The 60,948-nt window shown below is 35.7% G+C and overlaps 1 protein-coding gene across 6 annotated transcripts; it reads right to left on the reverse strand.

Moving 5' to 3' along the window:
- Positions 1–4,887: 4,887 nt before the first annotated feature.
- OMA1 (OMA1 zinc metallopeptidase) lies at positions 4,888–60,356 on the reverse strand. Of its 6 annotated transcripts, none has more exons than XM_074334777.1 (9): positions 60,286–60,356; positions 52,194–52,712; positions 49,522–49,750; positions 46,723–46,896; positions 46,516–46,623; positions 43,729–43,857; positions 40,544–40,618; positions 25,241–25,390; positions 4,888–5,611 (listed from the first exon to the last, which is right to left on the reverse strand). In XM_074334777.1, the coding sequence occupies exons 2-9, from the start codon at positions 52,694–52,696 to the stop codon at positions 5,603–5,605; spliced, it is 1,377 nt and encodes a 458-aa protein (XP_074190878.1). In that variant the 5' UTR covers positions 52,697–52,712; positions 60,286–60,356; the 3' UTR covers positions 4,888–5,602. The 6 variants fall into 6 exon arrangements, with proteins under 6 accessions (XP_074190878.1, XP_019598095.2, XP_019598099.2 ...); XM_019742536.2 differs by lacking the exon at positions 4,888–5,611 and adding an exon at positions 8,334–8,787; XM_019742540.2 differs by lacking the exon at positions 4,888–5,611 and adding an exon at positions 8,334–8,787 and having other exon boundaries at positions 60,245–60,334.
- Between the last annotated feature and the right edge of the window lie 592 nt (positions 60,357–60,948).

Below are 60,948 nucleotides of genomic sequence, written 5' to 3' on the forward strand. Positions count from 1 at the left end.
CAGATATTACCGAATATTTGGTAGAAGTGAACGTAGTCCTGGAAAAGTGAAGTAATTTGTCTAAGGTCTATCTGATTTGAAAGACATTACTCCACATGACACTGTATTTTCATGCATTAGAAACCAACCAACCAGCCAGCCAAAAAGCCAACCTATCAACACCTAATACCCCCAAAAGGCATTAACTTGGGATCCACAAGCTTAGAAGGGCAAAGTAGTCCAAACCATAAGGTCTGGGTCAAGTCGCTCAGGTTCTCTGGGCTCCCATTTCTTCATTCTTATATAAATGGGATGATCGTATCCGCCTCACAGAATCATCGCAGGCATCAAACCAGCTCGTGCATGTGAAGTGCTTTGGGGCCTGGCTCGGAAGAGGTCTCAGTAGCAACAATGGCCCTTCTTATTGTTCTGGTTACTGATCGTATTAGTGACCGTGTTTCCAGAACAATCCGACCCAAATGTCCTCTGCCGAGTACGTTTGAGTGCTGCTGAGTAGGCTTCCCTAAGACTGGTTTGTCTCCCCAGCCTGCATTTCCTCCACATTTCAACTGCTGACAGATTTCAGTGTTCTGGACGACGCCACTGAGTGTTCCTCTGCAATCTGTTCTGGCTGTTAAATAAACTCCTGCTCCCGAACGAGCTGTCACATGTACGTAAATTCCACTTTATGCCTGGACTATGATTTCCAAGTCAAAACTCCCACTGCATAGGTGGTTATTGGGGTCACTCTGGATCCAGAGCCTATGAATCACAGCTAATAGGTTCAAACTGTGAGGCTGCTCTGGGGACTGATTGCGTGGCCTGAAAAAGGAATGATTAGCTATTGTACTGGGGCATATTTATGGCTACTCTGGGCATCCGAGGATCACTTTCTGTGTCACCATCATGAGAAGAGATGGTACTACGCCGGGATAATACGCAACTCGTGCCCAATACTACAGTTTACAGAGTCCATTTACATCTGACAGCTGACTTACTACTTCCTCAAAACAATCTGGAGAGTTAAGGATTGTTAGAACTATTTGCTGTACAACCACGAGCCAGTGATTTCACCCCTTTGAACCAGTTTTTTCATCCGTTAAGTGGGGTTGTTATAGGGATTCATTATTATTGAACAATAATAATAACAATAATGTTGGATAGCTTCACAGTTTGGGATCCCCACAGAAGCAGGCCCTAAGACAAGCACTAGGGTAAGGTAGGTAGGCACGAGGTCGTTTATTTGGCAGTGATCTCAGGAAGCATACGTGAGGAAGTGGACAAAGAGCGAGAGAAGGGAGAAAAGCCAATATAGTAAGCATTCGTGAGTGGGTGAAAAGGATGAGCGAGCGAGGCTCAGTCCCACAGGGGACCCTCTCACTAACTGTGGAACATACTCTAGAATCGTCTCAAGAGGATGAGATAGTTACCCACTAACTCTGGTCCCCCACGGGCTGAGGGACACCTGGTGGAATTAACTCCCCTGCGTTTCTGGGGTATCCCTGCTGTGGCTGGGTGAAGTCCTGTGGTGCCAGAGAAGCCCCTCAGGAGAGAAGAAAGCAGAGTGAGAGAGCACTGAAACTCTCCATCGCTGCTGCAGGTCAGCTCAGGTGGGTAGAGGGGACACGGGTGTGACCTCCCCAGTTATCCTGACACCCTTGATGTGTACTTCTTATATGCCAGGAAATGTGAGCTCTGGGCAAACATTTGGTCCTCACACCCACCCCATGAAGCATCAACTGCTACTACCGTATTTCCCCGAAAATAAGACCTAACTGGAAAATAAGCCCTAACATGATTTTTCAGGATGACATCACCTGAACATAAGCCCTCATGTGTCTTTTGGAGCAAAAATTAACATAAGACCTGGTCTTATTTTTGGGGAAACACAGTATTTTCATTTTCCAAAGGAAGAAACGTGAGCCTTACAAAGTAAAGCAACTTATCCAGAATGAGCCAGACTCACTCACATCAAGGTCTGACTGCAGAGGCTGAGCTCTTGAGGGCAAACCTCAGAAGAAAATCAGCCTGTTTGGTAAAACCATGGAGACTGATACTGCAAGGAATTTGCCTGCCAACATTCAAAAGTAATGCTCATTACTTATCTATATTGATTTAAGAAACATGTATTGAGTAGCACTTTAGCTCAAGGATTAAAAAGGTAATGGTGACAGTACTCCTGCCCTCAAAGAGCTCCCAGGTCAGTGGCGGGTTTGCAATGCAAGGCGGCAGGAGTTTGCATCTCCACAACATACAGGTGCGGATAAGGGGCGGTTCTGAGAGGCACAATGACATGTTCTATCACATCGCTGGTGAAGAAGGCATGGCCTGAACCTGGATCTTTAGACCGTGAGTCCTCAATGGTTTCCTAAACTAGTTCCCTTGAGAGGAGTTAGCTCATCGTGCTTAGCCCAGATCAAAGCTGGTGACCCACATGACTCAGGGTAGCCATAGAGTTAAATAATTCTATGATTTCAGATAGAGATAAATACTATGAAGAAAAATAAAGCGGAGAATATGCTTAGTGAGTGATTAGAGAGTGCAGAACTGGTGGGATTTTTCTATACCTCACCATGAAGTGTTTGTGGGTAGAGCTGGGGCATATAGATCCCTGGGTATTGGGAGGAGGTGATATAGAAATACGCCAGGGTGCAAGGGTAAGACGTTCTTCCCCCTTACTATATTATAAAGTCCACCCAAAAACTGTCTCAAGCATTCAAATAACTCCTATTGCTGGCTTGTTTGTATCCATTCATATATACATTCACTCACTCACTGGACTTGAGTTCATTGAGCACTTACTATGTGACAATTTGTGTTCCCGAGGGCTGCTGGGCCTTTATCATGAACACCTTTCTGTTAACTGATTGCCTCATTGCAAGAGATGAATGTTGAGAGATGTTGTTTAGAGATGAGATTATGGTCAATTTCAGGGATTATGGAGCACGAGAAAAGCCTTGGGCACTAGAACAAAGAAAGGACCCCTTATAAGTGTTTCTCATGTTGCCCTGACAATTGCTCTCATTTCGTGTGAGAGAAAGCATGTGAAAGTCAGTGACAGCTTCTGAGTCTCACAAAGCTACATGAATTTCTGGACTTTCTGTATGAACCTTAGCTAAGTTACCCAGTCCTATGAACCTCCATTTCCTTATCTATAAATTAGGAGAATAATCCATGCCTCGAGGGGTTGCTGTGAGGATTAAATGAAGAGGAAGGTTTGGTATCTTGTCCTTGCATAGTAGGGCTCAACAAACATTCCCATTCTCCCAGTCCATCATCTGGAGAATGGGCTGTCCACTCCAGGAAAGGTTTGACCTTCTCTCTCTAGATGTAAGCTTCAGAATGTAGAAATAGATGGAAATCAGGAACACTCTTTAGACCAGGGCCATAATAGCATTAATAGAATAACTAGGTTACACACACACACATGCACACACACACACACTCATAAATCAGACTAAAACAAAATGTGCTACAAACAAGCTTCCCTTTTTCTCCCACTTGAGTAAGAGCAGACCATCACCAATTCTGGGTTGTATCAGATCAGACAAACGGTCATCCTTGTGGAAAGGACCTTTCCTAACTAATACTCTTGCAGCCCAGACTAAGACAACGCTAGACTAGAAGAAATACCATGGATACAGCATCGTGGGTTTTGTACAAAACATAAACACATTATTCAAAACCTGTAATAACCCTGGGACGTAAGCAGGGCAAATGTTACTGTCCCATGTTCCCAAAGAAAAGAAGAAGACTCGTCAGGCTGCCCTTGATTCTCCCAAGGCTACCAGAACATCAGGGGAAGAGCTGTAAGAAAAATTACATTCAATTTATTTGTTTCTGTGCCAAAACAGTAGTTATTTTTAAAAAATATGTCCTTAAATATAGAATAACAGAACGCTTAAGTAGACCATCCATCATCCCTGACCTACAAAAATATGGTTATATCTGGACATATTGGTCAAAATGAATACATTAATTTTATTTTCTTTTATATTCTGAAGAAGGATGGGGGGGAAAGCCAATCTGATTTTAGACCAACGCTGCCCAGGATGAGATTCCAGGCCCCTTCTGATCTGTAAAGATGGATTGGGAATCTGCTACATGTGCTTAATACTTCAAAGAGCCTAACTAAAAATTTTATATTTTCTCTCACATAATTAGGCTACCCAGACTAATTAAAATCACAAATTTTCCTTTTGGCTGGAATTTTGGTAACACTTGAGATCACGCGATGATCAGAAGTCCTGATTGGTCTTTGATGATATCACAGAAATTCTGAGACCTGAAAGCAGGATCATACTGTGATTTATGCCCCATGCTCAGCTAGCTCACCTCCTAACCCCAGCACAGCAGCAAGAGCCCACAGTATGAGTACCTGTCACGAGTCTAGACAGTCCAAACCTTAAGACAGAGAAAACTTTACAGGGTAAAAGTCCACGCACACAGAGCCAGGTAATGTAAAAAGAGTCCTTAGCAGTGAAAAGGCTAAGAGCCATTGGCCTACCTTTGAGGGCTACTGGTTTTCTGATGGAAATTAGGAGGCTGGGTATAAAGGTAGAACATTGATAGGGTTTTCTTACCAGTAATGAAGAGATTTCTTATGAATGACTAAAGAACTCTCTAGGCCCTAATCGAAACACATTAGGAGACACTAAACAGGAATTTTGTCCTTCATGTGAATGAATATACTTAGATTGGGTATCTTTACCACCTGGGAGAGTATTAAAATGAGTGCTTTTAAATAAGGGAACAGAAGGTGCTGGCCCTGCTCTTTACAAGCGAGGGGTGCCAGGAAATGCACACTTTTCATTCCCACTTCCTTGATGAGATTTGCCAACTGAAGTGGCAGAAAATTGCTGAGGAGCGCAGACTTCCGAGTTAGAAGACGAGGGCTTGAATCTCAGATCTGCCATTATGTGCTGAGCAGTGCTGGGCACACAGTTGCTTAATATCTTTGACTTTGGTTTCCAGCTAAAAAAGTGAAGGCAATACCTTCCTCTCGAAAGACTGTGGTATCGCTGAATGAGCACTGGATTACAAATCAAGGAATCCTTTCCTCCCAATCCCACTTCTGACATTGACGTGAAGTGCATACTAGGACAACTTGCCTAATTTCTCCAAGCTTTAGTTTTCTTCCCTATGAAGAAATAATGCCACTTGTCCTTCCAATCTCATAGGTTAAGTTTGAGGAACAAGATAAATTCAGGTCAGAAAAACATATGTTGGAACTGATAAAGCAAATATGCTAATGCAAATTTACCATCATATCGATTGCATTTGCTCAGATTAAGTACCATTTCAGACCAAATCTTCAAGGAATTGTGGTGTTTGCCTGATGAAAGAGGATAAATGGTAATGGGTTTTTATTCCGGTTAGTAGACTCTGTGTCTGCACGTCTCCCACCTGCCATAGCAGCCGTTTGGGTGGTGTTGACTGTACCCATTTCTCAGCTCCAGCCAGTCAGGACAATCCCATCTCCTGCCACGGTGATTGCTTCTGGGATGCTCGTTAGAGGGTGTTGTTAGTGTTGATGGCTTTGTTTCAATAGTTGTAAGATGAGTCACTCTTTCCCCTGGATGCGAATGAACCGCATAACCCTGGGAGCTGCCAGCAGCCATCTTTACATCATCTGGGAAGAGTGAAGCCAGAGCTGAGAAAAATCATAGAGAAGAGCCATTGCTCTGATGATAGCATGATCCTCTAGACTAAACTGTGTCCGAAGCTAGTGTACTTCCAGCCTTTTCTGTTAGATGAACCAAGACATTTTCTTGATTGGGTTTTAGGGGTTATTTTGTTCTTGCAAGTAAAATAATCTTAAGAAATAGACCAGGTAACCTTGAGCAAGTCTCACTAACTGTCTAAACTTCAGTTTCCTGATCTACAATGGGGACAATAAAACACCTACCATATACAGGGTTGCAGTGAGGTTCCATAGTGATTGAAAAATGCCTAGCACAGCGCTCGGTACAAAGTAAGCATTCAACAAATTGTGACTCTTTATTGTTTGGCGCTCTCGACATTGCTCTAAATGCTTTAAGTACATCATTCCCCTTTATCATCACATATGGACAATCCTATGAGGTAGAATTTATTATCCCAATTTCACAAATGAAGAAATGAGGGTTACAGAGTTTAAGTGACTAACCCAGGGGCCCATGGCTACCAAGAGGCAGAAATTTCAGAGTACGAGTGTTTCCCCTTTTTGTTTTTTTAAATCCTTTGACCAGACGACTGATGTTGAATGGACAGCATCAATAAAATATTAATTGAATGTCTATTATAGACAAAACCTGTTAGGTACCCAGGACACAGCAGTAAATATACATATTCTCTTTTGAGTTTAGTTTTAGGGATACAGTATTACAACTACCTGTATTACCAGAGATCAGACTGAACCTGTGCCTTGGATTTTCTTGTATCATGCTCCTAACAACTAAGTTAACCTGCCAATGTCTTCTAAATCCTATGGACACATGAAAAGCACTACGTTATGCAACTAAATGTAGAAGATATAGAGGTCATTTTCATACACAGCTTAAAGCATGTGTATAGATATTACATTCCAATGGCTATTTAATTTCTCCTAAAACCCTGAGCTGAAATGTTACATTTCTTTTGTATTTATTGATTTCATGGATTTGAAAAAAATCTTTTTCATATAAAGGTATTATCACTATATTTTCTCTGCTCTTTCTGACATGATGTCAACTCATGTATGTTTTCTAGGAGTCTGAACAATACAATTAGATGTGATAATACAATGGAAGAACAATAGACTAGAGTCTCCGCTGAATTGTTTTCTTAGGAAATCTACAGGGAAATGTAATGGTGTGTTTTACTGTTTAGCTCTGGGTGACATTCTCCAAATGTGGTTGTACATGTTATGGAGTGCCTCTGACAGAATTCCAATCACTAGGAGTGTAAAGAACAACTAGATGGAGAACAGTTAATCTGAACCTGCTTCTCACAAGTGTTGTCCTGTGTGCAGATCAAGAAATTCCTTACAATCAATCCATAGTAAGCCCTGAAAAACATAAATAGGCTCTTAACTTGTCTTCCTAACAACTAGGTAAATATTTTGTCTAAGAAAATGTAAAACTGTCAGAGCACATCCCAAATGAGAAGTCACCGGCTTTCATGGGCAGGAGGAGAGGTTCTACTCTCCTTTCCTGCCTCATCCCTAGGCTTTTCGTGTAAATTTTGATAGAGTCTGAGAGGAGGATATGGAAAATTATCCTGCAAATATATAAAATCAGAGGTATAAGGGACCTCTGACTTTATGAGATTTTTACCTGTATTGAAGCCATATATGAGGAAACTAACAAACAACTGACAATAGAATTTGTTTCTTGTCTTTTGATAGCTTAGTTTTTAGATATCTGAGAATCGTGGAAATGGATGGATTTGTAGTTAGAGATCTAACTTTGCTCTTTCTAGCTGAGAGACACTGGGTATATTGTTTAACCTCTCCAAGCCTGTTTCTCGTTGTAAAATGAGATTAATAAAGCCTATTTTATAGGGTTGTGGAATAAATGGGCTCAGCTCAAATAGTAGATACTCAATAAAAGGTAAGTTTCTTTCTCCTTTAATTCTCTAAGAAACTATTTAATATAATGTGTTTCAAGAAAAATATTCCTCTTAGGAATATAGCCTAAACATCACCAGACTTCACCAGTTTGGGAGTAGAAATATTATATAAATAACACATTTTTAAAATTTACTTCCACATTTATATACTACAATAATTTCTGGGTATCAGTAGGGATGTGTCTTACGTCTTCCAGCCCCTTGCTGACGTCTGCTACCCGGAAGAGCAATTTAGGGGCAGAACCTTCTCCTGCCTCTTCTGGTGCAACAATCAGCAGGGTAGCTGCCTTCTCTGAGAACCCAAGATTCCCAAATTGTAGTATCATCAAGGAGCCAAAATGATATGACTTTCTGTTAAGACTGCAGGGCCAGAAACATACTGTGTCTACAAGGAAATGACTCTCTCTCCCATTTTGTTTCTCATTTCGTCACTGGGACCACAAACACCATTACTTGTGCTTCCCTGTGAAAACGGCTTCTTCAGCTTCTGACCATATAGTCGTTTCCCCTCACTGTCCATAGGAAAGACCAGGAAATTCTCTATCCCAAGGTCCCCTGTGCCGCATGATCCATCCAATGCAGACCAATTTCTGTAAACAGTAAGGTTAAAGGCTATCGATCTCCCAGTTTATCATAATCACCCAGACTCTGAAACCCAGTTTAGACTTGGATGGAATCCTTTCTACAATAACAACTACTACCCATTCTGATTTCTCACCCACTAGAGGTCTGCCTTCCAAATCAAAAGCAAGTAAAAGACAAAGTAAAATGTGTAATATCAATTTATTCTATGACATTTCCATTTGAAGATATTTTAAAATAGATTAAAATACATCAATATTTCATGAAAAATACCCAGAATAATTTAGTGATACCTGTAATATACATGATTTAACCCTGAATATCTACTTTTTTTCATTTTAAACATCATTTTTTTGAAAAAGTAACAAAAAATGATAAGTATTGCTGTATTCTTTATATATCCCGTGTCTCGTAAATTTTAATTCAACTGTCAGTTCTTTTCTCAACTATATATGTTAATGGTATTTGCTTCTGGTTTTGAGTGGGAAGAGTATCCACTTTCTGTTTCTTGACAGTGATATTTAGGTCTTCTTTCTCTGATTCTTCAAGAAAATGCTTCATACTGAGTTTGAACAGTACTCGGGGGTCTGGTCCAGAAAGTGGTGGGCAGTTACAGATCTCTCTAATTTTAAGAGCCTATAAAGAAAGAGTACAATAAAATACAAAAAGGAGTACAATAAAATACAAAATAGAATACAGAACAAATATGTATATATATATGTGTGTGTGTGTATATATATATGTACACATATACATATATATGTGTATATATATAAATTTATTAAGATTATTCCAGTAATTCCTAATATGCTTTATGCAAAACAATAAAATATAAGAATACATTCTGTATTATTTTAATAAAAGTTTTAATTACAACACATGAAAGAGAACCACAGACAAATTCATGGTAAATAGTTACATTTTCATGATTTGTTCACATAATACATTTGAAAAAAACAACTATGTCTGCAGCAACAGCCCAATGTCCCTTGGAGGATAAACAAGCCCTCTTAGAGGTATCTCTTTGGTTTCAGTCAAACTCGAGCTGACCCTGAGAAGAACTGTTCAGATTACAAAAGATCTGAAGACTATGACAGAGTTTTGCCTCAAGAAAAAGAAAACAATAGAACACGGATGTCTAAACATACTGAAAAAAGACATATATAAATGGGGCCATCTGTAGTAGAATTGATGCTAATAATCTAGAAAAGTAAGCAAATCAAAATCATGACCAATTTTTAACTCCAAGGAAAATAAAATACTGCGAAGAAAGGAAAAGCACACTTTCACAGTACACTACCTGGCTCAGCTGAGACTAGTGTTTACAGTTTTAGAATCTTGAGCTAATGCAAATCACAATTTTACCATACTGCACAGGGGGAGAGCTGGATACATGTGTGCGCATGCACAGGGTGTGACAGTGATAAGGGAGAGTTTCATTCTCATCCTCTATGGGGAAAAGTAAAAATAGACAATGCCTAAAACGGAAAAGTTAGGAGCTAGCACTGTAAGTGTGTTATGCAGATCTGATGGGAAATACAAAAAGAATTTAAGAAAGTTAGAAATGGTTCCCTTGAAGTTGAGGGCAGGGTAGGGGGACTACTGTTTTAAGTACCTAGCCTTAGAGAACCATGAGATTCTTTAAAGTGGGTACATGGATGACTTTAAGACATAGAAACTAAAATAATTGTTTTTTTAGGAAAAAAGTCTTAGTATCTAAAGGGTTTTAACAGAAAGATACTTAGGGGGGAAAAAACTACTGTAGTTTAGTTTTTCACTACTACCTCTAACTTTCTGATAGTGATGTGTGTTAATGGAAGTAAATAAAGCAGGGAAGGGGACAGTCAGTGTTTGGGGGAGTGGCAAAATTTTAGAAAGACTGACCAGGAGAGTCATTCACTGCCAAAAGAATGACTTTGGGGAATAGGGGGAGCAGACCTGAGGACATGAAGAAAGAGGTCATGTGGCTACCCAGGAGAGCATTCCAATACGAAGCAGCTGCAATGCGACAACCTGAGGTGGGGGTAGGCCTGGAGTGTTCTGGAACAGTGAGGAAGCTAGGACAGCCGGACCAGAGCATGGTATAGGGGCAGGGGCAAATTATGCAGGACTTTTTAGGACATGTAAGGATTTTAGGCTTTGCTCTGAGTAGGCCTGAGGCGGATAATTGAGGGGTCCCTGGCAAGAATGCAAATGAAGACTCAGATACCATGTGTTTCAATATCTAAAAGCTGTAAGTCAAGCTAATGAACTGCTACATAAAATATGTTCCATTCTCCCACTTTGAGGAATACACATTCAAAATGACTGAAGGCCAGGTACAAAATTAGAATTCTTGAAATCTGGAACTTCTAGGAATGGGAGAAGCCTACCCCAGCTCCGGTCACTAGCCTGCTGTCCACTCCCTTCTCCGCCCATCCCGGACTCACCTGGCATGTGGGGGGGGTGTGTGTGTGTGTGTGTGTGTGTGTGTGTGTGTGTTTTCAAGGGAGGAGGTCCACACAAGCCCTGGAAGCAGGATCAGAAATGTTTGGCCAAGGAATTCCATTGCCCCAAACACCCAGAGTACCATGGTGGGGGCACAGGTTCTTAGATGAGTATATTCCTTACGTTCCCCAGGAGAGGGGTCATGCAGCCAGAGGCAAGTCAGAGAAGGGCCTTCTAAAAGGGTGAAGCCAGCAGGAGCGTGGGTCTAGGAGCACAACTGACTCTGCACAAGGCTGTGACTTACCAAAATAAAGAGGAAAAAGTATTAAATAGGGGCCTTGTCTGCATTTTCTTTGTATTTCACATTTTATATCTGTTGAGCGTGTTCAATAAATGTTCCTTAAAGTAAACTGAATAGAAAAAACAAGAAAATGTTTCCCAACTACAGTACTGAAGTAAAAAGAAAATCAGACCCTGAGCTAAATGGTGACCTGATGTCTGAACCAGACACCTTTGAGAGTAAAAGGAGACGCTATTAGATTTACAGAGTAATCTGGCACAAACTGAGACTGACCCTTTACAACCACACTGACGTTCTTTTCCAAGTGTGAAGCTGATCTGCCATGGCTGCTAGGTCACATGCCTAAGGCCTTCCCTGGTATCAGTAAAGAGGGCAAGTGTGCAGTCCAGCAGGTAACAGCGGGCACAGCTGAGATTAGCAATGAGAGGTGCAAAGCAGAGAACAAAGGGAGGAACAGAACGCCATCTCCTATCATCTCTTACATTCGGTAAAAGCTCCTTCTCTTTCCCTTAAGTTCTCTTACTCGATCTTTTTAGTCAACAAATATTTAGAACACCACACTGAGTAAGGTGCCAGGCAGAATAAACAGTCATGATCCCTGCCCTCCTGCAAATTACTATGTATTTCCCCATTATTGGGTATCTGAATTGTTTTTATAGTTTTGATTGGCTTTTATAAATTACCCTATGAATATCTTTATTTAAACGAAATATGTTATTTTTTAGCCCTCATTTGGGTGTACTTGAAGCACACCCCCAAAATAGAATGAGCTGATCGAAGAGTAAGAATTGTAACTTCTGTTATATAGGACCAAACTGCTTTCTGTCAGAAAGGCTTCACCAACTCCCAATGTCATCAGCATACAGAAATACCTGAGTTATTCATAATCAGTAAAACATAGTATTTCATGATTTTTATCTATATAACCACATAATTTCAAACCTCAGAATCCTTTGAACTTATCAGCTAAATTTTACAGATGAGGAAATTGGGCCCCAGAGAGATTAAGTGACTGGCAGGGAACAAAAGCTGCTTAGCAAATGTTTACAGCAGCTTTATTCATAGTTGCCAAAACTTGGAAGCAACCAAGATGTCCTTCAGTAGGTGATGGATAATCTGTGTTACATCCAAACAATGGAATATCATTCACTGCTAATAAGAAATGAGCTATCAAGCCACAAAAAGGCAGGGAGGAAACTTAAGTGGTTAAAAAAAAAAAGCAAATCTCAAGAGGTTACATAGTGTATGATTCCAACTACAAGGCACTCTGGAAAAAACAAAACTATGGAGACAGTAAAAGGATCAGTGGTTGCCACGATGTATGGGAAAGATAAAAAGGCAGAGCATCAAGTATTTTTAGGGCAATGAAACTACTCCACATGGTAATTTAATGGTGAATATTATACACTTGTCAAAACCCCCGGAATGTACAACACTAAGAGTGAACCCTAATATAAATTACGGACGTTGATGATAATGATGGGTCAATGCAGGTTCATCTCCTGTGACAGATGCACCATTCTGGTACAGTATTTTCAGAGTGGGGGAGACTGCGGGGTGGGGGGCGGGGGGAAGGATCTATGGCCAATCTGTAGCTTCCATTCAATTTTGTTGTGACACTAAAATTGCTCTTAAATAAAGTCTATTTGGGAAAAAAAAAAAGCTGTCATGGAAATGAAAAGGCTTAGAAAAAAGGGGATTAGCACCTGCTTTGGTTATTGTTTTTGTTTTTAATGCTTTTGCACTACATGCTTTCATACTTAATGTTTTTTTGCACCACATTATATGTTTCTTGAGTAAATCTTTTACTGGATAAATGTACTTTGGAGAGGTCTGAGCTACATTAATTGCTAGAAAAACTATGTATTCTTCATAAAGGTTTTCTGTTAATATTTCTTCATGTGTGAACTGTTTCTCACCTCCAACTATCTGTAAAGCAGAATCCTATTACAGATTAAATATATTTCTATCAAATCTTCATCTATTTTTGCATAGTAAGATTTTATCAGATATGTTGTAAATATTTTTTCTGTTTCTTTACTTTCCTTCCCATATTTATTTTATTACATTTCAGGTTGCCAACATCTTTTATTCTTATAAATTCAAATCTACCTTATTAAATATACTTTCATCTCTTTTAAAGTGAGCCACATTTTCCCAGTGTACAGCTAGAATATGCCTTTCCATTTCCTTTGCTTTCTGTGTTTAACTTCATGCACTACACATAATAGGTACTTAAATGCACGCTCAATTTTAAACAAACATTTATAGAACACAAGCTATGAATAAATCATTATGACAAATATCACAGGGAAAACACTCTTAAGAGTTTATAGCCTAAGAGAAAGCAGGGATGTACTCCAATAACAAGAATATACAGTTCTAAGAATCCCAAGGAAGAATCCCATGGAAGTGAAATATGGAATTAGCCAGCCTAAAGATTCTAACTAGAGTGAAAGGAATTAACATTTACTGTTAGCTTTCTATGTGCCTTGCACTTATGCCAGGAATTTTACAAATGTTATCTAAACTGTATTATTATCACATGAACCATTTTTGAAATGCTGGTGTTTGGTGTAGAATACTACTTATCATTAAAGTGTCTTTCTGATAAGGGAGAGAGGGAAGGAAAGAGGGAATGAGGCAGGACCTTACCAACACAAATATACAAGTATGTACATAAAACACCCAGGGGAAATTGTATCTCAGTCTTACAAATGAAGAAAACTGAAGGCTAGGTAACTTTCTCAAAGTTGAGTGGCTGGGCTGGGTCAGAATTAAAACCCAAGAATTCTAAGACCACTACTCTTTTTACACTACTTCCTAACAATATCCTTTCCCATTACCAACTATTAATTTGCTACAGGCTAAATTTCTATAATGGAGTGGAACTGCTATCAATTGCATTACCCAATTTTTCTATTTTTAACTCAAAATTATATTACTTATCTTTCCTATTGTTATACATCACACAACCACTTAACAAATATTCACTGTGCATTTCACAAACTGTCATATGCACTAAAGATACAATAGCGAATATGGGCCTTACATTCTAGGGAAGGGGACAGACAATAAATAAGGAAACAAAATAATTTTAATAAAACAATAAAGACATGAAACAATGAACTGTGTTAGATAATAACTGCATGGAAGAGACGCTATTTGAGATTGGGGGATCAGGGACAGCCTCCCACCAGGGAAGCGTTATCTGTGTAAAGAGCTAAGGAAAGAATGATCCCAGCTGAGAAATCAGAAAGTAGAGCAGTTGTAAGGAAGAAATAAACTTGAGGTGAAATAGCTGGAATCAAAAAAACCTGGGGGAATGACATGTGAAAAAGTTGGAGAAGTAGGCAGTGGCCAAATTATGTGATTTAAAGATTGAATAAGAGTTTGGGTTTTTATTCTATATTAGATGAGAAGCCAGTGAAAGGTTTTAAACCAGCAAATGACATTAAAAAGGTTGTCTGACTACTGTATTGAAAACAGTTAGGGGTTAAAGTGAAAAATGGAACAGGAAGCTTAAAACAGGAGATGACTATAGGAACCCAGGGGAGAGATGATGGTGACTTTCAGTAGGTAGCAGAAGGGCTGATGTGATGGATGGAGAAGGGAGCAGGCGCCTAATGCCTGATGGAGGCAATTGGCAAGGCTTTCTTGTGAGTAGGATATAGAGGCAAAGGAAAGAACCAAAGATAAGTCATAAATTTCCTCCTCTGCGCTTATTAAAACACAAGGTGCTTTTTTAAAAAATTTATTATTATGCTACCCATGCATCTGAGGATAATTTACTTGCTTATAGTCAATAGTTATTGTTATAGTATTGTATTGTTTGCTGCTTAATGACCTCAATCCATAAATTCTTTTAAAGGTGGTGCTCTTACCAATTGTCAAAATAAAATCATTTATGCTTATAAAATGAATCAGGTAATTAACAATGTCCCTTTCTATATTTTGAAGCTAGAATTAAAATTATTCACTAAATAACTGTTCTTTGAACTTTTGAAAAAATTCTCCAAAGTAAATCCCCATCAGTGCTAGGTGCCCTTTTCTTTGTTAATTTGTTATAATTCTCTGTGTTTCTAAATACAGTGTTTTTATTTACTTGATTTAATAACACCTTACCTTAATCTGAGAATGTTCATTCTAGTTATAATTTCTACTTCTAGCTGAATCCATTTAGGCAGTTTCTCTCTCTCTCTCTCTCTCTCTCTCTCTCTCTCACTCATGCATGCACACACTTTAATTACTTCTGATTTTGACCTGGGCTACTAACATCATCATCAAACTAAAAATAACATTCACCCAAATATTTTGGGTTTCCTGTATGCTAATTGTTGCTCTTCTCCTGGTCCTATTTACATTTTATTCTCTAACTGATCCAATGATTTTCACTTTGATTAAATTTCCCAAAGGATCAACTATTGTAATTTTGCTTTTTTCTGCTTAGTTTTATTAATTGTATTTTTCCTGTCTGTGCACATTACACTTCTCTTTTTCTTTGTTACTAATAATTTAATTTTCTTTACATATAGGTTTGACAGTAACCCATGAAAATATGGCTACATCATTACAAAATTTCTTGATTGTAAGGCATGCTCTATTGTTTATGGATTTCTCTCTTGCCTTATACATACACAATTGTATTTTAATTTTCATGAGGCTACCCATCTTTTAATTTTTGTTCTACTGATTTAATGTACTGTGTCTTGACAATTTGAACTGTAACACTTTATATTAAGCATACATGTTTTTGTCTAAGTTATATGATCAGTATCTTTATGAAAGATGTATGTGCATTTGAAAAGAAAATAAACATCTTTTTCCTAGCAGTTAGTTTGTTATGTCAGTTAAATATTTTTGTACTAGTCATTCAATTTTTTGTTAATTCCTTACGTGAACTGTGGTTTTCTAAGAATAATAAGGTGCGAGCTATAATCACAATTATACATCAACAAATGATGTATTTTATCTAATTCTCAATTGCCAGTGGATTGTGGAAAGAGCACTGCTGCTACTCAGTACTTCGCTGACATACCGTTTTAGATGTTTCACTTGTTAAGGGATCTTCCATCTTATAAAAAAGAAAAGTTGGTTTGCCTACATACCATACCAAAGTGTATCAGTTCCACTGATTTTTGTTTGTTTTGTTTCTTTCCCCCTAAACTCTTACACTTCTCCAAAGTCTGAAAAGTAAAATCCAAAGTAATTCTCACTCTTACCTGTCTTTCAATTTTCTCTTTATACCTAGGCATCTCCTAAGAGCCTATCTTTGCAATGAATGTTAAACATTTGATAAATTTAAATATCCAGGCATCATTATTTCAGGGCTTCTCATGCATGATGTTTTGGGATTCTTGTAAAAACCCATATTGAGAAATATTACCTATATCAAAAATGTGGTATAGAAGCCATAGTCAAAGAAATCAAGACATGAATGAATGTTCTGGTCTTTACCACTGTTGTATACAGCTTAGATTTCCTTGTGTCTTTTCAATATTCTTCCGTTTTTTACACATTTCTGTTTTTTAGCTTTGGGTGTTTTAATTTGGTTGTGCTATGTTCCTCCAGTATCAATGAGTCTTTGCTCTGTGGCACCAATTCTGCTTTTCACGGCCTCCACTGAAAGTTTTACAGCTTCTCTGCTGTATTCACAAGTTTTACAATTTTCTGAAATGAATTTATCTTATATATATAAAGTCATTCTTTATTCTTCTGTCACTTTCAACGTAATTAAATCAGCCTTATCATGCCAGCTTCAGGAGGTGATACCTCTGTACTTCTCATCACTTAGGATGTCCTCTCCAATGGAGTAAAACTTTTAAATTAGACCGGAGATTTGAGATTCAGTTTTGTTTTTTGGATTTTCTAGTCTTTGAAGCTTATCATACTGAGGGGAAATGGGCATTTCAGAGGCTTTGCTTTTTTGCTGTTATTGTTGTATTTAGTTTAGATGAGGGCCCTTGTGGTATTATTAGTTAAGGACACTCAAAACACTAAATAAGTCTTTTAAACACAATTATCAATGATCATCTTTCCTTTCTTTTCAACTCTTATGCATTCATCATTATTCTGATTTTTTAAAAATCTCTCTTACCTACCTCTTAAATCTACTCTTAAATAGGAGGGAAATGTAACTGCACCGTCTTTTATTACATTAGAGTTGATTTGGCTGGCCTGAGTTGCTTTTTCATATACACATACATATATATATGTACGTGTATATATATACATATACATATATATGTACATATATGTATGTACATATATATGTATGTACACACATATGTATATGTATATGTATATGTATATGTATATGTATATGTATATGTATATGTATATGTACTCCTCAAGACGCACATTCAGGTTATCCTTTTGAGACAGAGGATGATGGTTCCTCAAATAAAAGAACTTCTCAGGCTGCTAAAGAACTGGATATTTGCAGAGTGCTCAATCATCACTTGCCTGCCAGAAGAGGGAAAATCACATTTCCAAAAGGGAGGTGAGGCCACCACCATCCAAACCCACAGATCGAATGTGGAATCACTAACTGTGAAGGAGCCAGATTAAGAGAATCCTGATGTGAAGCAATATGAAGCATAGATGCACTACTTACAAAACATTCTTGCTAAAATTTAACTTCCATTGATAGGCATATAGAGAAACAAGTTAGAGAATACCACAAAGAAGCAATCAGATACATCTAGGATGGGGGACTAAATGTACTCACCAAATCAATGACATGCATAAAAACAAACAAAACAGGGGTGGGGGGCACTGTTCTAAAATCAGAGAGGCTTAAAGGACACAGCAAGCAAACGAAATGTATGGACCGTGATTTGAACAAACCAATTATAAAACTATATTCTGAGACAAATTTGAATATAGATAGGATATTTAATTTTATTAAGGAATTATTAATTTTCTTAGATGACAATGGAAGAAAATGATACAACTTTCTTTACATGTTAGAAAGTTTAATAAAAAAAGAAGTTTAAGAAAGGCTAAATACAATGAAAGGTTACATGTATTATTTACTCTAATTCTAAATATAACATCTGTGACAACTAATTATATAAAATGCATATTTAAGTAATTAGGAGGGAAAGCCCTCATGTTTTAAAATACTTCTGGGAAAAAAAATAAAATTTGCATTAAAATGCTTCTGGGGAAGAAAATAACAGAAGGGACAGAAGCAAGTGTACAGAAACACTGACAATATTGAATGTGAGTGAAAAATGGGGTTCACTAGATTATTCTAATTGTTTTCTACCTTTAGATGCGCTTTTAAATTTTTATAATAAAAAGTAAAACTAAAACATTCTTTCTTAAAAAAAAAAACACCTTTTCCCTCTCTGACTTCCCTTCTCTGTCATTTTTGCATTTCTGTGACTTCATCCTTAATTTTACATCTATGTCTTTAGTTCTAAATGGCTCATGAGAGGCTTAAATTTTCTCCTGAAAAATAAAACCAGTCCCTTTACACTCCCATCTATTTTCAGCTCTTTCCTTTAATTTCTGAAGGCAAATATATACTTTCCAAAAGCCTACGATTTTAGGAGCAATAACCTCAATCCTAAAACTCACTAGAAACAGATTTAATGGAGGAAATTAACGAGAATTGTAGGTTACTACTTTAAGAGAAAGAAGAGAAATACAGTAAGGAGAATGTCTATGTGGCTGCTTAAAGATAACAAAACAACAACTTCTGTTTATATTATTAGTCTGATAGGATGACTTGATATGAAATCCTTACTTGAAAGGCAAATGGATGACAATAGAAAATAAAAACAGAGAAAACTGTGAAAGACTTCCATATGGACAAAAAAGATCACTAGACGTCCTGTCAAGTGTGTCCTTGGGTATTATCTCTGCCTTTCTTGGCCTTACAGCTATTTTACAACTTTGCATTGATCAACAATGCAAACAATACTTGTCCTTGGAAATGGATATGTGTCTGGTGGAATGCAACTGATTATTGTCTCATGGATGGATCAGTTTTGCACCTATTTGTAAACTCATTTCAGCTCTCCTTATTTACTACATACCTATGGTTCTTAAATTCTCCTTTGGGCTAGCTGTAACAATTACTGACTCCCTTGTTAATAATAAGTTCAATAAAATCTCAGACATGGTTCATTTTATATTTGTATGTGTCATGATTTTTACCTTTTAAATTTTTTTCCCTCTAATTTATTTCATTTCCTTTTATAAACTGCAATGGAAATTGAAGTCTGACTAGTTTTTGAAATGGCTAAAATAATTAAGTATAAATAACTGAAATTTTTAAATACACAAAAATAAAAAATTAAAAAGTAAGGCCACCTTGACACAGGTCAATTGTCCACTAAAATGATAAAATAATAAGGAAAAGTTTTCAAATAAAATTGTATAATCAACACTCCTAACATATGAGAATGATATATTAAGAAATGGCTATACTTATTCCCAGTAACAACTAAAGTATTTCTGAAACAACTGCTAATACACATCAGAATTCTTCTAGGCATTACATATCAAGTCAATCTGCAATTATTTATTCATAAAAATTAAACTATAATGAGTTTTAAAAAGAAAAAAGAAACAGGAAAATAAAATTATTGCCAGAGAAGCTTGATGATTAGATTAAAAGCTTCCTTTGAAAATAGAAACCAAGACATTTCAAGGGAAAAAACAAAAAAATCACTTCCATTTTTTAAACAACTGTTTCCCAAAAATATCATAGCTTTTCTCCCAAAAGCAATTTTTTCTAATAGCCCATTCATTTCAGCCTCAACTAGATAGACATCACATGCACCACAATATTTTTTTAAGGTTTTAGACAATGTTACTACTGTCAGGCTTCCTGGCTTTATATGATTCAGAGACCAATTCAATTACAGTAGCTGCTATATTTGCTTTTTCCTCAACCCTCTCCATGTCAGACAAAATGAAATTCTGTAAGGTGAACAGTGTATGTTTGTGTACATTGGCCAACAACGACATTACATTTCAATGTTAAGCTCATGAGATGTATAATATTAATGATTTATGTCTCTACTTTACCCAATTATAAATGCATAAGAGTGATTTACACATGAGTTCAAACCCCCCAGCTTCCTGAAAGTTTAAAGAATTCAAAATAAGTGAGAATAAAATGGCATTTACAGCCTGCCACTGAGTGATTCTGATATTTAAAAGCTAAGTGTAGTAAATTTGAACATCAAGATTTAAAAAACAGTTTACAAATAAAGCTGACACTGAAAGTTCTAAGAACATTAAAAAATAAATCCTTTTCGAACTTATGATTATAATAACATAACCCCAAACACCTAAATCCAAATTAAATGCTTTTCCTATATATTCTATCATCCTCTACTCCTCTTCCCCACCCCCTCCAAGAAAAGATGGCACAGAGAGTCGATGAGAGAAGTAGAAAATAAAAATTTAATCTAAATGCCTTCAGTTGTAAAATAAATCTTTCATGTGGGTTATCATACAATTTCCCTTATTCACATCTATTCATATTTTTTAACAATCTTCATAGAAAGAAGGTTAAATAAGGTTATCTCTTTTCAAGGACAACTTATACACAAAATTAAAGTCCAAACAGTATAAATATAATTGTAAAACTGCCATACTAAACGTCAACAGGTTGATATAACATCTGTTTTTCAATTTTTCACCCCAGTTGTTATGGTAACCAAAATATGTGGGAATATGTATTTCCTAAATTTAACTGATTATTTCAAGTAAATAAAATTATAACATATCATCTTATTAACTATAAATATTATTACTACAACCCTATATTTATCCTTTTAAAATGTTAGTGGAACACAGGATTATATTTAAGTAGGCATTTACACATGCTTTATCTTAGAATTCACATTTAAAAAACACAGCAAGGATATATTTTTTTCTACTTTGGCGGCATTTTCTTGATATAAAAACAAAACAAAAAAGGAATTAGTCTATTTTCTAAACAATATACTACACCAAAATGCTCCAAAATTCTATGAATGTACTAATTTGTAGGAGCTGCAGAGCACCTCGTTGGTAACTCAGACCGTTACACCTCTAGCACTCTGCTGAAAACGCTCCACTGGTGTCCCCTTCTAAGCAAGAGCCAAAGTCCTTACAGGGGTGACAAGGCCCACAGCCTCCACTTGCCCTTGGTCACTCCATTCCAGCCATACTGGTTTCCTTGCTGTTCCTCAAATACACAAGGCTCACTCCTTCCTCAGAGCCTTGTACTTAATATTCCCTCTGCCTGGAAGGTTCTTCCCCCGCAGGTAGCCACATGGCTCTTTCACTTAGTTCAAGTCTTTGTTCAAATACCATCTTCTCAGTGAAACTTTCTCTGATCAACCCCTTTTCAAACCAACTATTCCAGCACTTCTACCATCTCTGCCCACATATTACATATTTGCTATGGACTGAATTGTGTCCCCCACAGATTCATATGTTAAAGCCTAACCCCCACTGTATTTGGAATTGGTGTCTTTGGGAGATTATTGGGTTTAGATGAGGTCACGAAGGTGGGGCCCTCATGATGGGATCACTGCCCTCATAAGAAGAGGAAGAGACACCAGTGTGCCCACTCTCTCCATCATGTGAGGACACAGCCAGAAGGCAGTCATCTGCAAGCCAGGAAAAGAGACCTCACGAGAAATCAAATCGGCCAGAACCTTAAAATTGGACTTTCTAGCCTTCAGAACTGTGAACAAATTCATTTCTGTTGTGTAAACTGAAAACTTGATCTTAGACTTCTAGCCTTCCAAACTGTGAAGAAATTGTTGCTTAAGCCTCCCAGTCTATGGTATTTTGTTATGGCAGCCCAAGCTAATACACTGTTCTTCCTCCTTTATTTTCCTCCCTAACACTTATTACTAATACTATATAATAAATTGGTGATTTATTCTGTACATTACTAATGTACTGTCTGTCTCTTTTTACTGCACAATAGGTTTCATAAGGGCAGGGTTTTTTGTCTATTTTGTTCACAGCATCTACAATATCTATAACCTGGCACATGAATTGGTAATCAATAAATATTTGTTAAATGTACATAGTTTTATAACATCGTAAATGTTGATATGCTATGGTAAAAAATAATACATTTCTGTGATAATCTTCAAGGAATCTAATAAGAAATAAAAATATACAACCTTCAGTAAGTTACATTTTTAAAAAAATCAAAATTACCAAGATTTGTGTTCTCACAGAATCAAATAATTTTACTTTCCTGATTTTCTTGATCTTTTCTCCCCCTATGGATCTGATCTACTGCAGGCTCTGTCTTCCTCCTACTAATTAAACGTGGAAACCACCTAATGCTGTTAGCTTTACCCAGGATCTTTTTCTCTGCTTACTTCCTAAGTGAACTCATCCACTCTCACTGCTTCAACTATCACCTTTTTGGGGGTGACTCTGCAATCCTCATCTCGGGCCTAGATTTCTCTGCACTCTGGTCCTATATGCTCTACTACTACCTTTAAGATGTGTACATCACTTCAGGCATACTGTCAGAAATGTCAAAGAATAGGAGAATTAGGTAGAATATAACACTATAATCACTAAAGTAGAAAAACAATCTTAAATAAAATCAAACAAAAAGTGTAGTCTTCAGTAGTATATAGACTCACATAATTTTATATACTGCCTGAGGATTCGCTTTCTTTCATTATAGAAATTAGAACTGTAACAGCTGGGAATTCCATTCTCTGAATTATGAGTATGTATTCTAATTAACAATATACTCTTACACTATCAGTTTCACTTCAACCACTGAATTATTCCCAATATTGTAGTAGAGTTTTATTACTTTCAAATTGAATTTAATCACTTGGGGGGAAAATATAAGAAATTATATAAGGTTTTCAATTTAAGTTTCTGAACTAGGATAGATTATTTTTAGAAGAAAAATATCTCCCAATGTTTTTCTTCATCATTAGCTTCCAAATAACATATTTGTTTCTCCATTTTTCTTCATATGCACTAATCAATTCATTATTATTTTAAAGACTTCTCTAAAGCACATTTTTTACTTCTCTAAAGATCGTTAGTTATCTTCGATGATGAAATGACAACTCAGAATTTAGCACAGTCTTCAGATAAAAGTTGGCTACAATTCATTATCTAATTTAAGCAAACCACGTATTTTTAGAATTTCACTAAGCAAAAATAAGAAGGGAATTCCAAGAGAAAAACCACGCGGTTATCATGGCTTTAGAGATAGAGTAAGCTTCCTGGGGCGGTGTAAGTTCCCTGGGTCTTGGGCTCTTAGAGGCAGTGATCTTCAGTACAAACCAACTACCGATGAAACACATGTTGCCCCAGTCCTGTGTTGCAGCTTTTAAGATGATCACTACACATGGCATCAAGTACATTTCACTACTGTTTTTCCTTCTCAAATATTTTTTCTTCAAATTAAGAGTATAAATAAAATCTATTTAGGACAGTTCTTAAGAACCCATGTCTAGGTGTCCCCAGTCCTCATGAAAGGCACAAAGTATGGCCAAACTATTAACAAAGCCTATCATCATTCCATTAAAAGTATATCCAAAACCTGACCCTTTCTTTCTCTCCATTCTGCCTCCATAACCTCTTTTTTAATTTGTATTAAATTTATTGGAGTGACACTGGTTAGTAAAATTACCCATCATCTCTTAACAGGATTACTGCAAGACTCTCCTAAATAGTCTCCCTGATCCCACCTTTGTCCCCCTGTAGTACATGTACAAGGAGACCCATGATCACTACAGAACATGAGTCCTCACAAGTTAGATCAACTCATTCCCCTGTTCAAAATCGCCTGCCAGCTTCCCATAACAGCTGAAACAAAAGTCAAGTCTTTACGATGGTTTAGAAGACCGTTCATGGTCTGGTCCTTCTACTGCTCAACCATCTTGCCCTCCTTTACTCATGCAGCCCCAATGTCTTCCTTGCTATTCCCTGAACACACCAAACATACCCTCACTTCAGGTCCTATGCACTTGCTGCCTCCTCAGTCTGAAAGACTCTCCCTCCAGATATCCCCCGGACTTGCTCCCCTGCTTCTTTCCAGATTCTGTTCAGGGAGGCCTTCTTTGATAAATGAACATACACAAGTATGCCTTCTGTGATGCCCAACCCTCTCTACTATCTTTAACCAGCTTTAGTTTTCCCCACTGTGTTTATCATTGCTTGACATACTACTCTATGTATGTTTGTTTGTTTATTATTTGCATTACCTAACTAGAATGTTAGCTCCAGGAAAGCAGAGACTGTTTTGTTCCTTCCTTGCTCTTTCCCCAGCAATAGACTACAGAATGGTAAACGATCAGTGAATATCAATATTAATCACATGAATGAAGGAATGAATCTCATGGTAGTTTCTTATCCCAAACTAGATGCAGGTTATTCCTTCAAATTGCATACCACTACATTTCCACTTTTCTTATGATAAATCATATTCCTTGTTGTATTAGAATCATTTTGTACTTATCTTAGCATCCTGGAAATATCAAGAATGATGTCTTCTTTCTCTTTGTATCCTGTTATCTACCATTATTTCTTATAATAGGTACTCACTATTTATTAAGCTAAATTTGAAGTCATACTGAAAACTTTTATAACACCCTGGACCTGTTGTTATCCTTTAGTAAATAGCCCAATATCAATTCTTTACTAAAGAACGTTTTGCTTTTGTAACCAACCAGCAAATCTAATGCAAACAGAAGAGAGCATGTACCCTGGCTTGGATATATCTGACATCCAGTTTGTACTGATGTGGATACCACAGAAAACATTTTAAATGATGGTAAAGGATAGAAAGATTTTAAAATGATAGTGAAAACTACTTGGGAGAAAGCTGCTTTAGCTTAATTCATTAATGAGTTCTACAAAAAAAGTGCCACATGGTCCATGTCTTACCCTATCTTTATAAATAAATAAATGACCAGAAAGCAAATTAACACCAAGGTACTTTTTTTCTAAGAAAAATTCCAGCATCACTATGGGAATTAATACCCATTTCACCCAAAATTTTGCACAACTCATTAACTGTTGTGTTTTTTTTTAATTATGGCAAATATGTTAAGAAATACGCCTTGAGTTTTAGCCTTCCACCCTATCAGTTAAAATTAAAAGGTATGATACTAAAAAGGTTAAACCCTCACCATCAAAAAAAGTCAACTCACAGCAATTTGTTCCCCAACACTCATAGACAGGCAGAATTTTACTTATCAGTCAAATTCTGTGAAAACTGATAATCCATAATTACAGTAATCAAAATAGTGCACAAGCTTGAATTCTCTTTTTCTAAGCACAGAAAGTAACAGCATTAAAAATAAATGATACAGTACAAATAATGTCTTGCCTTATACTGTGTCAGCTCACCTGAGGTATGAGTCTATCCAAGTGCTCCGCTCGGTTTCCATGAGAAGGATGTGTGGATAACCATTCTGGCAACTTGGGATGACCATAGAGGCCGTCTGTAAATTCCATCTGCTGCCAAAACACTGAACTGGCTCTGACGTCCACACAAGCCTAAAATCAAAATTAATAAAAGCACAAAATGAGGTTAGTTATGAGGACTTTTTAAAAATTTATCTTCATGTCGTTACGTGCTTCAAAAATACTTTCTAACATCATTTTAATAAAAGTAGAATATGCTCATTGCTTTAAAAAAACTCAAAACAATATGGTATTATAGAACTCAAAAATAGAATGCACACCCTACTCCCTTGCCCCTACCTCTATACAATATTTACATTAATACCACTCCTGAAGATAACCCACAGTTTTTAGTATGATATTAAAAACATGCATTAAGGGCAAAAATCTTCCAAATTAAAATTTACTGTTTTCATAAAACTAAGATTTTAAAATCTGTTAGTAAACTGTACTAAAGAAATTTTATTCGTAATCTATACCACTAGATTAGAAAACTTCAAATAAATATGAAGAGTTATATTTTTAATATGCTGATCAATTTGCCTACTTTTCCTCAATGTATGTGCTGAAAAACATATTTAGTCATTCAAAATACCTTATAAAAGTATGAGTCTTTTTTAAAAAATAGGATATATAGTCCTTGAGTATATGTGTGTACAATTCCATCATGCACATATACTTTTACAGGCACAGAACATTTCTAGAAGGCTATTTAAAAAAATGTTATTAGTAGCTGCCCTACGGATATAACTGGGGTGCTTGATCATAAAGAGCAGGACTGTTACTTCTGAACTATATTATAATATTTTTACAATAAAAATTATTTCTGAATCCTACATAAAGTGATTTAGTAAATATTATTATAAGCCTATTCAATTTACTCACATTTCTTAACTTATTTTGTCTATCAGGAGTGATTGGAAAAAAAGTGATTATATTTTGTTTCTCAACTAGTTTACTTTTGATTAAAACTATTAAGAAAAAATTACACTACATTGACTAAAATGTGCTATCAAAAAGCCTCAATGTGCTATCAGCCTTAAAATAGTGGAACTATGATACACAAAAAGACAAATATTACCTCACATGCTGATATAGTTGTCAGCATCCATGCCACATCATTTTTAACAAATACCATTAAAATATATTTGAATGTGGGGAAAATAAAAATAAAAAAATAATTTGAAATTCAAGTAAATTTTATTCAATACTTAAAGCAATACAATTCTTTATAGTGGCAAAATACACATAATACAAAAATTTATCATCTTACCCAATTTTAAGTGTACAGTTCAGTGATACTAAACATATTTACATTGTTACACAACCATAACTACCACCATCCATCCCCGTACGTGGAATTATACAACATTTGTCTTCTGAGACTGGCTTATTTCACTTAGCACAATGTCCTCAAGATACATCCACGTTATAGCATTTTGCAGAATTTCCTTCCTTTCTAAGGTAAATGATATTCCATTGTACATATATGCAACGTTTTGCTTATCCATTCATTGATCAATGGACACTGGGTTGCTTCCACATTTCAGCTACTGTAAATAATGCTGCTGTGAACATGGATATACAAATATATCTTGAGACCCTGTTTTTAATTCCTTTGGGTATATACCCAGAAGAATTGCTAGGTCATATGGTAATTCTAAGTTTTTCAAGGCATAGTCATACTGTTTTCCATAGTGGCTGTACCATTTTGCATTCTCACCAACAATGCACAAGAAAGAGTTCCAGTTTCTTCATATCCTTGTTATTTTCTGTTATTTTGTTAGTAGCCATCCTAATGGGTCTGACTGAGGTGATATCTCATTGCAGTTTTGATTTGCATTTCCCTAATGATTAGTGATGTTGATCACCTTTTCATGTGCTTATCGACCACTCATATATCTTCTTTGGAGAAGTGTCTATTCAAGTCCGTTGTGCATTTTGAAATTGGCTTGGTTACTGTTCTTGTGCTTTAAAAGTTCTCTATTTTGGATATTAATCCATTTATTAGACATATAATTTACAAATATTTTCACCCATTCTGTTGGTTGTCTATTTACTCTGTGGATAATGTCTTTTGATCCAATTTTTCTTTTTTTACTTTTCATGAAGTCCAATTTGTCCATTTTTTCTTTTGTTACCTGTGCCTTTGGTGTTACATCCAAAAAATCATTACCAAATCCAATGTCATGCAGCTTTTATCCTACGCATTTTTCTAAGTCTTATTGTTTTAGGTCTTACACTTAGGTCCTTGATCCATTTTGAGTTAATTTTTAATATGGTGTTAGGTGAGGGTCCAGCATCACTCTTTTGCATGTGGATAACCAGTTTTCCCAGCACTGGTTATAGAGACTACCACCCTTGTCAAAAATCATTTGACCACACATGAGGGTTTGTTTCTGGGACCCCTACTGTATTCCATTGGTCTAACTGTCTTTTATGCCAATACTGCAGTGTTTTGACTACTGTAGCTTTGTAGTAAGTTTTGAAATTGGAAGTATGAGTCCTCCAGTTTCATTCCTCATTTTCCAAGACTGTGTTGGCTATTCAGGTTCCTAAAGATTCCACATGAATTTTAGGATAGGTTTTTCTGTATCTGCAAGAAAAACACCATTAGGATTTTGATAGGGACTTTTCCCAGTATGCTGATGGCATCACTTGTTAAAGCTCACTTTACTTTGTAACTTATTTCCCAGTCAATAATTAGAATTTTCTCTTTTCCAACTGAACGTGACATAGTCTCGAGACGGTTTCAGTTAAAACATTCTCAATATTTGCTAATCTCTCTCATTAAAAAAAAAGAACTGACATCAAAACTACTTAATATGCCCTAACAAAGAAGAGAAATGGGAAGACTTCCATTATTTTGTACTTCCTTTCATTTTAAAGTGTTTTGCATCTTTTTATTGCTAGCATGTCAGTTCATCAATCACTACAATAAATTAATTTGTAATAAATTTTCATGTATATATTTTTCTCTGTCCTCAATGAGGTTTTATCATAAGACTCAACACTTAAGAGTTGAAATAGCAACTAAAAAATCAAATAAATACACAAAAGCCTGTCTCATTTCTCTAGGTAATACACTAGGTTCATAACAAGATATAACGCATAATGTATGCATTATGAAAGTTTACCTTATAACAAACCTATTAATGACACGTTCTCATTTCTGGTTTTTTCTTTCTTAATCACTAAACAAAGAACCTAAGATATTAAGTCAAATAGAACACAAAGATAGTCCATTTGCTATGAGAAAGGCTCGTATCACCAATCTGCAAAACTCTTTGAGACCTGGATTCTAGCTCATCTCTTGCTACTAACTAGGTATATGGTATTAGACAAATCACTTCATCTCTCTGGACCCTAATTTCCTTATATGTAAGAGGAGAAGATGGATTAGATTATCTCCAATTTTCCATCATGATCCAAAAGTCTATGATTCTATAACCTATTATTTTAAAGAAAGTTTAGAATTTTGAATTTTCTCTTCTGTGATGAAAGTAAATTTTGCTTCTTACCTATTTCCCTCACTAGATGGTGCTAACTGCACAGTTATTCAGGCCACTTGAAGAAACCCAACAGGCAGTGTCTCTCTCACCAGGGCCACTTAACAAACTTTTGGGGCTGGACAATTCCTCCTTCTGGAGGGCTCTCCAGGTGACTATAGGATATATGACATCCCTGCCCCCCACCCCCGAGGCCCATTAAACATCAGTAATCCCCACCTCCCCAATCACTGTGACAATCAAAAATAATACTATGAAATAATCCTAAGAGGCTGCCCCCCCACCCTACTTCAGAACCACTAAAAGAAAATAAGTTTTCTTTTTCATAGTTAAGAAACATACTCAAAAATAAAAATGGAGGATTTAGTTGTTTGTGAAATCAAATAAGCCAAGTCATTTCTGTAAATGACTGTAAACTGTCAAATTCTCTTTACAGTGACAAATGAATACAAAAACACAACAAATCAAATACTTCACAGGACACCTTTTTTGGTCAGTTGATAACTGGACAGCTAATTATTCTGTGCTTAAGTCACACTTCAGTCCTACCAGTTTTTACTAACTCTATGTATGAGTCATTCTGATCATTTATATAATGATAAATATCTTATAAATGAAAAATTAAAACTATAAAAATGTAAACACACAAAATAAACTCACAACCAATACTAAAGTTGAAGTAGAGAGCACGCTAGGGAAGGCAAGCTGCCTGTTTTGAGAAAGGCCTCATGAGTAACTTAATTTTAATGAATTTTCCATATTCTGTTTAGCCCTTGGCCTTAAAAGTGCATAAATCTAATGGGACAGTACATGACCAATAGATTCATCTCTTAAGAACAATTCCTATTAACCAAGCTCACAAGGCTGTCATAAAAATCAGAAGGCCAACTTATTAATTTATGGCTATAACTACCAAAACTACCCAATGGCACAGGGCATTTGTGTCCTCAAGTAAGCATGTTCTTGCCTTTTGAGGCATAGTATAAAGGAAGCCGGGCTACAATCAGAAGATTGTCTAATAAGGATAGAATTAGGAATAAGAGAATTATGTTATGTGATTTGACTATTAAATGGCAAGAAGTCAAGGGAGTCTGATGCATCCAAGTCCAAAAACAGGATACAGCCACAAATAAGAATCAAGTCTAGAATATTAAAAATAACCCTTTGAGGTACGTACTATCACTCCCATTTTCCAGACTAGAAAACAGACTTGAAGAGGTTAAGTAATTTGACTACAGTCATGTGGAGGAGACGAGTTCAGACATGGATGAATCTGACTCTCAAGTCCAAGGTCCTAACCACTATGCTAGATACAGTATAAAACCCTTAAACTTACTAACAAAAAAGTCTCTACCTACCTTTCAGATTTACCTCTTGACATTGATGCTCTTGAACTCTATCAACATTTTAGTCATACTGAATTTTCAACTCCTAGACTAGGCCATCCGTCACTTCTCTTACCTTTGAACATGCTACCCGCCATGCCAAAACACCCAATCTACATCTTCACCAGAATAATTACTACTTAGCTTTCATATCGCCACTTCAAATAATTTCTTTTTCAGTATAACCCCTAGACTAAAATTTCCTGATCCCCAGATAAAGTTACATCTCCCTGCTATATTCTTCAATTAGGATCCTGTATATCTCTATTCTAATTCTTCAAACTATAAAAATTATTTATTGAATGTCTCTGCTTCTTACTCAAATTCTGACCTCCATAAAGGTATTGTGTATCCCTATGTTCTGGATGATAGTCACACAATGAGTATATGGTGATCCTGACAGCACGACTCCTCCTCAAGACGTAGACCTCATCACACTGGAACTGAAGAATCACTGGACAGAAATGGAGAGCGAGAGTCTGTTTTCTGTATTCTCGATTTCAACTCTATTGACCACCATTTAGGCCGCAGTGATGGAAGAGGACTGCACCAGAATTTTGAAGGGATCTTTACCATCACAAGTTCTAACCTCTTCCTTTATACCTGACCTCAACCCCATTCTCCTCAATTAGGTAATAATAAAGTGAAACTGGTATACTTTCCATTTAAATAAATGAATAAATGGTGAATAAATGAAAATCAATGTAACAGATCAGAGAAGAGCTATGTAAATTTAAAGAGAGTGGCATCTGGGCCTAAAAGATCTGTCTTCTAACTGATTATATTAACAAATAGTAAAAAGAATGTGTCAATGAGAATTAGAGGGTTAGTCAGCCTAGAAAGTGAAAACTCTGGTGGCAAATGCTGGCCAATGTCTTGCCTTGAGAAAATGAATATACTAGCTTACGAGACTCAATTCTTATGTGGCAGGCTGGAGAATGGAATGGAAGGGAATATAATGGAGTCAAAGAAAGCGATAATGAGGCTGGTGCAGAAGTCCAGGTAAAAGATGCTAATAGTGGAGATGGAAATATATTGAGATATATTTTATAGACAGAACTACTGGGACTTGATAAATGATTACATGTAAATGATAAAGAAGACAGAAGTACTAAATTAGACTCCAGGTTTTTTTCCAAAAGCTACTGAACATAAGGTGGTATACTTATTGGGAAAAGGAAAACTAGAAGAGAAACAGGTGTGAAAAGAAATCAAGGATTTAACATTGAATATATTAGGTTTGAGATACTTGTGAAATATAGAGGAAATAACAGACTGACTTTGGAACATGAATAGATTAGTGATCTTTGAACTTTAATTGCATCAACTCTGTGATACAGGTCCTATCATTGCTCCTATGCTACAGATGAGATACATCAAGGTATGAAAAGGATAAATAACTTGCCCAAGATCACACGGCTAGTACTCTCTGGCAAAGCAGACTCTCAAACTAGTTCCAGAGCTCATCCACTATCAATACACTATATTGTTTCTTTGGCAGCCGACTGATACCCTGCACTGTGGGAACTCCAGAAAGGTTCAGTATTCGGTACCTAGGAAAAAAAGGGCGAGGTATACGGTTCGGACAGAGAATTAAGTAAATGTCTCTACAATGAATGAGAAAACCCTCACCTCCCTCCCCTCTCAACCCCTAAGCAGTGACAGCCAGTTTTACAAGATTCTTCCACAGAGGCACTTGAACACCCATAAAGGAAAGGCCTAGACATATTCCATGTGGAGGTTCCCCAAAGAAAGAGCTACCTCACTGCCCTGTAATCGTACAGTTAAGTCCACTATCTCAGCCTATGCATATAGAGCTTGTGAAAAGTTTCTTAGTGCCTTCTTGTAAAATATGGACAATCACGAATAACAAATTTGGGGATTTTCAGTGCCATCCATGAGAATAACTGGTACTGGACTTGTTCTCCCACCATAAATAACTGTAAAACTAGACAAGGCAAACATTTTCAGGTACTGGACAACAGGAAGGTCAAGAATATAATCTCAAGAGAAACACCTAAGGTGATCCCCAGATTTGTTCCTTCTCCTACCTAGGACAGGTTCCTGACCATAACGAAGGAAGGCAGAACCCAAGCAGAGTATGGTGAGCCTAGGTGAGCTAAAGAGTTAGGAGACAGGAGTTTAGGGTGGCAGAAGGAGCTGGAGTTTGTGAGGTAAGATACCAGAAAGAAGCTCGCCCCAGATATTGGTGTAGAGGTTCCTTGGAGGTTCCTGAAACTGGATTTCATTAAAATTAAAAAGGTTTGCTCTGCAAAAAAGGAACCCTGTTAAAGAGAAGACAACCCACAGATGAGAAACAACTACTTTCACATCACATATCCAACAAATGTCTGTATCCAGAATGTGTAAATAGCATTCTAAAGTCAATAGTAAGAAAACAAACAATTCAACTATAATATGGCAAAAGATTTGAACAGATACTTAACCAAGGAGGAATACAGTTGGCAAATAAGCACATAAAATCATCAGTCAGGTTATAAAAGATTTAATCTTCCATAATAAGAAACCGATAATGTCAAAACCTAATGAGTCAAGAAATTACAGAATAAACATATTACATAGAAATATAGAGGTAAATAGTTAACAGAATTTAAGGTGATTTTCACCTCTGGATGTAAGGGAGGGGTCAGTGAAGGCTTTGTTTCCCATTATAATACTAAATAACCTTCTATACTATAATGAAATGTGTGGCTACACACACAAATATATACACATTTTTTAAAGGGGAGTACGGTTAGTAGTATGAAATGCTGCTAATAGAAATTAGAGTAAGATAAAGGTAGAAAAGTCAGTGTGGAAAATGACAACATGAAGGTAGACAAGTTGAACTTGAGAAATGAAATTATGGTAGAGAGATGGGGGCAGATACCAAACTGCAGCATGGGCCTTGAAATCATACACACTAGGGTGTGAATCATGGCTTTGCCATTTTGTACCTGTGAACAAGAAAGTAACTGAACCTATCTGAGCTTCGGGTCCTTTATCTATAAAATGGAAATAATGCTCAAAATAGTAACTACTTCATGGAGTTACAAGAATCAGATTAGGTAATGTATATAAAATAATAAGCACACTACTGGCACAAAATAAATATTAAATGGCAGATAATGATGCTATTACCTAAAATAAATGGTAGTATAAATATAATGTTTGAGGTTTTTATTCTGTTTTTCTGTTTTGTCAGGAAATAAATACTTGTACTCAGAGATGGCATTTTTATATCCTAAGTGCTCCATTACAAAGACATTGTAACATAGTGACCTGTATCACTATGTATTCATGACTTGACTGGTGGCAATATTGTTTTCACCTTTGAACTAAATAAATGATAATATCACAACTGGCAAAAAATAAATAAATAAATACATACATACATACATAAATAAGGTCAGCTAGTTCACAACATAATATTTAGTTTGCTTTAGAAATGAAATCATAGTTTTATCTATCCAGACATACTTTTGAAAAAATATAGTTTGCATGTTATAAATAATCAAATATCAATACTTTTTTTTACTAACTTCTCTAATTTCATTCTTCTTTTTTAAACAGAAAATTTAACTTACCAAGTCACCCAAAAACACAAAAATGACATTTGATTACTCATGAAGTAATTACTCAAAGTACTAATTCCCAAATCTGCCTGGGTATCAGAATCACTTGGAAGCTCCTAAACGTATTCAGATTCAAAGCTTCATCATCTAGCTACTGATTTAGAATTTCAAAGCGTGTAGCCTAGAATATGCATTTTTTAAATCTGCCCAGCAAAAACATAGTGAAAGGCAATCTGCAAAAGGAGAAATAAAATAGCCACTAAAAATGAAACAATATGCTCAACTTTACTACTAGGCAAGAAAATGTAAATGTTTAAAAGCAATGAGATTCCATTTTTTGTCCAAATTAACAAAAATTAAAGAGATTACAAACAGTGCTGATGTGGGTATAAAAAAAGGACATTCTGATATGCCACTAGAAATATTTGCTGTCAATATTTTGGAATAGTTGAGAGTTATCTTTTAAAAATGTCAGCAATCCTACCCTACAGCTATGAAAGCCCAAGAAACATAAGAATATGGGTATCAGGATCCCTATTTCAAAATTATTTATAATTTAAAAAACTGGAAATAACCCAAATTGTTCATCAATAGGTACATAATTAAATGAATTATCCATATTATAGATTAGGTAGCTATTAAAAAGATTAAGTTAGAACTTCCTCTTCTAGCAGTGATGGAGTAACTTGTAACAGAACAATGTTCCTATAAAAAAAACAGTCAGAAAATCTGGATAAAACATAAATAATGTTTGTGCAAAGGTATTACAGTTAGAAAATTAGCCAAGACTAGAGAAGCCAAAATTTCAGAAAGAAGGAAAGCTCACAAAGGTGAGTCTGATCTATGTGTCAGCGAATCTGTTCAATTTTAAGCAGTGAAGAGCAAGAGACTGAGAGTGGGAACAGAACTCAAAAGAAATCCAAACAGAAAGAGATGACTACGGAGATTTCTGGATATCTATCAGGGCTAGAGAGCCAAACTTAGAAGTCATGAAAGGCAGCCAAAGTTAAGAAGTCAAGATCTGAAAGACAAGGGAGACAGAGACAACTCTTGATGCCAGTTCACCATGGCATCTATCAATTCTTAAGCTGCACAGAGCATCTTTAAAACAAAAAGTGGCTGAAAAAACTGAGTAGAGATTTCTACAGTCTCATGGTACGATGAGAACAAAAAATGAAGTTCAGGAATCACTACAGAAGAGGAACTGAATATATACAGAGGGTGCCAAAAAAAGTATACACATTTTAAGAAAGGGAAAAACTGTATTAAATTGTAATACTCAATATGTACTGATAACAAAAGATGAATACAAGTCACGTGTGACTTCTGCAATTACAAGAGGTGCTTAAAGTGGTTACCATCAGCATCCAGACACTTCTGGTTACAGCAAACTACTGCTTGAGCAACGCTGACCAAAGTGACACCTTTCTTAAATATTTTTTGGCACCCCTTTTGGGCACACCCAGTAGACACTACAAGCCTTCAGTAGGCTTCCCTAGACAGCAATACCTTTATGAATGAAGATGCACTAGAGGTAAATTGAAACTTATGAAGACTCAGCTCAGGCTATGACACACTGAAGGGATCCTCTACATTCTAGCTGTCCACCAAACTACAGGGAGAACCCCTTATTATGGAAGAAATTATCACTCAGAGCCTATTGTACTGTTTATATGAAATGTACAACATTCAATCTAAAATAAGCAAGCATACCAAGAAAAAAGACCAAAGGCAAAAAGAGACAACAGAAACAGACCCAGAGATAATAAAAATATTGTGGTTAACAAATATGAACATTTAAAAAAAAAATTTGATTAACATAGTCAAGAAAGTTAAGACAAAATGGAAAATTTCACCAGAAAACTGAAGTTTGTAAATATATATATACACACATATATAAATATATATATATAAATATATACATATATACATGTATACATATGTATACATATGTATATATATGTATGTATATGTGTGTGTGTATATATATATATATTTATATCAAATTGAAATTCTAGAATGGAAAAATACAATAACTGGAATTTAAAATTCAAAGATGAGTTTAATAGCAAAATGGACACAGCTGAAATAAGATTAGTAAACTACAAGACAGTAGTGGAAAACACATATGCTGAAAAATGAAAACACAAGGATAGAAAATACCAAAAACAAACAAACAAAAACAGAAGAGACATATGAAAGTCTAACATATATGTAATCCCAATGCCAGAGGGGAGAAGGGAAAAAATGTTGTAAAAGCAATATGTCAAAAAATAAAAGCTGAGTATTTCCAAACTAATGAAAAATATCAAGCCACAGTCAGCACAATAAATACAAAGAAAAGCACACTCAGACACATCATAGTCAAACTACAGAAAAGCAAAGACAAATAATTTGTATTTCTTAATCCCCTTCATCTTTTCCACCCATCTCCCTACCCCCACCCCTTCTGGCAACCATCTTGGTGTTCTCTGTATCTATGAATAGAAACAGTCATGGGAATATAAAGTACAGCACAGGGAATATAGTCAATAATATCATAATAACTATATGGTATCAGATGGGTACTAGACTTATTGAGGTGATAACTTCAAAACACATGCAAATGTCTAATCACTAATGTTGTACATCTGCAACTAATATTGTATGTCAACTGTAATTGAAAAATAAATTCTTGAAAAAAGAGTTCCTGGCTTTCTAGCCTGAGGGTTTTGCCCAGCTTCTACTGACAAAACTGTAGAATATGACAGAAAACAGTATCCCACAAATGAGTGAAATCATATGGTTCTCGGCTTTTTCCATCTGACTTATTTCACATAGCATGATAATCTCAAGATCCATCCATGTTATCACAAGTGGCGGTATTTCATTTTTTCTTATGGCCAAGTAATATTCCATTGTATATAAGTATCACAATCTATCAAAAGACATTGAGGTTGTTTCCATGTCTTGGCCACTGTGAATAATGCTGCAGTGAACATAGGGGTACATATATCTTTATTAATAAATGTTTTCAGAGTTTTGGGGGAGATACCCAGAAGAGGGATTGCTGGGTGTACAGTAATTCTATTCTTAATTTTTTAAGGAACCTCCACACTGTTTTCCATAGTGGTTGTACCAGTTTACATTCCCACCAGCAGTGTATGAGGGTTCCTTTTTCTCCACAGCCTCTCCAACACTTGTGATTACTTATCTTGTTGATAACAGCCATTCTATTAGGTGTGAGGTGGTATCTCATTGTGGTTTTGATTTGCATTCCCTAATAGCTAGTGAAGTGGAGCGTTTTTTCATACATCTGTGGGCCATTTACATGTTTCTTTGAGAGAAGTGTCTGTTCAGGTCCACTGCCCATGTTTTAATTGGATTGTTTGGTTTTTTGTTGTTGAGTTGTATGAGTTCTTTATATATTGTGGATATAAACCTCTTACCGGAGGTGTTGTTTGCAAATATCTTCTCCCGTTCAGTGGTTGCCTTTGTTTTGCTGATAGTTTCTTTTGCTGTGCAGATGCGTGATATAGCTTTACTTTGATATAGTCCAATTCATTTATTTTAGCTTTTAGTTCTCTTGCATTTGAGGCCAAATTCATAAAATCCTCTCTGAACCCAAGGTCCATAAGTTTAGCACCTCTACTTTCTTCTAAGCAATTTATTGTTTCAGGTCTTATATTTATGTCTTTGATCCATTTCAAGTTAATTTTGATATAGGGTGACAGACAGTAGTCTAGTTTCATTCTTTTGCACATGGCTTTCCAATTTTCCCAGCACCATTTATTGAAAAGGCTTTCTTTTTTCCATTGTACGTTTTTGGCTCCTTTGTAGATAATTATCTGCCCATGTATACATATGTGAGTTTATTCCTGGGTTCTCAATTCTATTCCATTGGTCTTTGTGTCTGTTTTTCTGCCAATCCCATGCTGTTTTGATTATTGTTGTTTTGTAGTATAAATTGAAGTCAAGGAGCGTGATACCTCCAGCTTTGCTCTTTTTTCTCAGGATTGCTTTGGCTCTTTGGGGTCTTTTGTGATTCCATACAAATCTGATGATTTTTGTTTGATTTCTTTAAAAAAAAAAATACCGTTGGGATTTTGATGGGGATTGCATTAAGTCTGCATATTCCTTTGAGTAATATGGCCATTTTAACTATGCTGATTCTTCCAATTCATGAACACAGACTATCTTTCCATTTCTTTGTGTCTTCTTCAATTTCTTTTAATAATGTCTTATACTTTTCAGTATATAGGTATTTCCCATCCTGTTAAGTTTATTCCTGGGTATTTTATTCTCTTTGTTGCAATTGCAAAAGGAATTGTTTTGTTTTGTTTCGTTTCTTTCTGAAATTTCATTGTTAGTATATAGGAACTCAATGGATTTATATACATTGATTTTTGTATCCTGCAACTTTATTGCATTTGTTTACTGTTTCTAATAGTGTTTTGGTGGAGTCTTTAGGATTTTCTATTTAAGAATCATGGCATCTGCAAAAAGTGACAATTTGACTTCTTCATTCCCAATTTGGATGCCTTTTATTTGTTTCTCTTGCCTGATTGCTCTGGCTAGGACTTCCAATACTATGTTGAATAATAGTGTTGCCGCAAGACGGATGGATCTTGAGATTATCTTGCTAACCGAGATAAGTCAGATGGAAAAAGTCAAGAACAATATGATTTCACTTATATGTGGGCTATAAAATTGAAAACAACAAACGAACAAGACGAATGAACAAAAACTCATAAACACAGACAACACTTTAGTGTTTACCAGAGGGTAAGGGGAAACAGAGGGTGGCAGAAGAGGGAAAAGGGGATCAAATATATGGTGATGTATTGTAGAAATGTGCATTTGAAGCCTATGTAATTTTACTAACCAATGTCACCCTAACAAATTCAATTGAAAAAAAACTGAGCTGGTCCATCAAGGATGAGTTACCAAGGAAGAGAAACAAATCAATTGTCCCCAAATTGATCTATATTTAATGCACCCAACTCCAAAGTCCCAGGCATATTTCTGTACAGGCATGTAATTTTATAGACTATGAAATTTATGTGAAAAAGCAAAGGAGCAAAAATAGCAAGTCAGTCATGCACACTGGAGGACAGAAGCTCTCAGATATCAAGATTCACTACAAAACTACAGTGATAATGTGGAATTAACTCAAAAATAAGTAGCAGGCCAATAGCATAGAATAGAGAGTCCAGAAACAGACTTCCATATAAGCTTCCCACATTTGTGATAAAGACAATGAAGCACAGTGGAGAAAAAAAAGACTCTTTAATAAACAGTGCTGAGTTCATTAGGTATCCATCTGTAAAAAAACTATCTTTACCTCTTCCTCATACCGTGTTTCCCCGAAAATAAGACCTAGCCGGACAATTAGTTCTCATGTGTCTTTTGGAGCAAAAATTAATATAAGACCTGGTCTTATTTTACTATAATATAAGACTGGGTCGTAATATAATATAATATAAATATAGTATAATTAATATAATATAAACTGGTTCTTATATTAATTTTTGCTCAAAAAGACATTATTAGAGCTGATTGTCCGGCTAAGTCTTATTTTCGGGAAAACATGGTATTATATATAAAAAAGAAATCAAAACAATAAAGCTTCTTGGAAATAGAATAGGAACAATTTATTGAGATAGGCAAACATTTCTTAACCAGAATACACTTACCTAAAAAGAAGATTTTATAAACCATAGTAATTAAAATTCAGAAAACCTTGATATAGCCAATCTGTGGACCATTATTTGGGACCCTCTCAATCTACGCAGTCTGATAATTCACTTAATTCTACTTATGTAACACTCAAGACTGCTTTTGCTTTTGTGAATAAGTAATATCTTGATTTGTAAAATTAAATCCATAAAACTCATGAGAAGTTCAAATAATAGTGATTTTTAATAGTTAGGATTTTAATAACTACTGAAAACACAACAAAGAAACAAATACAATTTGAATTTAATATGTGAAGCGGCATTGTTTACACTCATTTTTAAAAATCCAGGGCCCCGGATGGCTCAGTTGGTTAGAAGCACGAGCTCTAAACAACAAGGTTGCCAGTTCAATTCCCACACGGGATGGTGGGCTGTGCCCCCTGCAACTAAAGATTGAAAACGGCGACTGGACTTGGAGCTGAGCTGCGCCCTCCACAACTAGACTGAAGGACAGCAACTTGGAGCTGATGGGCCCTGGAGAAACACACTGTTCCCCAATATTGCCCAATAAAATGTATTAAAAAAAATCCAGTTTTACTTATAATGTTAAATCCTACTATTAATAATACTCAGTTATCACCAGTGATTAAAAACAGCAGCCAGGCACAAAGTGCCCTGTTAAATAGACAGGAACAAAGCTAACTTAAATCAGGGTAAACACCCAGAGCTGTTCTCTGTGGTTAGCAAAAAGAAGCCAGTGGCTGCAACAAAAATAATCTGAAAGATACAGAGTAATAAGCCTGCTCTTCTACCGCTTATTTTAATGGCAAAAACTCAGTTTGCTCAGCCAGGTTCATAGCTTCAATATGATAAACCTTCCTTCAAATCGGGAAAAACAGCTACATATCATCTTATTCCCTCAAAAAGCCCCTTAGATCAGCGAAACAAGGGAGAGGAATAAAATAGATCATGAACTTCCAAAGGGCACAGATCTAAAATGGTATTAATGAAAAGTTATACACAGTCGAACTGTCATTCTCTGTCCATGCCAAACTTCATTAAGACAATGCACGTTTATCTTTTACTGTGTGGACACTGTATTTGTAACTAAACATTTTACCTTTGCAGCAAGCTGTAGTCCAACTTTGTCAGCTTCAGCCTCCAATGTTCTACTGTATGGTCTATCAAACATATACTAAGAAGAAATAAGAAAGAAAAGTTCCATTAAGGTTATTTCATAACAAAATGAGATTTTTAAAATTAAATTCATGGAGTATCTAGGATAAAGTTTTTATACTCTCCATTATTACATTTAAAGAACACCATGGTATAAAACATAAAGTGCAGCCTTTATTTCCTCCACCAGAGATTAATGTTTTTGAAGCACAGAATAGGAAAAAAAAAACAATCATGCCTACAATCTTCTAGAGTCTATAGTATCACACACAATACTTTTATTTTTCCACTTATAATCTCCACCTACTATGTAGAAGATTCTCTAAGAAACCTTATTGATGCAATCTTCTATTATGGCCAAGGAACACTTTGATCTTGCGGTTTTAAAAGAAAATTGAAAAAACACAGCTATAGAATAGTCAGTGACACTGCTAGAGGATTTATTTCGGTTGGAAAATTAACCATGCTGCAGGATGTTCTTTCTTTGATAAATTACCGTAATTTCCTTTTTTTTCTAAGTATTGATTAGTTAGGGAAATGAATTTTTCTTCCAACTTCAATAAAAAATGCAAATAGATATTGTAACTTTAATTTTCCTAATTACTTGTATTTATGTGAATGCTTTCCAGTTAAACTCTAATTTTCAGTAAGTACTAAAACTTTGTAGGCGATGGATCAAAAGGCAGGACTTTTGAGAAAAGAGCTATTAATTGGGGAAGCAATTTTTCAGAGGCAGCTACACGTCAGTCATGGCTGGAAATAATATAAATGTGATCCACAGTATGTGACCATTAGATAGGACTTTATTCCTCCTCGATCACGTCTGTTTTAGGTCGCTGAAATATATCAGTGTCTTCATGCTCCACGACTCATCTACAGGTGTTCCATAAAGTTTTCTGATAGTTTAACTACTTAAAAACATTGTCTTTAAAAGGAGACAAACTTATATTCAAGTCCAAATGCTGACACTTTTTAACTGTTAAGCTGGGCTAACTGTTTAACCCATCTAAGCCTAGTAGCACCACATGAAAAATGGAGCAATAACAGTACCAATCTCCTAGAGTTACGGAGAGGATGAAATGAGCAAACAATAATATGAATAATAGCTCCTATTTATTGAGCCCTCACTTTGTGCCAGGTACTGTGCTAAAAGCTATAAACCAGTGGTTCTCGATGGGATGTCAGTGTGTTGCCCCGGGACCTTTGGAAATATTTGGAGACACTCTTGATTGTCTGGAGGAGCAGGGTGGGGGTGCGGGAAGGCAGAGTACTACTGGCATCTAGTGGGGAGAGTCTAGATGTTTAGATGCAGCTAGATGTTTAGAGGTTACTAAACATCCTGTAATGCACAGGATAACTTCCCGCCATAATTATCTAGTCCAAAATGTCAATACTGCTTATATTGAGAAAAATCCTGCTTTAAATGTATCATTCATTTCACAACAATGCTTTGAGTTAGCCAGTATTTACAAATGAAGAAGCTGAGATCTATACAGGTGAAGTAACCTGTCTAAGTTCTATAGAATTTAGGTTTAAAACAGACTAAATTCAAACACAGGTCCCTCTGATCAAAGCCTATTAATCTGCAGTGTTTATCCTACTGCCTAACATATGGTAAGCACCCAATAAATATTAGCTACTATAATTATTACTAATAGCTCTCAAAACCCTGCCTGATAGCACTCTATGAAGGCTGCTACATTATACCCAAACCTTTAAGATTACAGAAATAGGGCTCCCCAATGGTTAAGTGAAGGCCCCTACTTCTTCCTTGTTCTCTTCCTTTCTCTGGCAAACAAATGTCAACAATTCCCTTCCTTAATGACTTCACTATCCGCATTCCCCTCTGGTCTCCAATCAAAATAAGCAAGGCTTTCTAGAGAAAGAAATATTTCCCTGTCACTGAAACTGGGGGGAGAAGAGAGGGCTTGGTTTAGGAAAAGAATTCAAACAGAAGTAATCCCTATTTATTTTCAGTTTAATTATTAAATTAAATATTATTCTGAAGTAGAAGGATTCATCAAGTATGTATTTCAAGAAAGAAACCACAAGTTATCTTTCTTATGACCAAATCTTCTGATTCCTTTGCAGAAAAAGCAAGAGATTTTTCTACATTAACTCCCTTGACTTCCCGGCACATGACAGAAGTAAAATTCAAAATATGAGATCCTATAACCTAAGCAATAATCATTCCTTTTCCCTTTAAAGAACCTTTATTTCAATATAAATGAAGCCAAATGATATGGAAACACTGAACAAAAGCCTTAGTTACCCAATTTCAAAAACAATTTGTCTAAAATAATTTTAGGCATTAGATTTAAACAGCACCCAGATGGCACTCTGATGGGTGCTCCACATTCATTAAATAAACAAATAACAGATTGTTCCTAAATAACCAAACCTCCCAGGACAAGAGGAAATATTTGAAAAAAATGTAAAATAAAATAATTAATCATAGTTAACAAAGCAATTATCGGGATTGCAAGACCTACTTTCAGTAGTGCAGTGTTTTGAACAAAATGAGACTCAATAAATTTTATGAGATTATCATTATACACAAGTACTAAAAAGTTAACAAACACCTAGTAAGACTGTCCTTGCAGTATTTTCTAGGCAATGTTAGTTTAACTAGGAATGAAGAGGCGAAGGTGGTAAAGCAGCTTCAGCCAACCCTATGCCCTTAAGTTTATAGGTCTTAAGAGTTCCCCATCAAAACGCAAATATTTAGGGGAAGGGAGAGTCATCTAGTGAGTACACCATAGTCACTGTAGGAGACAAAAGTGAAGAGTTATTAATAAAAGGTAAAGCAACAGAAGGAAAGGAAGGTTTTGTGACTGGGTTATCTCTTTAGGACCCATAACTATGTCAAAAAAAAAATTATGTTAGCCAAAAGTTGCTAAGCCCTTCCAAACCATCTACCTCCATCATTTGAGAGATGTAGTATTTTCTAATTTGAATATTCATTATTAAGAATATCCCCTAAAAATGAGAAAACATAAGACACTAAAAATTAGTACCCATATTTCATAATAACATGTTAAAACATCTCTGGTATTTGTTGTGTTACAATAATATTAAAATATTCTCACCACAGGGCATTACAAATTCAAGCTATTGTCTCAGACTTACCTCCTGCAATTTAGATTGTATCCACTGGCCCAAAAGTGCCAAACTATCTCGAGGACAAACAGCCCAAATCATTGTGAGAAAAATCAGACCTAGGAAATCCAATAAATGAACAAAGCTGGCCTTTTCTGCCTGAGAATAATCAAAATAATGAAAATTACATTTACTACATTGAGACAGTATATGCTTACATTTTCTAGTTCATCATGTGTAATCACATTAAATAATTACTTGTGTTTAACTGAACTCCACCAACTAAGACTGTAAGTTTCTTTTCTTTTTTTTTTTTTTTCAGTTTCTTTTCTTCTGTGTGCTTTATCCTTTCCCAGTCTGTTTGTACCATCCCATGCTTACATATTTATATACATATTCATTCATCCATTCAATTTACATTCAGTGAGACACTTACCATCACTCAGATACAATGACAAGTTCATTAATCTCAAGTTTCTTATATTAAGAAGCATAATAATCTTATGAAAGAGGTACAATTATCCCTATTTTATAGATAAAGAAACTAAGATGAAGACAGGTTAAAAATGTTGACCAAATTCACACAGCTATTATTAACAAGACAAGGAGTTCAACCCAGGAAGTTTTAGTTTTTACTACAGTTTAAATCTTTTTAAAAATCAAATAAATGTGTTTATTATACTTATACTTTTGGACAAAAACAAAATACTACTTAACACATGAAACAGTTAAAACAAGGAACAATTCAGAAAAAGATCAGAAGTTTCTTTTAAATAAAAATTTGGTCTTCATGACCTTAATAGATGAAGTATGATTTATTTATGTGAGTCTGCAATTTTATTAAGCCTAGTATTTCCACCAGGAAACTGGGTTCTATGAATTTTTGTATTTACTTAGAGCAATAATCAAAAAAGGTTTTGCTTAAAATAGCTAGATATAGTAATAGCTAAATATAAGTTTATGTTTTGAGTAGTAAAAGCTAAATATAAGTTTAATGCATTGGATTGTTCATTGTTCATTAAGGTTAATTATAAATTGTTAATGTAATGCTAATACTGATAATGTAGGAATCATTACTTCAATGTATGAAACATGGCTGACAACTAAAAATAACCACCTAGACTACTTCTTTTTACAATATAATCTGCCCTCACAAAATATTCTTTGCTTCACTATAAGAACTGTGGGTTATGAAAAACAATTACGAAATGATTTAAGCATGAAAGAGAAAAACTCCAAAAGATGAAGTCATTATGGAAGGAAACATCCTTGTTATTAATTATTGAAGAATTACTACTAAACAGCAAAATCTGTGTGTATATGTGGAATAAAGAAAACAACATAAAAGACTACATCAAGTCAAAATGGATACTCCTAAAAGAAAAAACATAGTGTTGATAATTATAAGAACTCTGCCAAAGAAATATTAACAATGATTTTCTATTTTTAAGACTGCTGTTTGTTTTTTATATCTCATCTAATTGTTGTTCTTGCACTGAAAGATGATAAGAAGATGCCGAGGCACTGAATGATATGCCAGAAAAACAATGTACTAAATATTAACACCTTTTAAATGCTAAAAATGGCCAAAATTGCTTGATTTTGCAGATATGAAGCTATTTCTTGAAAGATAAAATCTATTTCAATGCTCAGATTTATTCTAGTATATATTTGTTTAAAGAAAACATTTTTAAAATTTTCCTGTAACTCAGAAGAAACATATACTTCTCCCTAATTATGTGTATAAAAGAACCATGCATATTTTTTTTATTTTATTAATGGGAAGTTAGCATACAGTATTATATTAGTTTCAAGTGTACAACACAGTGATTTAACATTTATATACCTTACAATGTGATCACAATAAGTCGTGTAATAACCACCTGTCACCATGAAATTATTATGATATTATTGACTATATTCCCTGTGCTGTACATCGATAGATGAATGGATAAAAAAAGACCACTTATATTTTTAATGAATAAAAATGAGTAAACAAATATATTACTTTTATGGGCTCATACCAAGTCAAAAAGATGTATATTCACGGGAGCTTAAATCAATCTGAATTATGTGATCTATAAGAAAGTGTTGCCAACAACCAGGAAACTGTGGTAAAAGAAAGCACACTTGCAAACAGAAGACTTGGGTTAAAGCCCCAATTCTGCCACTTTGTCACATTAGTGATGTTACTTAGGGCCTTTTTAAACATCAGTTTCCTCATATATCATATAGGGATATTAAACACTCATACATACCTCATGAGGATGGTATTTAAATTATGAGTGAGAAGGTATGTATTAAAAGCTCAATAAACTGTAAAATGGCACAGTATCATTATTATTACTCTGCATTCATTATTTATGGCACACCATTCTGGACATTTTCAAAGATGCTCCAAGCTATCCTCGGAGAATGCATAAAAAAAGTGAAAAAACGGATTTAGCCACTTAAATAGTAATATCACTTTCCTATAGTTAATTTAATGACTAGATTACAAGCATGTTAATAATTATGGAAAGTTTAAAATCTAATTTGAAATAATTAGAAGTTGAGAATAATTACTTTTTAGCAAAAGAGACAGGTGATTAAAACAGTATTTAAGAGAAACACTAATTATTCAGTATCAAATACTAAAGACCATAAAAAACCCCAAAATTAGCCAATCATATTTTTTCAGTAACAGAATAAAACAATTACTAAAAACTAAAATTCTATCATTAAAAAAATACTGAAAAGATTCAGCTCTTTAAAAGATTTAACTTGCTAACTGCAAAGCAGTATTTCAACAACTGAATATTCATTGTAGGTACTTACAGCATGCCCAAGTACTGCATGTGCAATTTCATGGCCCAGAAGGAAGGAAAGTTGATGAATATCAGTCACACTATTTAAAAGTCCAGTGAAGATAAATACTTGTCCATTCTGCACCATAAAGAAAATAATGTAAGCAATTAGAACTCCATAAAAAACAAGGACGTTAAATTTAACAATTAAAAATTAGGTTTAAGAACGTTTCCTTACTGGAAGCACAAAGGCATTTATGTCTGGGGAATCAACCACATGAATAATCCAATTGATCTCAGAGATCTCTGGAATATCTTTATTGCATTCAGTTAAATGATAAAACACTTCTTTAGCAGTAAGGTATCGAGCATCTTGCTCAGTTAGCATATCATTTTTAAATTCTTCCATCCACTGAAAGATTAAAAAGAAAATTAGTCTTTATTTTAAGAGCTTTAGCTCTACAAAATGTTTATATTGCTTCATAGAAAGGTATATGGCTACTTATTACTGAACATATTAATTTTTAATTAAAATTTGCATATTATTAAACACTCAAATTTGAATTATTCATGCAAAGGCAATGTGGTTTCTGACAAATGTAATAAATTCTAATAACTAAGATTTTTTCATGTATATTGGTTCCAATAAAAATTTCATTTATCTCTTCTATTAGCCTATAAACAAATAAAATGCCTAAATATCATTTCTACTTTCCTAAATATTTTAGAAAACAAAACACTGTCTAGAAAACATAAAGATTTCATATAAGAAACTGAAATACAAAAGAAAATTACTTCCATAACCCCTGAATAGAAAAATACTCCATACTTAAGAAAGTTAAACTTTCACCAAAAAAACAAAAAAAATTTCATTAAATGTTTTATTCACAGATTGAAATTACTGAGATTTTAGAACCACTAGTCATATCATTTTCTCTATAATATACCAATTAAGACTAGCCACCACATAAAGGGATATTTTCTGAAGTTATATTCATGACAAGACCCTTTCAAGTATATTGAGAATAAGGATGTACTGAAAATATTACTTTAATTTCCATAAAATGTATAATTTCTTTCACATATAAATCAACAAGTTTATAAGTTTCTTCCTTAAGATGCATTAAAAATAGGTGATTTGGTAGAATAGGAATTCCTAAGTCTTTATATCAATTAACATTTTTAATAAGTACAGTTACCAATGTAAACTATCTGAAACAAACCGAAAAAAAAAAAAAAAGGCTACTATATTAGCTCTTCTGAAATAGATAAAAACAAACAAGATTATATGTACAGTAGTCCCCCCTTATCCATGGGGGATACGTTTCAAGACCCCCAATGGATGCCTAAAACCACAGATAGTATGAATAAATAAATATTTGTATACTGTTGTAAACCCTAGGTATACTGTTTTTTCCTATACAGACATACCTATAATAAAGTTTAATTTATAAATCAGGCACAGTAAGAGATTAATAATAACTAATAATAAAACAGGTATAATAACATACTCTGATAGTAGTAAAAGTTATGTGACTGTGTCCTTTCAAAATATCTTACTTCACTGTACATACCCTTCTTATGATGATGATGTGAGATGATAAAATGTCTACGTGATGAGATAAAGTGAGGTCCTCAGAATGGCATGCAATTTAAAACTTACGAATTGCTTATTTTTGGAATTTTCCATTTAATATATTTGGACCACAGTTTTGCCGCAGGTAATGGAAAGTGAAACCATACATAAGGAGGAATTACTGTAGTTATAGTACTTTAAAATAGTCCTACAAGAACATGTGTTTGAATTTTCAAATCAAGCAGGTATTACATTTATAAGTTAAAAAAAAAAAAAGACAAAATGAAGAGAATGTATGTATGTAAAAATATATAATTTTTTAAGGCTTCTTAGTGATGTGAATGATAGAAGATGTACTAATTTAACTCTAGGCTCATCTCAATCTTTCCAGAACACTTTCCTCAAACTTGCCTCTGACTAGACTATATTCTAAGAAAAATCTCAAATCTCTGTATAAACTCTACTAGAAAAGTTTGGTCTTATCTTAACAATAAGCTTTTTAGTAAAAAACCATTGTTATTTCTTTTTTAATGGTAACTTTCCACTGACAAACTCGGACTGACGCTCAACTGGAATAAAAAGATACAAAGATGTAACCATGCCAAAGTTGTCAGGTGAGGCTAGAGACTTCAACAAGTATCAACTGAGCACATACTACGTATGTGCTAGGCACTGGAGATAGAAGGATGATCTGTCCTCAGGAGCTCAATGGTGGTACAAATGTTTAACTACCTGAGTTACACTCGCCAAGGAGTTAAGGCTTCTGAATTTCAACTTTACTCTGCATTCAAAAAATATAATAAATTGGCAAAATTGATGCTACAAAAAAGAAAAAAACTATCTTATTCTAGTCTCTTTTCAAGGTACAAAAATTCAGACTACAGATTTATTAATTCAAAAAATATATAGTAAGCATAACTTTGTGCACTAAAGATAAAATGATTAACAGGGTGTCTACCCCCACAGAGCTTAGTCTAACAAAAATGATAGATCAGCAAGTAAATACTTATGTGAATAACTATTATGTTACCCCTGTGATAAACGTTTGGAAGGAAAAGTACAATATGCAAAGAGAAACTAAAGTCGAACCCCAACCTAGCCAAGCACTGGGCACATTGGCAAAGGAGCTGATTTGATTCATAATTCAGTCAGTCTGAAGTACACCCCTTGAGGCTAATATAACCGCCCTGCCTAACCCAAGTTTTAGATAATCAAGGAATGCTTTCATGAAAAAGGTGACATTTAAGCTGACATGCAATGAGCAGGAGTTAGCTGGGAGAATGGGAGGAAAGCAATGTAGGCAGTAGGAATACTAAGTATGAGAAGTCTGAGGTACTTTGGGGGAAAAAAATACTAATTTCCTATCAAAGATTAAAATAAAAAAGAGATACATCTTTCATATTTAAGAATCTTTAAGAATTATATTAAGTAATCTAATTCAAAACAATTCTTACTACTTACTGTTTCATATTCCAGTTCTGATAAAAGACTGAAATGTTCTTTCCCCAATAACAGTAGCTTCCTCCGTCCTGTGATTGGACTCACTTCCAGGTGAGTAAAATAAAACACTATGAAGAGAAATCCAAAACTACTCAAACCAAGGAATAACTTCCATTTATTCTTCCTTACACTTTCTTTAAATAATTCCTTCTTGTTAGGAGGAAGTGCATACCACCATTTCCTTATGCCCCTAGAACAAAAAGAAAAATTCAAAGTTCTGCTAACAGTACCAGTACATGTCACCAAAACTCAACACTTATGCTAGAAGTTTATGTCATCAAATACTTGAATTTTTTATGACATATTTCTCGGCAGAGATGGGTTTTTCAATTCATAAAATTCTCAGCTAAATGATAAAAAAGGAATCAACTCTATAGAGGTACAGTTAAAAAGTCTAATCTCATTTGAATTTTCTTCCGTTATTTCAAAGGTAAACATTAAGCGAAGAGCTATTTTACAACAACTATTACTAGTTAACATTTATTGACTGTTTACCACATGGAAGGTATTCTTCTAATCATTATACATATGTCATCTCATTGAATCTTCATAATAACCCTGTTACAGAGGAGAACGAGACATAGGGAAGTTAAGCCATGTGTCCAAGGTAATAAGGAAAACCAGGCAATGAGGGCAATGTGATTCTAGCATCTGAGCACTTAACCACTCAATAGGGGATGAACTGCCCAAATAAACATCTGAGGGGTTACGATCCAATAAATCTATGCCTTTAACCACCTTTGTCCCCACTGCTCATCACACTTCCTGCACAACCTGCCAGCGCTTCTAGCAAGGTACAAGGGAAACTACCTCACCATTGATTTTAGAAATACATATTGTTCAGTAGCAGAAACCCCATCCCCTCCAAAACATAACAAAGGAGAGGTAGTAAGAAGAGGATAAGCAAAAAAATTTTTAAATGAGAGTTTTTATAGATAACATCTGAGCAGTTCCAATTTCTACCAGGCAGTAATACTCCCTGCTGCTTATCAAGGTCGAGACACTGTAACAACAAGCAAGGTTTTCAAGACCGGGATACAAAAATGTTCTTTGGGAATTTTTCTGTGAAATCGCAACGAAAATTTAAAATACATACATAATTCTCTTGACAAAATTGATTTTATAAAATAACTTCTTTTTCTTAATTTTGTCACACTTAAACTGCTTCTAAAGTGCTTCAACCCAAAAAGATTAAACCAACCTGTGAAGTATACTTACTTATTTAAAACTTTATATGACTCATTATAAGTCACTTAAAAATATATAAAACCATATTCTAAAAGAAAATTTTAGGTAACTGACAATAGCAACAATAAAAAACATAAATAATTTAAAGGGATGAAAAGAGCTATTGGCCGAGAACGTGGGCTGATTTGTGACAAAGATTTTCTCCTCCACCAAACTGTACCCAGGGTCTCCTGAACAATTTTGTAACTAGGCCTTGACTTTTGGACTTCCATGTTCATCTCTGCATTGTCTAATTTTAGCAAGAATCTTGCTAAGTCTCTTTAGCCAGAATCCCCCATCCTTCATATCTGATCACCCTTGATATCTAACCAGGTTCCTCATCCTTCACCAGCCACCAGGTGATAGCTGATGGCTCTCACCTGCCTGAATTCAACAAGAATCCTGTTAGGTCTGTTTAGGCAGAATCCCCCCCTTACTCCCAATATTTCCTCTAATTTTTCACCCACCGATCCTTACCCTACTCCTTAGCTATAAATTCCTGCTTGCCCACGCTGTATTCAGAATTGACTCTGGTTCTACACCGGGGTCTGTTTTCCCCTACTACAATACTCCTGAATAAAATGGTTTTACTGTTTTAACAATTGTCTAGCTCTGGTTTTCTATGACAGTTGTTACTTAAATTGAGAGCTAAGATAGCTGTATGTTTTCTGCATGCCAATGCAAAATCATAAAGAACACAATGAATTACAGAGTACAACTTCTCAATTTTGATAAAAAGAAAATTAGGTTGGTTCGCATGGAAGTTAGAAGGCTAGAAGGGACTTCCCCATTATCAAACTTAAGAAAGCTTTATGAGGAGACAATGCTTAACTTTCCCTTTCTTCAATCTTCATGGAGCATATAAGAGAAAACAGGATTAATTATGGAGTGGGGGGGGGGGAGGGAGTTAAATCAAATATAAAGTACCATTTATGTGTAAAAGTATTAATTATAATAAAGGACTACCAGGAGCAAATAATGAAGATTTGTTGAAAACAGAATAGAAAAATAAATATTAATGGTTTAAGAGTTAACTTGGCTAGGAATGAGTCCATTCTTAAATAAGCGAAGTTCTTCACTTTTATTATCTGTTGCCTCAAATTCCATAAACTAAAAAGGAATGCTTGTATTGTTCGTATACATGAGTTATAATCCACAGTTCCGATTCTTTTTGTAATCATATATATAATACAAGGTTTATCTTTTAAAAAGTTTCTATATAATATATAAGAATAAAGATCATATTTCTGTAAGTTAATAAGCAGTAAATTATTTCAAGATTATTAAGTCACACATAAAACTAAGTAAACTAAATATGGGAGGGAAATCTAACAAATTTTCTTTCAAAGTGTAGTTTTACAAATATCCTTCAGTACAAAGTTTGTTTTTTAAAAAAAGCATTTTACCTGCCTATAATGATTGCAAGTAGTTTCTGCACTGGTTTAAGAATTACCAACAAGAGAGGAACGGGAGCAGCTTGAAACCGTGGAGAAGTATGGAAATTCCTGGTGTCTCTTATGGGAAAATAGTTTAGAGGACGCAACACTGAAAGAGCAGGAACTACTCCAATTTCTTTTGTCAGCTGCTGTCTTGAAAATGTGCCATTCCATGCAGTACATTTTTGGGCAATCATCCAAATTTCTTTATTTTTGATATTCGAAAGGCATTCTGTACTTTTGTTATTAAAAGTCCTATAGAAATGAAAGATTCCAGGCAGAGAAGTCAACTTATCACACTGATTTACTCCCAGGCCCTGACACTTAGTTACTACACGGGTAATTTGTACTTGATGACAGTCCAGTGAGGTTACAGCTAGTGTGTTACATTTTCTCCAGTTGTTCAGTAAATTAAATCGGAAGAAAATACAGTTTCTAGCAGCAGACTGCAATCCATAGATGAAGCTCATCATTCTTTTGCTTGATTATCTGGAACACAAAAATTAAACTATAAATGTCTCTGGAAAATTTACCATCCTGGGAATATAACACTTACAAAATGGGTATGCTAGTTGTTCTTCCTTTAACACCTCTCACACTAAATTCCCTTGAGTTTCTCTATTCACCATCCCTACAGCAATGCGTTTGAGCAATACAAATCAAAGAGGTTTTACTTTTCTCTTCAACATGTACTTTAAAAACCTGTCTTTCTTCTTTTCATTTTTTATTTTTAGTTGGGGGACGTCTACCTTTATTTTAATAGCTAAATTTGTGGGGAAGAAGAAATGGATTACACAAAAACAGCAGTAAAATTTTATCAATTGGCCGTAACAGGGGAAAGAAACATGTAATAAAATATAAAACTGAAAATATAAGATGTACTTTTTTTAAATATGAATTTATTCCTTTCAGATACAACCCTGGCACTTTTGATTGGGGTCAAGATGGAGTTAAGTGGAACCAGACTTAACCTCCCACCTAAAACAACTAAAGAAACAAACAGAATAAATAAAACAATGTGTTGGTATGGGGTTCCAACACACTAGACGTTAGGCAGAGAGGGAAATACGCAGAGAGGAAAAACCTAGGCACATTCCTATGGTCCCCCTAAACTGAAGAGATGAGGCTGGCAGTTGAAGTAGACCACAGTAGCTAGCGCTCACAGAGCAGAGTATAAGAGAAGACAGCTGCACAGAAAACAAATCCAGAGGTCTGCAGAGAACCCCTCATGAACCAAGCTGAGTCCTGATCTCGGCGTACATGTGAGAAAATTCCCTGGAGCTGAGAAAGCACCACAGAAAGAATGAGAGGAACAAGGTACTATGCAGGGCTCACAGTGGGTAGAGTATATATAGTGCCTGTTCCCATCCTTCAAGGTGCAAAACCTTATAATCATGGGACACTGGGTAGAGTACTCAGAAGGGTTTTTCCATCAATGTTACGAAAAATTGGTCCTGGACTAAAAGGCCGCCCTGGCCCTACCTAAAGAAGATTAAAAGCAACACCCCAAAAGATCAAACTGTTTCTAAGTCACTTAACAGCATACCAGAAAAAAGCTCAGAAACAGTTATAAGAATACAAAAATACCCAGCACTTAACAAGGTATAATTTACAATTAAAAATTACCAGGCAGCATGCGAGAAGCAGGAAATGTGATCCATAATTAGGAGAAACATCAACCAATAGAAACTAACTCCTAAATAACACAAATGAGAGCATATAGACAAAGATATTAAAGCAGTTATTATAACTGAGTATATTCCATATGTTTAAGAAGCTAAAGTAAATTTTTAGCATGTTATATAGAGACATGGAATATTTTTTTTGGAAAGAACTACACTGAACTTCTAGACAAGAAAACTGTGTTAGATTAAAAATACAATGGCGACACTAACAGCAGATTATACACTGTAGAAACGAAGACTTATGAACATATCTATAGAAACCACCCCAAATGAAATGCAGAGAAAAAAATAGCCTACAAAAAAAATGCATAGAACATCAATGAGGTGGGGAATAACTTTAAGGGACCTAATATATGTGAAACGGGAATCCCAGAAAAAGAGAGAGGGCCAGTAGACAGAAAAAAATACTTGAAAAAATATGGCCAAAATTTTCCAAATTTGATGACAACTATAAACTTACAAAATCCAAGAAATGCAATAACCCACACACACAAGAAACACAAAGGAAACAACTCCAAGGTATGTCACAATCAAATTTATTAAAACCAGTGAAAGAGAAAACCTTAACTTTGACATCTTAGATGAAACGGGTACAGTCCTTGTAAAATACAAATTACCAAGCTCACTCAAGAAGAATTAGGTAACCTGAAGAACCCTGTACCTATTTTTTAAATTGAATTTGTAATTAAAAACATTCCCACAAAGAAAGCTCCAGGCCCAAATAGCTTCACTGGGGAATTCTACAAAACATTTAAAGAATTAATAATAATTATATACAAACACTTCCAGGAAATTGAAAAGAAGGGAATAGTTCACAACACACTCCATAAGACCAGCACTACCATACGAAAGCCAGAAAAAAACATTACTAGAGGACTATAGAGTAATATCCTTCATGAAAAGATACAAAATTCTTAACAATATTTTAGAAAAATCTAATTCAATAACATATAAAAAAGGACAATACATCATGACTGAGGTTTGTCCCAGGAATGTAAAGCTGATTACACATAAATCAATGTGTAGTAAATCAATCACCCTATTCAAAGACTGAAAAAGAAACACTGCATGATCCTCTCCATTGACACAGAAGAGGCATTTGATAAAATCCAACATGCATCCCTAATAAAACTCTCAGTAAACTAGGACACCTGCAGAAAACCTTTAGCCAACACGATCTTGATTAGTGAAAAACTACTTTCTCCTAAGAGCAGGCAGGACCAACGCAAGACGTCTACTCTCACCACGTCTATTCAACATTGTACTGGAGATCCTAGTTCAGTGCAATGTAACTAAATAAATACATACCTAACTAAATAAACAAATGCCATCGGACGAGAAATAAAGAAGTAAAATCTTCTTTCTTAAGCCTACATAATGACATGATCATCTACATTGAAAATCCAAAGAAATCTACAAAAAAACAAACAAAAAAACTATTTTTAAATGAGCTTAGTAGGATGGCAGGATACAAGAGCATTATACAAAAACAATTTTATTTCTATATATTGTCAAGTGATACAAGTCAGACCCTGCTCCCACCAAAAAGTACATACTCTGTGATCCCAGCTCTATAATATAAACTGCAGAAAATGCAAACTAATTTATAGTTACAGAGAGATAAGCCATTGCCTGAGGATGAGGAGGTAAAGAGGGCCAAGGGAAGGGAATACAATGTTTGGGGAGTAATGAATATGTTCAGTATCGGACTGTGGTGTTGGCTTCACAGGTGTGCACTTTAAATCAAAACTTACACTATACAGTATAAATATGTACCATTTATTGTATATCAATTATACACCAATTAAGCTATTTTTTTAAGACACTAAAGAGACAGCAAGAAAAGGTATTGTGTGGACTTTGATTAGATCCTAGTTTGAAAGAAAAAAAATAAGCTTTAGAAGACAAGTGGAACTACTGGGGGAATTTGAATATGGATTTGCTTTTAGGTTATTTTAGGTATATACTACTTATTTTCTTAGGAGACGATACTGTGATTATGTAGGTGATTATCTTATACCTGAAACACTTGCTGAAGTCTCTTCATGAATAAAACTTAAATTGTACAGCAAATGTACACACACACACACACACACACGAGGACATAAAGCTGATATAGTAAAATATGAACAATCATTGTATCTAAGTAGTGGAGATGTTCATCAATTTTTTTTCAATTTTTCTAAATATTTCAAAATCTTCATAACAAAAGTTCGGGAAAATATATATATATCCAGCTCAACCTAAGCTAATATATTACCTAGAAAAATGCTTCAGAACACTAGTTATGATAAATAGTATTATCTATATATCAAACTTTTTTAAAATCGCTCAACTTTTGTATGTAGTTTACACATCCCACCCTTGCATCATTAATATCTAATGTGAATAAAGAGTCCGCTAAGCAAACATTAACTCCAACTTAACCTTTTTTGAATTGCTACCAATTTTAAATCAGTGGAGTCCACGCTGATATTTAAGTTTGACATTATTAATAACATACTTTCCAGGGATCTTTTCTTTTCTTTTTGGAACCAAACTAAAAAGTGGTAAAATAATTTAAGCCTAGAAATCATTTCAAAATTAGCATCTGAATAGCTAATAAGGTTCTTCATTGGCTAGGTGGCATGTGAGTTACAGATGCAGCATAAAATTCAGCCCCTGCCCTTTTGGAAGTTATAACCTAGTTGAGGAGGAAAAAAATAATAATACAGTTCCTCATTAAGTGCTATGTATTGTATGAATTTTAAAAATAAATAAGGATACCCATGAGTGGCAGAATAGTTCAGAAAGGCAACTATGCCATTTAGGCACATGCCAAAAAAAAAAATTTTTTTTTAAAGAATTGTTTCAAATAGGAAGATGTACTTAAGGTTTAAATATAAAATGTCTTCTACTAGAAATCAAACTGCAAAAACAACATAGACCCAATTTCTTTCTTTTACTCTAGTAGGTAACCTTCAGACACTTGCCCAACCACACTCTCGTTTTATAAGTGCATCCTACAGCCTCAATTTATGGGATAGCTCTAAACTGCCATGTTTGTCCCAAGTGACCCCTGCCACTGACCAGAGCTAGGAGTGGATATCTGACACTGAAAAGATTTTTGGTAAGACATTATCAGGCACAGGAATGTAAGGCCATGTATAAATTGGGGATACAGTTGGTGCTATGGCAACACAAAGAACTGCAAATGCAAAAGTGGATCTACAGAAAGCATATGGAGTTAATGTGTGGAAAGAGAGAAACCATGAAGCCTCAGACTTCATGGGGGATGGGGGACAGAGGAAGGGAAGAAGGAGATAAGGAGACTGAATCACACCTTCCTGGTTCCCAAGAGACCTTGTACTTCCTACATTTAATTGAGCTTCATGAGCTTTGTTTCTTCCAAAATTCCGTCTCTTCAAGGAGTTTCAGTATCTTGCAAATAAATGATCTCTGACGTTAGAGGTTACAGAGTATAAAACAATTACACATTGTTTCATACACAAGCTGATAACATTTTAGTATTATACATGTTGTTTATTGGAACTGAGGGTTCCTTCTATACTTTGCAAAGTCAAATTCCCAATTTTCAACATTAAATCAGGAGACCTAAAGCAATATAAAGTGCAAATCAGACGACAAAATCCTACTCCCACAACTGACAAAGTCCTACATTCCTAAATACCATGCAGCTATTTAAAACCTGGAGATTTGTGTAATGACTAAGAGATACACAATTTTAAAACATAACAACAAATGCTACTTGCAAAAATTCTGTATATCAGGGATGGCAAACAAATGTGTAAAGCAGCATCGCACAACAGAACTTTCAGCAGTGATGGAAATGTTCCGTAAGTGTACTCTTTTATGGTAGCTGCTACACGTGGCTGTGAAGCCCTTGAAATGTGGCTGGTGTAACTAAACAACTGAAATTTTAATTAATTAATTTAAAACTAAGTGGCTATATGTGACTAGCGGCTACTATATGAGTGCAGGTTTGTAGGGTGCCGGCAGGTGAGTATCAGCAAAGCCACACTGATGTAAATGCAGATTCATACCCATCTAAAGGAGATGCAACAAGTATAGTAATGAAATTTGGGCATAGTGTTGCCAAATGTTTCAATATTTTCAAGGAAAGTCAGAAAGTCAGACTTCATGTGAAAGTTATCAATGTAAAGATGTTGGCAACCAACTTAAACAAATTTAACCACCTTGACCAAACAAACATATCCAAACCCCATAGTTTTTGATCTCTGAATTATGTTATTCATTCATTCATTCACTAAATATTTAATGAGCACGTACTATATGCCATACCAGCTACCTTTCTGGATGCTATGGATACCACAGAAAACAAAACACACACACAAATCTCTATTCAATATGTAAAAATAGTAATGCTACAATATGTAGCATGTACCGGGAGTTTTTGTTATGGGTATATTACAATTTTAATAGTTTTCCTTTCTTAAAATGTGTAGACTTTTTTTTTTGGCACCGTGTGTGTGTGTGTGTGTGTGTGTGTGTGTGTGTGTGTCTGTGTTTGTATAAAACTGTTTATAGTGGTTATTTTGGGTAACAGGATGGTGGCTATAAGAAACTTAGTATTTCCATCTTACATATTTCCGTACTGTTTAAATTTCTGCAGAATGTATTATTACTTTTGTAAGCTCCAAACCCAGTAGACGCAACTATTTTGTAATTTCTATTGGTTTCCATTGGCTCCTTCATATGGTAGACCAGACCTCCAATTATTTCCCCAGGTACCTTCTCCTTCATCCATCCCTAAGCTCCAGACCCAATGATTTACTTACATTCCTCAGAAAAGAAAAGCTCTCATCTCTATAACTATGCACATCTATTTACACTGCTTAGCTCTGCTCATATGCCAGGCAAACTCCTGCTCATCGCTCATGACTTACGTGAAATTTTTAAAAAGTACCCTACTGACACAAAGGTACATCATATGTATATAAGTAAAAACATTCTCATTTACATCACTGACAATCAAGTGTCACAGAAATAGTGCCTGATAGTTTATAATCCTTGGTTTATCCTTAAGAAAGGGTAAAGAATGGGAGAAGAAACCTATTTATACATTTTCAAAGAGTCCATCACTAGACTACACACAGCATAAAAAGAATCAGGGTTGACACAACCACTTCAAGGAATTTAAGGTCAACAAAACATAGCTGGCAGACTTCTAGGAGTACTAAATTAATGATGTGCGAAAATTAAACAATTCGGATTGTTAGCCTCTAAGAACATTTCAGATACTTAATTCTCTAAGTACCATCAGCAGAATGAGCAAGTACAGCACTCACTGGCACTCATAGCTGAAGCCCGGAAGACAGTTTTCACAACTCTGCTGAAAATGACTATTTCTTCTCTGGTTTCTATGGAAACAGCTGTCAGATTGGCAAAAATAGGACATGTACTTTAAAATAATCATTCAAGCAAAGTACACACATGACGGAAGGCTTAAAAAAATAGATTGGATGGCAACAGACGTGACTCTTAAGCTTCCAAATGTCAGACTGCACCCCTTCACCGTGGCTGAAAATAACGGATATGAACCTAAATCCGTTTAGTGAAAGTAACATGGCACTGGTCAGAGTCACTCGAGTTGATCAATTCCTTTATTCCAAATGAGGTTATTTTCCTCTCCCTGGACTAAAATCCCATTGAGGATCGCATCGCACCATAAAACTGTTGCTCAATTTTACACTGGCCATTTACACTGAAGAGTACAAAAAGTGATTGTTGTAGGCAAGCTTATTTAGAAATCATTAAAACGCCCTAGAACTGGTTAGACAGGAAATCTTCGGTTTTTCACCGCCAGGTTTAGGCAGGAAAACTTATGTTCTCTCCTTTAAGAGTGAGGAGGTAAAAGAGAGGGCCTGGCTCTTAGGACGCCTTAAGCTGCTAGACGCGGTGTTCCACAGGGAAAGGTGTCAATACTGCGTTGATAAGAAACACCACTTTTAAAAAGGAGCTGCTAATGAGAAGGAAAGGCTGAGAGGAGGAGGGTATCTTCCTGTAAAAATCAGTCACTTGCCAATTTGCAACTCCCGTGCAGTCAGGGCAGCACCCTGGAGTCCTTTCATTTCACACCGAGAGAAGGAGGGGGCAGAACGGCGCTTTCGCCTCACATTCCTTCTCTATTCACCTCCGTCCTCCCCCCATTCCCGCGCCGGCGCCCCTTCGTCCCGCCCTGCCCCCACCCCACCCCAGCCCTCGCCACCGAACCCCGCCGGGTCCTCACGGGTCCCCACTCCTCACCCCAGCGCCCTTCTAACTTCTCCCCAACCCGACTCCCGTACGCTGCCCCACCCCTGAGCCCGACCCAACTCAGGAAAGTAGGTCAAAGGCGTCTCCGCCGGGACACACACCAGCAGTGGCAAACGGGAAGACTCCGCCGACCGACACGCGCAAGCGCACGCCCCGTCTCAGAAGCCCCGCCTCCTCACTTCCTGCCCTCTGCTCGGGCCGGGGCGCCTTTTGCTCCGCCCACACCGGGCAGTCTTCGCACCCTCCCGGGCGAGTCCCGGGCCCAGCGTGGACTGTGGCGCTCTGGCGCCCACGCGTGGCCGGAAGAGGGACGTGGCTGTGGGCTGGGCGGCTTGCCTTGGAACAGTGATGGTGTCCGTGGAACCTGTTGGCCGATCTTGGTGACCTAAAGAATGATCTCCGCAAGGCTGTACCCGCTGTAGGTCCTAAGGCAGTGCTAGCCGAAGGGAAGGATACGTGAGCGCTGCCAACAGACTAAGGCTCTTTGGTCCTGAGGTTGCTCTGATAATGAGAACTCTGCTTTCACGTAACTTCTGTAGAGGCACATTTTAAGAAAGCTGAAGTATAACCTGAAGCAGCTGGAAGTCAGTTGAAAATAGCTGGTCACGAAACGATGTGTATAGTACACTTCATTCATTCCACCAAAAAATATTTATTGAGCACCGAGTGCAGTCCTGGTGCCAGGTACAGCGGGAAGCCAGACAAACACCTGACTCTCATGGAGCTTACCTCACAGTGAGGACAGATAGACAATAAGCAAGTAA

Source organism: Rhinolophus sinicus, linkage group LG06, assembly GCF_036562045.2.
Source record: "Rhinolophus sinicus isolate RSC01 linkage group LG06, ASM3656204v1, whole genome shotgun sequence".
Classification (NCBI taxonomy): Eukaryota; Metazoa; Chordata; class Mammalia; order Chiroptera; family Rhinolophidae; genus Rhinolophus; species Rhinolophus sinicus.

What these genes read in the sequence shown, in the direction of transcription:
- OMA1 (XM_019742536.2), bottom strand. Translation starts at nt 52,696, where the DNA reads ATGATGAGCTTCATCTATGGATTGCAGTCTGCTGCTAGAAACTGTATT. An exon ending in TACAATCTAAATTGCAGGAG is followed by an intron (nt 40,619 to 43,728) that starts GTAAGTCTGAGA and finishes ATTTCTTCTTAG; the next exon opens with TATATGTTTGATAGACCATA. An exon ending in GACTACAGCTTGCTGCAAAG is followed by an intron (nt 25,391 to 40,543) that starts GTAAAATGTTTA and finishes TTTTGATTTTAG; the next exon opens with GCTTGTGTGGACGTCAGAGC.